Below are 72089 nucleotides of genomic sequence, written 5' to 3'. Positions count from 1 at the left end.
ACTAAAGGTAACTGTGTAATTATAGAAAGAACAGAAGAAAGGCATGTTTTCTTTCTTAACTGATTTAAAAAACAACTCTATACATATATAGTGTACTGTGGGCCTATAGCATATAGAAATGTAATATGCTTGCCCATAATATCACAAAGGATGTAGATAGCAACAAAGTTATATTTTTCTTAATAATTTATTATTGGGTCTGCAATATTAACTGATATAACATATACCATTACTAGATGTAACAATAATGCTCCAAAAAGGGGAGAAAGAGAATAGAGTTATATGTTTTTATATCTCATTATAATCAAGCGATTATAAAACTAAAGCTGACTGTATATGTTAAGATACATGGTTAGTTCTAAAGCAACCATTAGAATATATATATATATACACAATTTTTAACAAAATGTTTACTTAATACAAAATAAAACACTAAAGAAGAAGTAAAACAACAAAGACACATGAGACCCATAGACAACCAAAACTAAAATGGCAAATATAAATCCAACTACATCAGTAACATTAAATGTGAATGGGTTAAACAATCCAATCAAAATGCAGAGATTGTCAGACTGGATTTTCCAAAAAAGGACCAACTACACACTATCTATAAGAGACACACTTTTGACATGAACGTTTACAGCTGCATTATTCACAGCAGTCAAATGGTGGGAACAACCCACATATTTAACAACTAACAAATGAATAAATAATATGTGCTATGTGCATAGTATTGAGCATCAGAAAATGAAGTCCTCAATTGTTCTACAACATGGATGAAATTTAAAACTATTATGCGAAGTGAAAGAAACCAGTCACAAAAGACAACATGTTTTATAAGTGCATTTACATAAGATATCCAGAATAGGGGAATCCACAGAAATAGAAAGTAGATTAGCAGTTGTTCAGGAATTGAAGTCAGGTGGAGGGACAGGGTGTGGCATCTAAAGGAATGGGGCTTCGTTTTGATGAAAATGTTCTCAAGTCAACTGTGGTGATGTCACACATATCTGTGATTATATGGTATATAAAGTATTAATAAAACCATTTAAAATGATAGAGGGAGGTCCAGAAAAATGAATGAACTAAATTTAGACATTTAAGAAGAGGGCACCACAACTGAAAATACTACTTTGTTCAGAACTAAGAAATCTTTCATAGTCTGTTGTAAGAAAGAACATGAAATTAATGTTGGAATCCCATTGTGTAAAATACATAATCCATTATGTGCATTTCTATTTAGGCTATTAAAATTACAGAGTTTAAAAGTGCATGCATTTAAAAGCACATATTTTTTAGGCGTATTTGTGTAGGGAGTGAAAGTAGAAGAAAATTTGGAGGCCATGATTCATGTTGAGGAGGAATTTATTTTCCCAGACTTCATGGTGTCAAGTCTAGGGACTTCCAGGGTAAGCCTGCTCACTTTTCTCTACCTACTCACTCATTTTTCCCAAAGGGAACAGGATTTAATGAACTCTCTGGTGGTTTGAGCAGAAAGAGTTGTGCTCTCCGCTCAGCCTCTCTCTCCAGATCTGTCTCTCTCAGAAAGAACTATTGGTTTCTCTCCTTCACGTGGCAGGCTCGGTGGAGCAGGCTCTGTTTTTGTCAGAAGTTTCAGAGAAGAGAGAGCTAGAAAGCCATGTGACTAGACCTACAGATGGTGGCTTTTTCATCTCCTCTGACTTCTGTGTTTGTTTTTCACTCAGTGCTGAGGGTATAGCTTATTTAGTCCTTTCAAAATCCGACAGTTAAAAAAAGTTACCTGCTATTCAGTAACTAAGGCTGTCAGTTTAGTATTTTCAGAGGGTCAGAGTTTTTTCCACATTTTGGTCATTAACACCAGAAGGACATGAGACTTACCTTCCTGATTAAGACGAACAAAGAAACAATCAAACCATCATTTCCCTCCATGCAAAGGAAATGAGGAGAGATAACGTGATCAGGGAAAGGCGTGTGCCAGGGTCTGCAACTATGCTTGTGATGTTTAACTCCTTAAGCTCAGTATTCCATGCATTAGTGCTTAGGATATTATTCTTTTTTTTTAATTAAAAAAAATTTATATTTAACTCTTGTTCAAGTACAGTTTTCTTTCTTGTATTCCCATCCCTGGCCTCCCCCCTCCCCGCCCCCCGGTGCTCCCCACCTCCCTCCCATCTCTGCCCCCGACCCTNCTCTCCAGATCTGTCTCCCTCAGAAAGAACTATTGGTTTCTCTCCCTCACGTGGCAGGCTCGGTGGAGCAGGCTCTGTTTTTGTCGGAAGTTTCAGTGAAGAGAGAGCTAGAAAGCCATGTGACTAGACCTACAGCTGGTGGCTTTTTCACTCAGTGCTGAGGGTATAGCTTATTTAGTCCTTTCAAAATCCGACAGTTAAAAAAAGTTACCTGCTATTCAGTAACTAAGGCTGTCAGTTTAGTATTTTCAGAGGGTCAGAGTTTTTTCCACATTTTGGTCATTAACACCAGAAGGACATGAGACTTACCTTCCTGATTAAGACGAACAAAGAAACAATCAAACCATCATTTCCCTCCGTGCAAAGGAAATGAGGAGAGATAACGTGATCAGGGAAAGGCGTGTGCCAGGGTCTGCAACTATGCTTGTGATGCTTAACTCCTTAAGCTCAGTATTCCATATATTAGTGCTTAGGATATTATTCTTTTTTTTAAAGATTTTTTAAAATTTATATTTAACTCTTGTTCAAGTACAGTTTTCTTTCTTGTATTCCCAGCCCTGGCCTCCCCCTTCCCCGCCCCCCAGTGCTCCCCACCTCCCTCCCATCTCTGCCCGGACCCTAGTCACTGTCCATGTGTCCTTTACACTTACTTGTTCATGTGAGTCCCTTCCCCTGTAGTTCTCTCCCTTCTCCCCTCTGGACCCTGTCAGCACCTTTTGTATTACAGTGTCTTTGGTTACATTTTGCTTGCTTGTTTGTTTTGCTGTTTAGAATCCTGTTAAAGGTGATATCATATCGTATTTGTCTTTCACTGCCTGGCTTATTTCGCTCAGCATAATGCTTTCCAGTTCCATCCATGATGTTGCAAAGGGTAGGAACTCCTTCTTCCTTTCTGCAGCATAGAATTCCATTGTGTAAATGTACCATAGTTTTGTGATCCAGTCATTGACCAATGGGCATCTAGGTTGCTTCCAACTCTTGGCTATCGTGAATTGTGCTGCTATGAACATCAGGGTGCATAGGTTCTTTTGGATTGGTGTTTCAGGGTTCTTAGGATATACTCCTAATAGTGGAATTGATGCTTAGGATGTTATTCTTAATGTATTTTGCTTCAAAATATATTCCAATAATTTTTTAAAAGAGAAATGAAGGATGTGACTGTTCTTGAGATGTGTTATAGGAGGGGGAAATTGGAGGACTTTAAGGAGAGCTTTAAAGCTCAATATTTCTGCATGCAAGTTTTTTTCTGAGAGAAACATTTCATGAACCTATAATATAGCAAGTCACCATTTCCAAGGGCTTGAGAAGTGGTACAGCTCTGTGTGAACATTTATAGTAACAGTGGAGCAGAAAAGAGTGTCGAGTCCATGTGGTGCCAATGCCCTTACTCTGTGGATTAAAACCAAAAACCTCTGTATTTATTCTCCTTGGAACTACATGTATTGTCGCAAACAACAGATTAGAAAGCTCTTTAAAATAATTCACAATTAGTATGTTTAAGTTTATTTTTTATTGTGAGAAAGCTAAGACATTTGTGTACTTGCTTTAAGACAAGTCAAATTATTCAACCACAAAAGCAATGGAGAGAAGCAGTAAAAACCATGCCCTATTGCTAACATTTTGTCTAAGTCAATGTTGCAAAGGCTGCCTCTGGTGAAGACCAGTTGTTACATTTTAAAGGTTTCTAAAATTTCTATTTAAAAATTTTTTTGCACTTTTAACTCATTTCTTTTTAAAAATATTATTAAAAACTGGTTCCCCAAAATCAAATAGAAAATGTATAGGTACAAGCCCAAATCTGTCTTCAGTTGTTTCAGCAGGCACAAAATTATTTCATAGAATTGGATACACATTTCTAAATGCTTGCTTCCACATTCTGTGCTTATCTCGTGGACAGGTAAATCTGAATCAGCCCTGGTCTGTGGACCACCCCTTGAGTGCCTCTGATCTAAGCAACTCTTTAATTTACTTCTTTCCTATATTCATCCTCACCTTGATAGTAATACACAAATCTGCCTACTCTTGCATCTAATCTGCTTTGACCTTCATCTTTCTTCCTTTAAAGTATTTCAGCCTATTTTGTTTTCCATTTTTATATTAAGCTCTGAGTATTTTCTCCTCTCTTGTCTTAATGCCTTGCCTTTCATATCAGATTTTATGCAAAATGATACTCCTTCCCTTTCCTTCTCTTAACAGGTACCATTTATAGGGAGGTCTGTTTCTCTGGACTTCCACCTGCCCTTCCTTCTCTCCTTTCTTCAGCAAACAGTAGCTGAGTGTTTACTCTGTACCAGGAACTATGGTTCCATTGATATGACCGCCCAGGTCCCTGTCTTTGTGGTGCTTACCGTCTACTAGGAAAGCACTCATTGAACAAAAATTCATTACTACAAAGAGATGTGAATTCTAAAATGGAGAAATAAGGGCTAATTTGACAGGGTTAACATGCATGGTGAGAACTGCCGACCTATATAATTCTAGAGGACAAAGGTTGCAACATTTTTTTAAAGAAATGAATTGTTTTTTGTGTGTACCACCTTTAAAATGAAACTTTACCTTTTTGAAATGACACGTAATTTTTAAAGTTTGAAATAAATGGTCCTTAAAAGTAATTTCAATTGGTTTAATTGAAGTGAAGAACAATGATTTGATTATCAATGAAAAATCTCTCAACCCAAAGGAGTTTTTAAGTCAAATTATAAGGTAGATTTATGCTCATACATGTCATGAATTTTTTAGGGTTAAAGAAATATTTGTAACAGTTTTTCATTAAGTAATATGGCCTTCTCAACTCAATAAATCTACTCCTGTTAAATTAAAAATATCCTTGTAGTTAATTTCAATGATTAATATATGGTAACTCTTTACCTTTTTAAAAATGAATGCTTCAAGTTAGTTTTTTGATTTGAAATTTTTAATATTTCTGACCTTTTAGGAAAATCCTTCTCTATTGTGGCACTGGTGGAAAAGTAAACTAGTACAGCCACTACAGGAAACAGTATGGTAGGTCTATAAAAAATTAAGAATGGAGCTACCATATGACCCAGCAATAGCACTTCTGGGTATCTACCCAAGAAATTTGGAAACTTTTTTTGCAGAGATATATGTGCCCCTATGTTCATTGCAGCATTGTTCATGGTGGCCAAGACATGGAGACAGTCAAAGTATCCTTTGATAGGTTATTAGATAAAGAAAATGTGGTGCCTATTTACAGTGGACTACTACTCAGCCATAAGAAAAGATGAAATACTGGCATTTGTAACAACATGAATGGACCTGAGAGTATAATGTTAAGTGAAACAAGTTCATCAGAAAAAGCTAAGAACCTTATGATTTCACTCATATGTGAAGTATAAAATCGAAGCTCAAAGACACAGACAATAGCTAATGATGGCCAGATAATGGTGGCTAACAGAGGAGAGGGGAGTCAAGGGGCAGTAAAGGGTAATGGGGGCCAAATTCATGGTGATGGGAGATGATTTGACTTTGGGTGGTGGACATATAATACAATATACAGATCATGTACAATGGTAGTATACACTTGAAACCTATATAAACTCATTAACCAGTGTCACCCTAATAAATTTAATTAATAAAGATAAAAATAAATTTAAAAAAAATCATTTGCTGACAAAACTATCAACTCTAAATTTTCACTTATTTATGCTGATAAGGAAATAGGGATAATTTTATCTAGCTATATCTAGATAATTTTATCTAGATATAAAGCAACAATCTGGCATTATCACTTTATTCCAACAATGTTTCATCAGTGTAGCTTACCTTAAATTTTTATTAAATTATCCCCTTCCCTACTCTTTTTTAAGTAGTAAAATGTCAAAAAAGTTGGTAATTAATAGGATGATAGCAAGAACATTATCTTGTTACATAGCCACTATATAGCCACTAAAAATTTATCAATAAATTAGAGTACAAACGGGTGAAATAATTTCTCTAGTGCTATTAAAAATGACCATCTTGGAAGAACTGAATAGTTTCTCTTAGTTATATCAACAAGGTAGAAAAACATTGATAAGCAGCATAAAATGACGAAGGCAAGAATTCCAAGTGCTTTCCGACCTCCAGCAAGGTGCAGTGATGATGAATCTCTGCTTCATTTGCAGCTAGTTTGTCCAGTAAAATACAAATAAATATATTCCTCAAAAACTGATAACTGCGTTTCATGTAAAATTGCTGCCACCCAACGAAAAACAAAAGGTACATTTCTATGACCACATCTACATTTTATATAAATATATAGATACATTTATAAATTAGACTTCTGAAGTGTTTTATAACTCTAAGTTAAAATAGAGGTTACTCAAGTTTTTTTAATTACTCATTAAAAAGATCAAACTTTCTGTTAATTCTTCTAGATGCAATGTTGGGTTGCCAGAAAATGATTGTTTGATGCTAGATTAGCTCAGAAGAATAAAGCTTACTTTTGTTGCAGAAACAAGAAGGCAGACTACCCACACCAGCCAACAGAGACCGAGTTTACTTCCATGTGCACTGACAAAAGCCATTGAGGCCGTCTTCCTGGCAATGAATTTAACTTGTTCTATCTTAAGTGGTCTGAAATAAGAGTCTTGAGAGCACAACTGATTTTCTTATTGATATTTATGTCTATAATTTTAACCACTATATCTTCTTCAGTGTTACTAAATTTATAAGAATAATTTTTCTTTATGCACTGGTGGAGTTCAGAGTGATGTCAGGGAAACCTGAGCGTGGCGTGTTCCCACATGTGACAAAACGTGTCNTGGCAATGAATTTAACTTGTTCTATCTTAAGTGGTCTGAAATAAGAGTCTTGAGAGCACAACTGATTTTCTTATTGATATTTATGTCTATAATTTTAACCACTATATCTTCTTCAGTGTTACTAAATTTATAAGAATAATTTTTCTTTATGCACTGGTGGAGTTCAGAGTGATGTCAGGGAAACCTGAGCGTGGCGTGTTCCCACATGTAACAAAAGGTGTCCTTCCTCATGAATCTGCTGTAGTCGTGCTTATCACATAGGGAGGGTCCTCGTAGAAACTAGTGAAAAGCGCTTATTTGTCCTAGTTTATAATAACCTCATTGGCTTTTGTACAAATGAGATGTGTTAAAATGTGAAAACATTTAAAATCTCATATTGGCAGCATATCAGTTGTTTACATTAAAATTTTTAATAAGATATTTTACTATAGTACAAACCTGTCATGTTATTTAATATCTCTATTTTCACTGCATTCACTTTTTGTGCTCATGGGATTTTTGTCTTTAATCTGTTTCTCAGGTGGCTCATGTGCTTACCTCCTTCATTGCTTCCATCCATCTCACTGTTCTCTTTTCTCTCAACTATGTAACCCATAACAGATGCAGATTTTTTTCCCATTTTTTGAACTACCCCACTGTAAGCTTACTTACAGACCCGGTGAAATTGTTTCCTTCACAGCTTTTGTTGATGCAGTCAACTGGGTCTGGGAATACCGACAAGGCCGAGAACACTGCAGGCGGTGCTCTGTGTTGCTCTAGCAGAGCGCAAGGCGGCACAACTGGCTGGTCCACTGGTGAGCAGCATTGGCTCTTCTGGTAACCATAGAACAGAGTCTACACAAACTCATAGCTTAAAGGAGAAACAAACATGTGGAGGCTAGAAGAGTCTGGGACCAAAACCATCACAAGGCCATGGTTAGCCAACTTCATAGGCACATCTGGTAAGCAATTGTAGTCCGTGAACCCTGTAAAATTGTAAACGTGGCCTGTCGAGCATAAGGGCCCTTTATATCTGAAATTATCTTGACCAGGCTCTTGCTATCCCCTCTAGAGAGGCCCTTCACCCTGTTCTGTAAACAGAGAAGGAAGTCAGAGGCCCGCTCTCGCATGCAGGCGGTCGGCCGCTCACCCTGAACTTGCTTTAGCCGGAGCACACTCAGGCGTCATGGTCAGTGGATATCTTGGAGCTTCAAAGGTGAGTCCATTGCTCAAAGGAAGACATTTCGATGACCCAGGATTCCTGGCAGATTTTATTTCAGTTGCTGGAAGGTTCTCAAAAAAACTCCAAAGCCCTCCAGCTGCCTGGAGAGTCTGTGAAATGCATGCAGTGGGTCTCCCAGACAAAGCTGCTAGCACCACAGATCCAACACTGCCTCTGCATCTTGATTTCGCTAGAACAGATGTTATCTGCAAGCAATTAACATACTTGTCATCGCCAGTGAAATAGATACAGAATTCTTTAGGCTTTTTTAAAAAATGCACCCTAAAGAAAAGTGTTTGTGCATAAAACAAAATGTTCACATTACTATTACAATAATATTCAGTGAAGAAAATTTCATGTGTCAGTTTTGCTGCAATAATTTTTACAAAACTGTTAGCGAATAAGTGTCACAAGCAATATAAACATTTGTGATAACTCCCCATTCAATTAAAGCATTATCTGTGATTATTTTGTATCTTCATATCTTGACTGATAGAACTTGCCACTTGGCATATTTTTCTCTATTTTTAAATTTTAAAAATAGGTTGATTTTATAGATTTTATGGGAATAAGATATTTTTATATTATTATATTATATAATAATATAAATGTAAAATAGTAAAGTATTGACCCTTAAAAGTGGTACAAGTGAAAAGGTTGGTAAGATTAAATGTGAAAATACCCTAGGTAATAAAATCAAACCCAAAAGAAAACAGCAGAAATTTTAAGCTCTTGAGTTGTTCTAAAACAAAACAAAACAAAACACAAAACACAAAAACCCCTAAATAGCATAATACCTTTGTATTATGTAATTATACACTGACATCAAATTAATATCTTATAGGCTGACACTGTAACATGATGTCTTGAATTCTCTATCCTCATTACATTCACAGTTTTCATTCAGTATTTATGTCCTCACATTTTAAAAAATTAGCATAAACTGAAAGACCTGATTTCTTGCATATTAATCAAAGATCGGTTTCATATCTGCAGAAACTGAATATCTTTTTCCTTTCTGCTCCTTATTAAGAAGTTTGATAAAATTTGAAGACTTTTTTTTGTTATGATGACAGCTTAAGTGGTTTGAAAAATATGAATTTATATCACACAAGCAAATACTATGGTACATTTATTCTGAACAGAGGCAGCTGCTGTATTTGAAATGGAATAAATATTTGCTGCAATTAACTGGGAGACAGACATGGGGCAGTTAAAGAACACTGAAGTAGGTCTGACTTCTACAGCAGTGATTTTCGACCTTTTAAAACTCATGGCACACATACTAATTACTAACATTCTGTGGCACAGCAAAAATATATATTTTTGCCAATCTGACAAAAAATAATAGTAGGTATGATTTTGATTGATTTACCAAAAAATAATAGTAGTAATCGCCTACCCTTTTTGCTCCATAGTGGCTTTTTAAAATTTAAAATCTACTTAAAATCACCTGGTTGCAGATGTTAATTACATTAACCAATCAGACCCAGCCTAATTACACAATGTGACCAATAAGATGCAACTCTATTATATGACCTATATATTTATGGTTCAAGACACAGCATTCGTATTGGTTAGCTATTGTTGTGTTGGCTGTTGTCATTGTTTTATTTAACAAAAAGAGAAAAGAGGCCAGTGTCCTGACTGAATCCTCAGGTATTACATGTTTTAAAAATTCTTGCAGCACCCAGTTTGAAAATTGCTATTCTAAGCATATTGGATACAACAATGAACAAGTCAGGGCAAATGTTCCCTGCTCCTTGGAGCATAATTCTACTGGGCAAGATATGACATAAATCAGGTAGACTCTCAAATAAATGAATTAATTTCAGGTAATGAAGTGGCCAATGAAATAAAGCACTGTGCTGAGGATGAACAGTTGCAGAAGGGCACTTGAGTGGAGCCTGAAAGTAACCATATGAATTGAAAAGAAAAGATGAGCAGAAGCATAGCTTCCCACCAGACTTGCGAGCCAGACTGAGTATGGAAGGTTCAACGTCCATAGGCAGACAAGAACTGGACCTGTTCTAAAGTCTTTAGTAGCCAGTGAGGTTAAAGAACAGTGATAAGAAAGGAAAAGTCATGAGATGTTGGAAATGAGGTAAAATGATACCAGTACTATTGGCAGAACGTTTATTGTATGCTTTCCATTTCCAGATACAATGCACAGACTATTTTGCTTGATCCTTACAAAAAACTCTACCTGAGGTAAAGGTTATTACCAGCATTTTACAGACAAAGAAACTGATGCTTCGAGAGGTTAAAGTGGTAGGGACCCAGTCACCAAATAAATTACAGGACGTGGTAAATAATTAAATGTTTGACTTAATACAAGAAGCCATTAAAAGATTTTTGTTAGCAGAAGATGGATTAACTTCCCTCTCTCTTTTTAAAAAATATCCACTTTGTTTTGTGACCACTAGATTTTAAGTTTCTCTGGGAGAGCAGAGATTGTCAGCTTCATTTGTTACTTTGTATTTAATGCTTACCATAGTGTTCAGCATATTGTGGATGCTTCGTTAATATTAATTGAGTAAATGACTGTACTTGATGCTTGCTCATTTCTTTTTTTTTATATTCTGACTTGGGTTTTTGATATTAGAGTTACATTAGCTCTTATTTTGGGGACTCCAAGAATAGGAGCTAATTCCTATTCCAGGTTCCCTTCATCTTTCCTAAGATTTTGATGAGTGGGCAGTTGCCAAGTAACAGGTATACATTGCTCTTTTTTGGCTTCACTGCGATGACAATGACCAGGGGAGGGTGGACATGGGGCCTACAGCCAGAGAGGTCAGAGAGGATGCCATGGGGTGAAAGAAATCAGATCATGAGGGTAGAGCCTAGAGCAACACGGAAAAATTGTCTCTCAGTTTCCCTGAGCACCACCCACGACCATTCTTCCCAAGGACCTCACTCCATCGTGCTTTGCTCGTTTGGCTGTGTGTCTGTGTCCTTTGCTTCCCAATGAGTCAATAATTTTTTAATAACAATATTTGTTACACCTGTTTTACAGGATGCAATGGACTAAATGAGGCTCTGAGTGCTGGAGAAAGTAAAGTTCATAAGTTAGAATTCAATTCTCTATAAGTAGCATAGAATTACATCTACCTTGAAAAAAATAATGAAAGGCAAAAATTTGCCTTTTTCTCATAATGTGCCTCACCATGATTTTGAAAACTTTGATTATTTTTAATCTGTAAAATAATAACATTGGATTTGGCAGCTGCTCAACGTTAATTGAAATAGGCAAGATTTTGCTATTATAACAAATTAATCTCAAATCTCAATGCTTATTTTATAATTCCAGCAACAGGACAGACAGGCCTTTAGCCTGCATAGCTTCATTCATATCTCAGCTTTACAGAGGCTCCCCATTTTGTAGCAGTGCTCCCGGGAACATGTAGCATTCTTGATTGTTGGGCAAGGGGGAGAGGTATAAAAAATCTAAGCAAGCAGATGAAATCCAGTTGAGCATCAGGTATTTTTCAATGCTTCTCAAAAACACCACTTTCAGAAGGGTAGTGAGCCTGAGATGTTTAGTTGATAGTGCGGGGCTCATATTACTCTTTCAAGTCTGTACTTTCAGTTTCTCTTTCTGCTTTTCTTTAGAGTCAGGGCACACTGATTATTATACAGTCACTGGAAGCACCAGATGTATTTCCATAGTTCCCCTTCATGTAGAATATTAAATAAACAGATGCCATTTCTAATTAGGAACTTCCATTTCTTCCTAACTAATGTAAAATTTATCAAGTCACTTCCAAATTTGAGATTTTTTTCCTGTTTATATCTCTCACGGTCTTACAGTACAGTTGCCTAGGAGGGGTGGGCTTGGTTAGAGCTATGGCTTGTCCCAAATGTACTGTTCATATGCTGATTGATTTGAAACACAACTTTAAGAAATGGGAAAGCATCTTCCAGCTTTTAAATGAGATGCAGTTGTGCTCTGTTTCTTAAATGATGTACTGTGTTGGCACTGTGTGTATATGTGTCATCATGATTGTAATATCGAGAGTTCAGGCAAATGTTCAATTGTGTTTTCACTTATCTTGAAAAATTGGATTATATCAATACATTTACAAGAAAAGAAGTGTGGTTCAAATATTTTTAAGAATATCTTTTAAAGACGGTTGTAACAGTCAAATTGAACATCACTGTAAAATGTTTTTGGAGATGTTGCAAAGCCATCTGTAGTATACTTGAAGCAATTATTGTATCAATTTGGAGGTCAACCTGGAGGATTTCTGGATTTTTTTAAGAGAGTTCCATTTATTGCCCTATTCTTTTGCTTCAGGCCTTGACACATTTATTAGGGTTTTTTTCCTATCTTTAATTATTAGGTCCTTGGGCCAGGTATTAAACACATTTTTTCCTTTTTAAAAGAAATATTTGCAAACTGATGATCATTTTTTAAAATATTTTATTTATTTATCTTTAGAGGGGAAGGGAAGGAGAGAAGGAGAGAAATATCAATGTATGGTTGTCTCTCGTGAGTCCCCTGCTGGAAACTGGCCTACAACCCAGGCATGTGCCCTGACTGGGAATCGAACTGCGATCCTGTGATCCGCAGGCCCACGCTCAATCCACTGAGCTACACCAGCCAGGGCCTTTTTTTTTTTTTTTTTAGTAAATGTGAGAAATAAGAATTGTGCTTTTGATCCTAGCAACACAGTGGATACTCTGAATTTCTCCCAATTAATCTGTAACTAGAGACTACATTCATCATAACAATTTTTAATCATGTTTTTTTCATGAAAAATGGAAATTGGAAAGGACAGAGAGCAATCAGAAACAAGATGTTAAAGAAGACTTAAATCAGTGGCTAATTACACCATGTTCATATACAGGAAAACTCAGTACCTTAAGCAATATTAGTTCTCCCTAAATTGTACATGTGTTCAATGCAGTTATGACTAAAATCAGAGCTAGGTTTTTAAAAAGAATTTGATATACAGATTTTAAAGTTTATAAAGACATTCAAGGGCACAGACTTGTCAGGAAATATCAGAAAAATCAGTAATCACGTTGGGAGAACTGTCTAACTAGACATTAAGATTATCACGAGTTCAAATAGGGTTAAAATATGATCAACATAACAATATAAAGAGCTTAGAAATAGACCCATTAATATGTGGAAAAGACTATGTCAGTCAACATTGCAAATAACAGAGAAAAGGAGGGACTATGAAATACTTGTGCTGGACTAGCATCAATACCGAAAAATTTAAATTGGAACACTACCTCAGACCATACACAGACATCAATTTCTGATTGACTACAAAGATAATTTTTAAAAATTTTAAGTAAATGTAGGAAAGTATTCTTGTCACATCATGACAGGGTAGGATTTTTCTGGGTAAAGTGCAAAATGTGCTAACTACAAAAGAAAAAATGGATACATCAAACCATAGCACATTTATGACCTCTGGTTCATAAACCTTAACAAAGTAGAGAGGGTGAGTATGAAAGCAAATTTATGAGACACACAGGCACCAAAAGAGTGTTGTTTAAATGTATAACATCTCCTAAAATTTTTGAAAAACCATTTAATTGTTTAAATTGGCAAAAAAAAAAAACCATTCAATTGTTTACTCAAGAAAGAATTCCACAGAATAGGCAACATCAATGGCCAATAAACATAGGAAAATTTGTTGGACTTATTAGTAATTATGGGTAATCAGGGAAATAAAAATCAAACCAGAATAATGCTCTTTAGAGTGGCATAGGTAAGAATTTTTGTCAAAGTTTTGTCATGGATGAGGAGCACTGGAAACTAATATATGTCAAGAATGAAAATGGATACAACCACTGTGAAAAACAGTTGGTCATTATTAACAGGAATCTAAACAACAAAACAAACAAGCAAGGAAAATATGACCAAAGACATTGAAATACAGAACAGGCTGACAGGGTCCAGAGGGGAGAGGGGAGAGAATCACAGGGGAAAAGGGGGAGGACCCACATGAACAAGTATAAAGGACACATGGACAATAACTAAGGTGGGGGTGGAAATGGGAGAGAGGTGGGGAGCACTGGGTGGGGCAGGGCTGGGAATATAACACAGAAAACTGTACTTGAACAAGAATTAAATTTTAAAAAATTAAAAAAAATTTAATACTTCCATTAATTATAATGGGGTCACAATATGCATTTATATATTAATTCTATGTATTTCAACTATATTATGTTTTATAAACCTCCTTATTTAATATAGCATTTATCTCAAAAACATAAATGTTCTCACATAAAGATACTTTTTAAAACTTAAAAAAAACAGTTGGGCATTATTAAGGAAGCCATTCCACATATAAGTTTTGCATCAGTTGGGGTTCTACCGAAGAAACAGAACCTGTTGGGGAAAATGGCCACACCCATTCACTAACTTCCCCTCTTCATTTCTTTAATGCATATGTTTATGTGATTATGGGACTGACTAGTCAAAGCCGAAACCCGCGGGGCAGGACATCAGGCAAGGTAAGCTGGAAATTCTAGAGCAGGAATCGAAGCTGCAGTCCACAAGCACTTCTTCCTTGGGAAAACCTCAGTTCTACTTTTGATGCCTTCCAAATGATTGTGTCTGGCCCCCCTAGATTATTGAGCATCACCTTTTCTACTTAAAATCACCTGGTTGCAGATGTTAATTACATTTACAAAACACCTTCACAGTGACACCTACATTTGTGTCTGAATTACTAGGGACTTTAGCCAAATTGACACATAAAACTGACGATCATCACAAGTCTATAGACTAGGGAACTCTTCACGTGTACCCTAAGAGACTGTATAAGAATATTTATGGAAACATTATTATAATATCAAAAAGTTGAAATCAACCCAACTGCCCATCAAAAGAATAATGGAGCCCTGGCTGGTGTAACTCAATGGATTGAGTGCAGGCCTGCAAACCAAAGGGTCGGGGTTCGGTTCCTGGTCAGGGCACATGCCTGGGTTGCAGGCCAGTTCCCAGCAGGGATGCACGAGAGGCAACCATACATTGAGATTTCTCTCCTTCTCTCCTTCCCTTCCTCTCTAAAATATAAAAAATAAAATCTTTAAAAAAAGGAATAATGGAGAAATATCATGAACTATTCACACAACAGAATATTGTGCAATAGTAAAAATGGACTATAGATACACATAATAACATGAATGAAGCTGAAAACACAATGTAAATGCAAATCAACTTCTGTAAGATTACATTTACTGTATCATTTTTATAAAATCCAAAGCAAGAGCTTTATTAATTTACATGTAAGAAAACAACTAAATACAAGACTAGGGGAATAATAAATTTGGACTCCTGGTTAGTTACATTGGTTTGAGGGAAACAAGAAGCTTTTATAGTGGAGGCATATGTTGGTACATTTAATGGTACTGGAATTTTTTATGGTTTTTACAAGTGCTTGTTTTATAAAATGCTTCAAAACTTACATGTTACCTATATTCATCTGTATCAAATTTTACATAAGAAAAAGGAAAAATTAGGGAACCAAAAATTTATGCCAGTCATTTGCTGATTGGCATTATCATTTTTGGATATTGCAGTGCCAAACGCTGTGTCCAAGCCTACTAGCAGAATTTATTGAACCACGGGTCTTCCACCGGTATCCTGACATAAACAGTTGTGGTTCATGCAAATAACAAATATTTCCATAAGTCCTGCATGCTTTCTTTACTTTCCTTAGCTTTTCTCACCATCTGTTTCTGTTAGCTTTCATATCTAATCCACAAATAAGCTCTGATTCGTGATCTGGGCTTTATTTAGAATTAGTGTCAGAAACAGCCTAGTTCTAGTGCCCATCTGACTATACACAGTTATTGTGATATTATTGACTGTATTCCCTATGTTGTACTGGACTTACCGGAATGATCACTTCATAAGTTACATAAATGTCTAATCACTATGTTGTGCTACATATGGTAACTCTATCTAATTGCTATGGTTTGATCAGTTGTTAAACAAATTAACCCTGCTCTTACACCACTTCTCCCAGTATGTTTTAAAATGTATGTTAACAACCATTGTGTCAACAAAAATTAATGTCAAATGTCACTTTGTAGATTGTGAAAGTGAAGTAGCTGTTCCTATTCTTGCCCCGTTACTGCTTAGGTCTCAGGTTGTTGATGAATATGTGATTTGGGCGCATCTTTGACTCCATTCTTACCCTTGTGCTAGGTAGGCATTTAGACTGTCAGCATTCTCCTCAATCTGCTTCATTTCTGCTCGTTTTACTTCCATCTTTGTACTGAAAATACAAAGGGGAATAACTTGTGGTTCTCAAGACGAGGAAACAGTAAATACTCAGAAAGGATTAGAAGTTTGAAATTAAATGTCATTAGTTTTTTACTCCGTTAACTTTATTGTTTTCCTCATCTTTGTTACTTTCCTATTCAATATTGTCAGTGGCAAAAAAATACCCATTTTCTTCAATATACACTGTTCAACTGTTGTCTCAAATTCTCATTCCTATATGCTAAAAAATAAATACGGTATAAAACAATAGCAACAAAGACGCTTCTTCCACTGACTTTTTTTAATGGGTCTGTTGCTCTCAGGGCTCCTCAGTCTCTTCTATCTCCCCTTCTTCCCCCATGTCCTGGCCTCTTCTGGGTGTTGCACACTGGTGGTGACCCTGAGCAGCTAACGAAAGGAAGCATAACATTTACTTCCCACAGACTTCTCAGTGCTGGAGGGCCCAAGGCACTGAACATCCAGGCCACAAGACTGAGGATGTCTTAAATGGTCACACTGCAATTCAGGCTTTTGGTTGGATATATACACCATCTCCCAACTCTACAACTGTCCTTCGTGAGAAGAGGAATGCTTAGGTCAGGAAGAAAAGAGCATGAAAAGTTACATTTAACCTTCAGAATTGAGCCAAAATTCACCAGAGAAAGGACAGATAATAGGAATACAGAATTTCTAAATTTTGTCAAATGAACTTACCTTATATTTCTCTTTTCTAATTGCATTGGGTAGAACAATATATATACATACCTATAATATATAATAGATATATATAGGTAGAACAATATATATCTATATATTATATATGTATATATTTTATATAGGTATATATATGTATATATTATACACAGTACATATCGATGTATAATATATATAGATAGATAGATAGATGCACACATATACATTTAAAGTACTTTATTTATTTATTTTTAGAGAGAGGGGTAGCATGGGGAGGGAGAATCATTGATGTGCAGAAAAGCATTGATCACACACTCCCCAACTGGAGATCTGGCTGGAATCCCAGGCATGTGCCCTCACTGAGCATCGAACTGGTGACTTGTCAATTTTCAGACTGGTGCTCAATCCACTGAGCCCTACCAGCCAGGGCAGGTAGAACAATATTAACTGAAGTTTATAATAATAGATGATTTATATATGATGTGTTTCAACACTAAGCATGATGATAATAGTATTTAGATAAAGGACTGTGAAGGAGGGGGAGCAATCCCTAAAGAGCAGGGAAAAGGGAAGAGGAAAGCTGAGGCCAGATGCATGAAAAAATATTTGCACTTTGCCTTAATTACTAAAAAGACGGGTGCTGCTTCTTACTGTTGAAGAGGAAATAGAAACTACTAGTTCAAGATGGAAAACTGAACCCGTTCCTTCTCACAGTCTCAATAAAATTCTTCAACAAGAGGTTTGGGGAGAGCTGAACAGCTACATGCAAAAAAATGAAACTTGATCACCAACTTACACCATACACAGAAATAAACTGAAAATGGGTAAAAGACTTAAATATAAATTGTGACACCTTCAAAGTCCTTCAGAAGAACATAGGCAGGAAAACCTCAGATATTCCACACAGCACTATTTTCACTGATATGTCCCCTACAGCAAGGGACATAAAGGAAGGAATAAACAAATGAGATCTCATCAAAATAAAAAGCTTCTGCACAGATAAAAAAAACAGCATTAAAGTGAAAAGAGAACCAACCGTATGGGAAGACATATTTGCCAATGATACCTCAGACCCTTGAAGATCAAGAGTTTGGCCTCCAAAATACATAAAGAACTCACATGACTCCAATCTAAGAAGACAAACAATCCAATTAAAAAGTGGGCAAAGAATTTGAATAGACACTTCTCCAAGGAGGACATACAGAGACATATGAAAAGATGCTCAGCATCAGTAGCCATCAGAGAGATGCAAATTAAAACCATAATGAGATACCACTTCACACCAGTCAGAATGGCCACCATAAACAAACCAACAAACAACAAATGTTGGAGAGGTTGTGGGGAGAAGGGAACACTATTGGAGGGATTGCAGACTGGTGCAGCCACTATGAAAAACAGTATGGAATTTTCTCAAAAAACTAAAAATGGATCTGCCTTTTGACCCAGCAATTCCACTGCTAGGATTATATCCTAAGAACCCTGAAACACCAATCTGCAAGAACCTATGCACCCCAATGTTCACAGCAGCACAATTTACAATAGTCAAGTGCTGGAAGCAGCTTAAGTGCCCATCAGCAAGTGAATGGATCAAAAAACTATGGTACATTTACACAATGGACTACTACTCAGCAGAAGGAAAGAAGGAGCTCCTACACTTTGCAACAGCATAGATGGAACTAGAGAGCATTATGCTAGTGAAATAAACCAGGTGGTGAAAGACAGATACCATATGATCTCACCTTTAACTGAAACCTAATCAACAAAACAAACAAGCAAGCAAAATATAACCAAAGACATTGTAATTAAGAACAAACTGATAGTAACCACAGGGGAGAGGGGAGGGAATAATGGGGGGAAAGGATGAAGGGTTTACAGGAACAACTATAAAGGATTCATGGACAACAAGGTGGGAATAGAAATAGGGGAGGGAGGTGGGGATGGCCTGGGTGGTGGGGAGGAGGAGAGGGGAAAGGCAGAAAACTGTACTTGAACAACAGTAAAATTCAAAAGTATTTAATAAAAAAGAAAAAATATTTCAGGACAGAATATATTTATTTGATTTTGGCTAGGTAACATGTAAACTAAACTTTAAAAAATAAATAGCACAGAGGAGATTGTAGTGAATGGTCACTTTCCTTTGTACCCCATTTCCTCTGTTCTTGCTTTTTCCCCCAGAGTCAACCACTCTCGCCAGGTCTTGTGAGTATTTACAGAATATTCTCTCCATACAAACTTTTGTCACACAAGTGATAACTTCTTTATAGATGGCTCTGTACTTTGGAATTTTCTACTTAATAATTGATCTTAAAATTATTTTCTATCAATATAGTTATCTGCTGCATTTTTAAAATGACTACTCAAGTTTAAGGATGAGCCATAATTTTTCTAACTGATTCCTATTGTTGGGTATATAAGTTTTCCATTCTTTAGTTATCACAAACAGTGTTGTAAGGAATGTACAGGATCCTAGAAGTGGAATTGGTGGGTAGAAGGATATGTGCATTTTAATATTTTGACAGATACTATAAAATGCTTATCAAAGAGGTTGCTTATTTTACAGTAGTACTTGAAGTAGTCAAGGTGCTAGCTCTCTTACACCTAAGCTTATAGAGTTTATAATCAATCTGTGGACACTTTATTAATGCAATAGGTATGAAATGGTATATAATATGCATAATTTTTATTTCCTATTTTCAGAATGATTTTGAACAACTTTCATATATCTAAAGTTGCTGGCTGAATGTTATTTTACTTCTGTAAACTCATGTTTATGTCCTTTGCATAATTTTTCATTGGAATATTGCATCTTTCCTTATTGATGCTAGAATATATTTAAATGCTAAGTAAATTGCCCTCCATCTGCTATGTGTACTATATATATATTTCCCAGGTCATTATTTGTCTTTTACTTTTAAATATTTCATGCAATATTTAAAAATACTTTATGTAGACGCAATTTCAATATTTCTATCTATGGCCTCTGAACATTGCCTATCAGCTAGAAATATCTATCTCATATTGAGACTTAGTAGTTTCACAGTATCTAGTTTTATGTGTAATTCTTGGATTCATATAAAATGTATTTGGTCTAGGGTTTGAGATAGTGAATAATTATATTTTAAAATGGCTTCCATTTTCCCCAGCTAACTGACTCAGTGATCCATCTCTGATAACAGATTGTGAATTGAATACCATCTACGTCATCTTATAAATCCCAATACCAATTCAGATCTGTATCAAAACATTTTCTTCTATTGCATTGATGTTTGTGTATTGCTATTCCAGTATAATCCTACTTTAATTGATAAAGCTTTGTTGTAGTTTGCTATCTGATAAAGCTACTGTGTCTATTTTCTCTTCTCTTTTAGATGTTTTTTGCCCACTCATACACATTTACTTTGCCATAAAACAGCATGGAATCACCTAGTCTAATTTTTAAAAGTATATTCAAAATAGTATATCTGGTACTTTTGTTGTGAGATTTAAAATCTTCCTGTTAAAGAACAGAATGCCTATTTCTGCTTCTTTCTTTTTGCCTTTCTCACACATTTCTTGCTAAATTTATTGTTAGTTTATTACATCTTTTATGTTTTTTATTGAATTCTTTTTATTACCATTTGCAATTGAGAGTTGTTTCCATGTAATAAGACTATTAATTTTTGTGTATGGATGTACTCAGACAACTTTCTGAATTCTTTTACTAAATATAGTTTCCTGAATAAATGTGTTGGAGTTTTCAGTTATAACAATATACTATAACTTCACTTTTTCTTTAAAAATTGTACAGTCTTTATTTTTCTTTTCTAGTAGCCTCTAGTGAGAAGTGTTAGTTAACGCTCGCGCAGTGAGAGCTTTTACACTGCTTCTGATTTTAGAGTCACCGTCATAAAACATCTTGTGGTGATAGAAACGTTCCACATCTGTGCTGCAAGATGCGGTAGCTCCAGCAACACGTGGCTTGTGAGCACCTGAAATGTAGCTGTGAGACTGAGAAACTGAATATCGAATTTTATTCAATGTTAACTAATGTAAACACAAATTTAAATAATCATATGTTGCTAGTGTACTATATTGGACAGTGCTGTATGTACTACAGCTTCAACATTAGGCATAATGACATATTCTTCGTTCATCAATAAACATCATTTATTGATGTTTCAGCCTACTTTATGTTTTTCCTTCAAATCTTCTCGGTCAATGGTTTTATTGACTTTTCTATTTTATTTAACAAAGTTCTTTATTTATTTATTTTCATGCTTTTTCATTTATTATTGTTAAGAAATACTTAACTACCTTTTCTTCTATACCACATGTATTCTGAGATGTCATATTTCAGTAATTACAGATTTTTTTTTAAAGATTTTATTTATTTATTTATTTTTAGAGGGGAAGGAGAGAGGGAGAGAAACATCAATGTATGGTTGCCTTTTGTGCATCCCCTGCTGGTAGTTAGCCTGCAAGGAACCGGTTTGCAACCCAGGCATGTGCCCTGGCTGGGAATCGAACCGCAATCGTCTGGTTCGCAGGCCCGTGCTCAATCCACTGAGCTAAGACAGCCAGGGCCAGTAATTACAGATTTTATGTTACTTGGCTTTGATGTCATCTTTGACAAGTGGTAGGATATTTTTATTTTTCTAGTTGTTAATTCACTGAAATTTGCATTGTGGGCATACATGAGTTCTTCCTGTTTTCTCCTGAAAACTGACAGCCTGGAAGGTGTAAGTGCAATCCAATGCAAACCTAACTTGAGAGGATTTGTTAATTTTTAAGAATAGAAATGATCAATTACTGAGAGATGAGAAAAATATTTTAATATTGGAGAGGATCCGGTATTTCTAAAGTTTAGTCCAGTTAGGGCAAGAGATGAGAAATAAATGTAAATATGGGAAGAAGATGTTAAAAGATAAGAAGAAAGAAAAAATTTAGCAACTGGGTATCATAGTAGTTAAAATGTTCTCCTGGGTTATTTCTAGGAAACATGCCTGGGAGAATAATAAAGGCTAATTTTCTAATTGACTTAATTTACTGGCTCTGCAGCAGTGCAAAACAATACCCTACACACACACACACACGCACACACACACACACACACATGACAAGAATCAGAACAGTCCTGGTCCTGACTGTAATTTAAGCTGGAAGAAGTCGTATGCTCCTCATTTTTCAAATGAACCAACCAAGGCCTTTGAAGAGTGCCTGACACACAGTGATAGTTTCTGAATATTAGTTTGATGAATGGGCAAATGAATAAATGGTTCAGCTGAGTCAGAGGGCTGGTGATAGGTGGCAGATTAAAGGTAAATGATCTTGATTTTTTGCCTCTAATGCTGTAGTCTTTCTAACACATCATACTCACCTGCTTTTTTGGTTTTTACTATTTATGGAAACATGACAGACACTCTTTTACTTCATTGGATTGGTATTGTTTCAGTTTGTGCTTTTCATAATCTTAAAAATAAGAAGATACAGTGGCAACATCCAGATTACAAATAATTTCATATGGATTATCATTACCATACTCCACACAATGAAGAGTAGAAGATCACTTAGAGTGATTGCATATAGTCAGAGAATAAAACTGCCTGTAGTATGAGTTACACCAACTCCAGTTGGTTGGCGGTTGCTTTCTGAAACATTAGTGAGAAAAATTCAGAGGTGATGCCTGAGATCAGCAAGAAAGTATGCCTGATGGATTAACCATATTTATCATGGCTATGGAGGAAGATGCAGCATTATGAATACCACAAATTATCAACACTAGCTTATTATATTTTGCATAATTGCCTTTACATAATTTAGTAAATTATCTCGGATGGCAGGTGACTGAGCCATAATGGACAATTTGTGTGTATTTGTTGTATTGACTTTTGTTAAAAATAAACACTTTACTTATAAGAGGGGCTGTATAGATACTTGATGAGTAACATAAGTAGTGGTCATAGATTTTGTAGGTCTGGTAACAGGAAGATATATTAGAAAATAAAAGGGAATATAAAACTCCAGAATTAAAACTGTGTAGTCCAACTGCCTGGATGGGAGGAGGAAGAGGAAGATTTCACAGTACCAGGGGATGATGACTGACACTGCCTCCCATGCCAGTGGTCAGATGAAAAACGCCATTTAATTGCAATATTCGAGAGAAGTTCATTTAAGTCTACATTTTGAAAAGTTTGGGGCTGAAGGCAATTAAAAAGTACAAGAGAACTAGGTTAAACTTGTGGTTAATGTGGTTACACCATTCAATGACATGTGGGGCACATTCTTGGATGGAAGAAACCATCATCCAAGTTTAGAATTATTTGAAACCTGTGGCTTTTGAGAGCTGAACCTAATCTGAACTTTTGGGTGCTGTGTATTTTTTTTGTTTGTTTCCGGGCAAGAGAACACTTTGTGTGTGCATGTGTGTGTGTGTGTGTGTGTATTCATTCTAGGGTTTATAAAAACTCTTGTAAAGACTTGGAAAATATGTTTTAAAATACACTTTGATGAGTTAAATGTAAATAAATGAATATGAAGAAGATTAAATTTCCATTAAAATACATTAAGATTTAAAAGTTGAAGGAAAAATACTTAGAAAAATATAGCTTAGCTTTTACCCAAACCAGAACATTTGTAAAAAGAGCTAAAAAATATTAGATTATCTCAACTTGTGTTCCAGCTTAAAACCTTAAGGTACTCTGTTCCCCAATATCCAGACTCCCTGGGATCCCCAAGCAATAGAAAATAAAACCATTACTCCTTGGGAATGAGAATTTCAGATCTCCAAATTTGGTCGCCTGCTCATTCATCAAACCACACTGGAACCTGTCCTTGGTTGGATAATATATAGGGCCACCATGTAAGTTCTAAGAGCCACCTGGGAGAAATGATTAAAATCATGTGGCTAAGCTCTTCAAAATGTATAGAAAAATTGATATGCCTGTCCTTGTGGGAGGAAAAGAAATCCACAAGAATAATGACCTTAATGGAGCCTTGGGTGTTGCTCGCCTTCCAGTGTGTATTCTGTAGTGCAGCCAAATCTTCTAATCTGAAGGGCTGTGGTGTGGGCCAGCAGGAGAGTGAAATAAATGTATGGGATATGAGACATTGTTTGAGTGTGGTTTTATGAGAATATAATTCTTTTAAATAGTAAGTCTTTTACTATTTAACTCTGTCAATTGTATTGCTGTAGAGTTTTTTATTTTTTATTTATTTTTAAAATTACATTTTATTGACTATGCTTTTATAGTTGGCCCAATTTTTCTTCCTTTCCCCCCTACCCCCAGCACCCCTCACACCCTCAGGCAATCCCCACACCTTTGTTTATGTCCATGGGTCATGCATTTAAGTTCTGTGGCTACTCCACTTCTTATAGTATACTTTACATCTCCATGGCTAATCTGTAACTACCAATTAGTACTTCTTAGTCGCCCCACCTATTCATCCAGTCCCCTAAACACCTCTCCCATCTGGGAACCATCAAAATGTTCTTCATATCCATGATTCTGACTGTGTTCTTTTTGTTTACTTAGTTTGTTTTTTAGATTCAATTTTTGATAAATATGTATTTATTGCCACTTTATTGTTTATAGTTTTGATCTTCTTTTTCTTAAATAAGGCCCTTCAACATTTCATGATATTAATCGTGATAAAATGATATTAATCACTTGGTGATGATGAACTACCTTTGTGTTTACTTCTCTGGGAAGCAGTTTATCTGGCTTCCCATTCTAAATGATAGCTTTGCTGCATAGAGCGCTCATGGTGGTATGTCCCCCCTTTTCGTGGCTTTGAATATTTCTTGGCAATCTCTTCTAGCCTACAAAGTTTCTTTTGAAAAATCAGCTGACAGCCTTATGGAAACTCCTCTGTATATAACTAACAAGTTTTCTCTTTCTGATTTTAAAATGTTCTCTTTATCTTTTACCTTTGACATTTTAATTATGATATGTCTTGTTGTGGACTTCTTTGCATCCATCTCCTTTGGGAATCTCTGTGTTTTGTGGACTTGCATGTTTAGTTCCTTTGCCAAATTAGAGAAGTTTTCTTTCATTATTTTTTCAAATAGATTGACAATTTCTTGCTCTTTGTCTTCTTCTGGTACCTTCTGATGGGAAGGTTGACATACTTGAGGTTGTCCCAGATGCTCCTTACAATATCTTCACTGTTTTTTAAAAATTCTTTTTTCATTTTGTTCTTCCAATTGGTTATTTTTTGCTTTCTTATGTTCCAAATCATTGATTTGATTTTTGACTTCCTCTGTTCTACTGTTGATTCCCTGTAAATTGCTCTTTATTTCAATTAGTGTATCCTTCATTTCCACCTGCATCTTTTTTATGCTGTTGAGGTCCTCACTATGTTTCTTGAGCCTTTTTATAACCAGTGTTTTGAACTCTGTGTCTGATAGATTGTTTATCTCCATTTTGTTTAGCTCTTTTTATGGAGTTTTGATCTGTTCTTTCATTTGAGCCATGTTTCTTTGTCTGCTCATTTTGGTAGCCTCCCTGTGTTTGTTTCTATGTATTAGGTAGAGCTGCTATGATACTTTGTCTTGGAAGCATGACCTTATGTAGTAGGTGTCCTGTAAGGTCTAGTGGCCTAGCCTCCCTTATCACCCAAGCTGGGTACTTGAGGTGCACCCTCTGTGTGAGTTGAGTACACCCTCTTCTTATAGTTGAACCTTAGTTATTGTTGACAGGCCAATAGGGGCGATTTACCCAGACCATTCAGCTCCAAGGACTAGTTATGACCACTGATCAAAAACCTTTGCCCTCTGTGGAGGATCACCTGTGCAGGGGCAAAGTGGTGGTGCTCCAAATCGTCTACATCTGCCCACTGGATGCACAGGCTCTAGGGTTTCCAGGGTGGTGCAGGACAAGTCAGCTACCACCTGTGTTCTGCCCAGGGCCACCCTGCATGACCTATAAAGCAGTCTGCAGATGGCTGCTACTTGCACTGGACTTGGAGGTTCCCAAGTGAAGCCAAGCCATGAACCTTGACTGGCTGTTTTTAATACCAGGCCTGGGGCCACTTAGTAAGAAGTTTGGGGGCTTGGGTTTCCCAGAGGTTGGCTGTTGCTTGTTTGAGAGAATTTAGAAAGTTGTGAAGCTTGAGCCAAAATAACCACTCATGTGGAAAAGCCACTGTTAACAGCTTGGGTAGGCCTGTAACTTGGGTGAGGCAGAGTCTCCAGGAATCACCAGTGTGGAGAAAACAGTGCTAACCAGGTTGATGTAGTCTCAGACATGGTACCCGCGTGCCAGCTCTGTGGTATCGTGGGGGGAGGGTTCAGAAAAGGAACAATGGCCTCTGCACTCCATTCCGTCTTGAAGAAAGCTGTCCCCCAGCTCTTGCCTTGATGCCAGATACTTCAGTTCCTCCCTGTATGCCACTGATGCCTTTCAACTTGCTACCTTGGTGGTAGAGCTCAGAGGCAGTGTGTCTGAGTAAGTCTATTTGTGGGTTCTTTAAGAGGAACTACTTGAGAAAGCAGCAGTTTCTTCCATCAACTCAATCCCCACTTATTTTTTTTTTGCAGGCAGAAATTATGGGTACTTATCTTCCTGGCACTGGCACCCTGGGTTGGGGGCCCTGGTGTGGGGCGTGGCCTGCTCACTTCCAAGATATCCTTCCTAAATTTTTATCCACCACGCATGAGTGTGGGACCCGTCTGTTCCACTTCTCTGCGTCTCTGCCCCTCCTACCAGTCTGGATGGATGTGGTTTCTTTAATTCCACAGTTATTAGACTTCGATTCAACTCAATTTATGATGGTTCTGATTGAGGGTCATTCTATAGTTTAGTTGTAATTTTGCCCTTGTTATGTGAGGAGGCAAGCTCTGTTTCCCTATGCCTCCATTTTGACCAGAAGTCCCTTAGATTTTTTTTAAAGGTACCATTTTAATTGAATACTATAGTGTGGAAATAGCAAAGGTTTTGGAGTCAGGCTGATCTGAGTCAGTCATTCAGTAGCTAATTGTATTGAATAAGAGCTGTACCTGGCATTTGGTATAAACAAATACTTGTTAAGGAAGGAATGGGTGAATGAAAGCAACTAACTGGTCTTAGCCTCAAAAAAATTTACCCATGCCTATTAGTGTTGGTTTAATTTTCATGTAATGGGACTACATTACTAGGTATTTAGAACAAAACACATGAGAATAGAACCTCTTCACACTACCAAAAGATCTTGACAAAACTGTGGCAACTTAGAGAACAAATTTGGCTTTGTCATAAAAGAAAAAGAAATTAAGAGATCATATTTAGAATGGTTCCTTGCCAGTGTTTGGGTTGGGCAACCAATCAACATTGCTGTTGGAGCTGTTGTAGCAATAGGGTACTATGATCCTTTGAAATAAATAGTGAGTACTAGTTTTTGTAGTCTAACTTTTGGACAGCTATCACCTTCAGATGAGGAACAGTGTTCTGGAATTTATAGTTAAGCTTAGCAAAAAAAAATGTTTTCTGCTCTCTGCATGGCTCGCTTAGGCCAATATTAATTGCTATTTGTTCAGAAATATATATTCAGAGACCCATGGTAACGCACCTACTGGCTTATAGGATGTCTGATAGTATAGACCAGGAAGCCACTATATGCATGTAGGTTGTATTAATCAATTATATGTCAACTTCAATGTTCAAGGGTGTACATATCTGCCTGGTGTTTCCTCCATGCTGGGACCGCAGATCCTAACTAATGAATACCAGTGGCTCCTCACCTTTAATGTAAATCTATAAAAGAAATAACTCTGGCACATAATATCTTTCTGCCTTTATAGCTTCTATATGCCCTTGTGTTTCCTTTTTCTGTTTTTATTACTCTTTCTGCTTCCATATTCAAGACTCATCAGTTCACAGCTTGAATTACAAGAGCTTTCTACCTGATCTCCAGTCTCTTCCTGCTCATCTGATCAGTTCTGCCTACCACAGTAGTAATTATAATACTTTCTGTAGATACCGAGAATAGTTCTCTGTTGTCTACTACTGTAAAACTCTGGGACCTAGTTAAGTGATCTCCAAGAGCCCAGAATTGGATTTTTAAAGATCTGTTTAAATGGCCCCACAAAATTAACAGAGTATAGGGAAAGTGTGCCAGCTGAAGTAAAAATGTTTGATAACTTATTTGATATACTAATGTATCTAAGGAAAGANTCCAGTCTCTTCCTGCTCATCTGATCAGTTCTGCCTACCACAGTAGTAATTATAATACTTTCTGTAGATACCGAGAATAGTTCTCTGTTGTCTACTACTGTAAAACTCTGGGACCTAGTTAAGTGATCTCCAAGAGCCCGGAATTGGATTTTTAAAGATCTGTTTAAATGGCCCCACAAACTTAACAGAGTATAGGGAAGGTGTGCCAGCTGAAGTAAAAATGTTTGATAACTTATTTGATATACTAATGTATCTAAGGAAAGAGTGACCATTTCAGAAAGAAAAATTTATCCTTCCTAGACACATAGAAAAGGAGTGTCAGGTGTATATGTTGGCAACGTCTATCTTAATATAGTTCAGGGAAATGGAAACTGATCATTTCACCTGGGATAATTTCATTCCTTATGACAGAGATATTGCTAAGATACAGATGTATGTAGATAGTTGTAAGTAATAAATTTTAGATCCCTTGTTAATACCATCCTTATTGTGAGATGGACATATCTACCTGAAAGATTGAAGTTATTGAATGAATTTGTCAAATTCTGTTTGCTCATTCTATACCCACCAAGAGAGTGTCAGCTGAATGGAAATGTTCGAGGAGATCATATTGACATGAAATGTTTCTTGTCCCTGTAACAAAGTTAGCTTCTGAGAATTCAATAAAATGATATCTGGTTAGCTTTCTGTTTTAGCCACTTTTGCTTGACTGCCTTCCTAATAATCCCCCAAATTTATTTAGGCATTTGTCCTTTTGCTTGTGGTCACGGACTTTTTAGATGCTGAAAGCAGCCTTCGAGCAGGAGGTGAATCCTAATTTGTCTACATTAATTTCTGATTCCTATTCCCCTTCACAGTGACTTGCTTTGACCAGAAACAACCTTGGCCTGTGAGATATAAAGCAGTCTGCTGGTGGGTTTAGGGAAGGTTCCTCACCCCTACATGTGGTACAAAGGAAAGCAGCCTTCTGCCTCTAAAGGATTCTGCCTTCTGAATGATACCTGAACGTGCTGCACTGACCCCAAGAGGAGAGTTATTAGCTGAGGATAAGGCAGAGAGGCAGAGAGATAGATGTAGAGAGATGGGAGATATGAGAGACAGAGAGAGAGGGAAGAAAGAGGAAGCCTACCTCTTTGATGACACCCACTAGTGACCCCTGAATGAACTGGCACTGAGGCTGTTCTGACTCTTCACTAAAACACACCACAATTTAAGACTCAGGTTCTGTGTCTCACACTATCCCATAGGGCAAGGAAGGATAGTATTGAGGAAGCATGGGCTCTGGAGCCAACCATCTGACCATGGGTCCCAGCTTAGCTGATGCCTTTATGCATGAACATGGGGTATTTAAATGGTTGGGCCTTCATCTCGTCATTTGTTTTTAAAAGAGTTAATACAAAGTAAAGAACAAAGGATTTTGGCAAGTCATATATATTCAATAAACTTGACTTTGGCAAGTCAATATATTCAATTCAAAGATTTTTTTTTTGTAGAAAAAAAATCTTGCCGCAGAAAGCAATGTGATTGATATACTTCCAGGTAGTCGGGCCACAGAGAGAAAATACAACACTCATGCCAGCGTGCATATTCCAACTCTTGTAGGCATTTTTTATTTTAAAGGAATAAATTAACAATTTGAGATCTTTGCTAATCTTGCGTGTATTAAAGTTACCAGGATCCGTTCTCTCAGTCTGGCAACCCCTTGGCACTCGCAGTTGTGAGGTTTGGAACCTTCGCGGGGTAAGCCAGGTGAGCCAGCAACACTGCCTCGTGTTAGTGCTCCCCAGACACCTCTCTGGGGTCTGCATGCCAGTGATGAAAGGCTCACCGGTCGGCGGTAAAATGAGAACGGAATGAGTGTGTTTTCCACAAACCAGTTTTTTAACTTAAAAATGTTCTTTATTTTGAGGTTATATATATATAATTTTTATTTCAGTCTCATTTTATTAAGTTTATTTTATTTTTTCTAAATAAGAAATCCCAAATTCTCTGCTTGGCCCTTCCTAGCCAGTCACTCTTCAGTGTGTTTCCTGACTCCACTGAGACAGGATTTTTCACTTTCTACTGACCTGCCTGCACAGAACCTTCATCTCATATCAGCGTCTCACTTGTCAAGTATTTCTTGGCAGGTGGGGGGTCAGTGTTCATTAGTTATTTGGTGCTGCCAGACCAAACCTAAAATTAATACATAAGCTTCACCTCTCTGTGGGGTGGGCTGTTCCTATCTGCTCTTGAGGATGCCACAGTTTTCTGCCAGCCCCTCTTTGGACCCCACCTCACAGTGGGTACCAAATTGGGAAAACTGACCTTTCCCTTTGGTGTTTTCTCTGATGTGCCCCAAGGCCATATTATTTTGGGGCCTCCATGCCTTTTATTTGGATTCAAATACCAGACCCTATGGTAGATTCACATTTCTACTCTTCTGTGACTGAAATAAATCACTTGGTCAAGTTTATCATGCCTGCTTTCTTCTCTCTCAGGGGGAGTACTTTCCAAGGAACTTATTCAGGCCTTGTGTTAAAAAGCTTTGAAAAAGACACCTTACCAGTTCTCTCACCTGTTTGTTTGAATTACAGTGATAGATGGAGTACAGATTTTTTTCCAGCGGGTACTGATATATGTCCATCAGGCCTGTTTTCTCAGCTTGACAAATATATCTGAAGTCCAGCAGTTGGTAGTAGAAACCCATGTATAACTAACTAGCTGAAGCCGAATCATTACTGTCATCGTTTAGGAAGTTTTGAATATGAAAATAGTATCCAAACATCTAACCTCCAGTTTACTTCAATAATCCTTGTGCAAATTACTTAATCTCTCTAGACTTCAGGTTCTTTATAAAACGAGGCTAATAGTATTTACATCATATGTAAACTAAATGGGTTAGTATATTATAAGAACATATAATAGTGCTATATACAATAAATACTATATATGTCAGATGGTATAATTATTGATTCTGTCATTTCCTCCTAAGACAGAAGCATGTGGATATGTTTTAATATTGTTTTGAGCTAATACATTCTGAGACTTTCTTTTAAAGACATATAAAGCTTTAAAAATAAATAAATAAATAAATAATTGTGATTATTTAATTAATTATATTGTATTACTAATTTACTTTCAACTATACCCAGAAGTTTCTAGACTATAACAAACAGATGGCTATGAACTACAGTGCATATATAACTCAGATGATTAATTATACTAGTGTCCTGCCTTACCAAACTAATAAAAACGGTAACAGGATTTTACCAGATGTTGAGATATACAAGCTAACAGAATGGAACATTTTTTTCATCTACAGATTATCCTTCTCCTCGTCTTCTCACCCAGCAAGTGGCAGGGAAGTTGAAGTGACTGCTCACGTTGCAGCTTTAGTTCAAGTCACGGCTCAGACTTACAAAGGCACAATTGACAATTCCAGATGTTCATTAGTCACGGCACCATGGATACAGTCCCCACTGATCAGTTGGTCACTTTTGGGCAGATCATGAAATTGTCTTGCCACTGTACAGATAAGCAAAGCATATGTGATATTAGTTCAGAGCAGAATATTGAATAAGAATGTTAATTTCAAGATCAAACAAGACTCAGTCAAGAAACAGTAAAAGTGTTTTTTTCAGCTTTTTAAAAATACAAATTCTGAGGACAGAAACAAAGGTAGGTGGTCACGCAGAAGAGAGCCTGATTTTTGTGGTAGTCTTGCCGCCTTTGTTTATTGCATGGGGCAGACCCATGCTGGCTGAAATCCTGTCTAGCGTTTTATAGCAGCGTATTGGACTAGCCAGAGGCTTGGAACCTTGTGGATTTGTGGCTCTTCAGAAGTGCTTCTGTATTGGAATGTATTTGTGTTTGCCTTTATTTGTTTTTAATAAAAAAACTTGAAGAAAAAGTTTCTGCCTTGGTAGATTTTGTTTGGAATCCCAGAAAGGGCTCTTGAGGGTTCTGTGGCTCTTTTGTGATGATAAACCAAAGCTTTGAGCTTGTCCCAGATGGAATTCCGGCTGCTAAAGAAGCCAACTTTAATTATTATTATTGTTGTCTACAGAACTGAGCCCCTTTCAGATTATTTAGGTTTATACTAATAGTCTTCTAAACATATTAGGTTTTTTTTTTTCAGCTGAGCTAGGACTGCAGAACACAGCAGAGGAAACTTCACAGACGGTTTCAGAGGTGCCAAGTTTCTGAGTCTCCATGGCCAGTACCTGTGGTGTGATGAGTGTTATTGGGTAGCAAACAATAAAAATGGAGCCTGAAATGAAGAACAGGTTTCACAACCTTGTAAGGGAAATTATTACCTGGGAGAAGGTGGCAGCTGAAATAAACATAGTCTCATAGATAAGTGTAGAAATTTATTACAACACCTGACTCTGCAGACTGAGACATTAATAGATTTAACGCTAATCATAGAATTTTGGAGTTATATAAGGAAACTTAAAGATTTTTCAAATCCAGTCCTAGTCTTCTGCAAGAACTGGCTGTGCAATGTCCCAGATAGATGACTCGGTTTCTACTTAAGTATCTTAGCAGAGAATTCAGTACAAGATAACCTTTCCTAATTGAGAAAAACTTGCAAAGTTGAGCCTCATATTGGGCCAAAAGTTACTGCATTTTCATTTTAACCCATTAATCTGGTTCCGTTCTTTACAGTTTCTCTTTCTTTCATGTAATATCTGTCATTTAATGAAGACAGTTATTATCAATCCTAGTCCCTAGACTCTTTTCTTGTCCAGAGTCCTCACCTCCCGCCACCATGAGTTAAGTCAAATTAACATTTACTGGATACCGACCAGGAGTCATACTCTGTGGTAAGATTTTACAATGCAAAGGGCAATGGTCTGTAGTCTTAAGAAGATCACAATGGGGATAGGAGGACATGAATGGCTTATAAACTTACCATGCAATAAGTTCTCACAGTATGTTAGAGAGACATGTACCGACTAGATCATGGCCAGGGAGTGATTAGATCTGATGAGGGAAGCTAGGAAATTCTTGTCTCAGTAATAGCATTTTCCAAAAATTAAGGAAAGGCATTCCAGGTGAATTAAAATACTGTGTAAGGCACAGCTATATAAAAAAGCAAATTGTGTTAACAGAAAATGTCACACAAATTATAAAATGTCTCATATATATAAATAAAACTTGAATGAACCGGTAGATTTTCATAACAGAAAATCAGCTAAGAGTTCTTTTCCAATCATTTAACCTGTCTTGAGTTTCCATCTCCTCTTAAAAATGTTTATTCTGCTTTTTCTAGTTTAAGAATAGTTCTCCTGCATAGGTGCGGCAGAGTGACATAAAAATTGAGAATTGTAGTTTTCTCACAATTTTCTTAAACACCGCACTCCTTATTCCAGTCCATAGATCTGTTCTTCTCTTTTCCTAATTCCCACACTCCAATCGCTTTTCAATGCCTCATTTTTTTGACTCTTAGCTCACTACAGGTTTTATCTTTATAAACGCTACTCTCCTCTTACTTTTACACTTTTCTGTGATTTTTTTTGCCTGCCTGTGTTTCTTATGTTTAGCCAAATAAAAAATTCCTTCAGAGATTAATCAGTGTCTTTTAAGTTAATTATAATAATTTGACTACTATTGATCACTGTTTCAAGAGCTTTAGATACATTATTTTATTCAATCTTTGCCATAGCCCAGTACAATTATCATTACTGTAATTCACAAGTTACAGATGAAGAGATCCAAGAAGATTGACAACATAGCCACAAAATTTGATTTTGGTTCTGGCTTTCTTATTCAATATATTATTGTCTTAATAATACTATAACTTTTAGATTTTTTCTCCATTTTTACAAGTATGGTCCCATGGGTAGTTGTAAGTGAGAAAACTCTACTTTTATTTCACTTTGTCTTTTTATTTCTACTCTGGGCTCTGCAGCCACGTAAACAAACCCCAGTTGTGGCTTTGGCCAAGTACTCGTCAGATGCCCCCTGAATGACCCCGTCTGCAGACGCTCGAATGGGGTTCACAGACGTGCTCAATAAATAATACGTGTTCTTAGAAACTGAAACTTGTTTTGCATGATTCTTACAACTAAATAACTTCTTGGAATTTGTGGTTCTTTTTTTACAAACAGTTGCTTATATAAAAAAGTTTTATAGTCCAATCAAGAATGATAAAGTCAGTAGCAAAATTTAAACTCAAAATTATACAATTGTATTATAACTATAACATATGAAGCATTCTTGGTAACTGTGGAAATCCAGTATTTTGTGTGTCCTCTGCTGATATCCTGACTTTGCAGACCCCCAGGCCTCCATCCAAGCTAGGAATGCCCGTTGGATAACCACAGATATTACCGTCTCTTTAGCCTTTAATATCATGGCCATTACTTTAGACCTAAAAATAACTAGTGCTTGGGATCATTGTAAAAACTTGTTGGCAGATACTAAAAACACAAATGGGAAATTCTGTTACATTAACTTTTATAAGATGTGAGACATGTGTTTTATCAAAGTAAGGGATACACTTAGGAGACTTGTGTGGATTACCAGGATGGTAACTTATTGGAAGGCACCAGGGGAAATTGAGCTGGAAGAAGAACAAACAGAAGCAGAGTTGGAGGCTTAGTTAAAGGAAAGTACACTTGTTATTAGCCCGCATGATATAAATCTTTTTGAAGAGAAGTAAGCCTGCAAAAACAGGAGAGTGTCTGTCTCTTGTGCCTGAGAACATGAGAAAGAAAACTGGAACATAAGCATTCTGTCGAATGACCAGTACACGAAGCAAGTCCTATCCTTCTAAAAGACAATAAACACCAGAAAGGTGGTAATAATTCTGAAGGAAAATGCAGGATGCATTAAAACGGATACAGAGTGTTAAAATGACCTCCTATACAACTGTTTTTCTTATGTGAAAGACACCATTGAGAAAGGTTTCTCACCTCGTTCATAATTCTACCATTTTGTTCAACGTGAAAATGCCTGAGAGGCATTTCTTGTAGAAACTGAACTAATGTCCTTGCCGATCTCAGAAAAGGAGAAAAGAATGGCTCCCATGGCGAAAGAGTGAGGGAGAAGAAGGTGTGAAGAGTGTTGAAGTGAAGGAATGCTGTTTTGGCATCTCAACCATGTCAGTGACAGCAGGTGCCTCAGAGGAAAGGACGCCCCAACAAAGCCCAAGGAAACCAGGAGAGCAGACACAAAGAAGGGAACAAATCCATCTGCCCCATGCCTCATTAATCTTGTCACGAATACTTGCTGCTGAGAAATGCTAATCTTCTCACTACCCAAAGTAGCCTCCCTAGCAAGAATGTTTTCAAAGTCTGGTGTATCTAATGACTGAACCATTTAATAAATTACATACTTACATTACTATAAAAGCCATCCCAGCAGCTGTAACCTATATGTAAAGCACTAAATCCGTATACCTGACTTTCCAAAGGTTTCTCTAAATCATATTTAGTGACAGGGTGAGGTACACGGGAATCAGGATTTAGTGGCGGGGCATACTTCATGCTGTTTCGGGTAGGTCAGGAGGTCTGACTTGGATTTCTTCCCAGTAATCTGATCTAGGTGAATCAGCAGGTTATAAATGAAAGTCAGTTTCTAAGATCTCCTGATTTTTCTTTAACTATCAGAAACTTTGTAGGAACATGGTGAGAAGCAGAAAAAGACCAATAGATAATAAATAGCATTGACCAATATTATATTGCAATTTCTCCTTCCTAAAGCAATATGAAATGTGGTGCCATTTTGCTTAAGCTAAACATTTGAGTCGTTTCCTGAGTTTTTACTTCTATTTTTAGGCAGAAAATATATCCAAGTGACTGAAAATTGTTTAAGCACTCACATTGCCTTTTTGAGGTCACAAAATATAACATTAGATTGTGAGTTCCTCAAAGGCAGATCCTAAGACTTTTATATATTTTTATTACTTATAGTATGAAAATCTCTCCCTAACATATGAAATAATAGGAAAGAGAAAGAATAAAGAGAGAGACAATGGGAGCAAAATGTATTAAATTTGTCACATTTAAAGCACTGACATTCATTGCCTCTTTTCATCCTCACAACAACTTCAACTCAAAGTCATAATCACTAGAATTAAATTAGTGTTCGGTTCTAGCTTTGTCTGGTTTGAAAAGTCAAGTTGTTTGCTTTGGAATGTAAGTGAACCTTCCGGCGCCCCTGAAATCATGCCTCACCTGTTATTGTCTCTTTCTCCTGTGCCCAGCATGGCTTTACACCGATTTATGAAGTAGTTCTGAAGGATATTTGGTCCTTCTCTATTATTCCCAATTAAAAGATTTCTAAATGAGTATAGCATAGTAAACCTAAAAACTTAACATTTGCAAAATTTCAGAGAATCCCAAGCATTACTAGTAACATGTCTCCTTTATTATAAAAGGGACAATAGTTCTCACTGTTATTGAATCTCATGGACACGTTGGGAATATTCAGCCACATTGTGAGCAAGTGTGGGAAAATCGTATGAAATATAAAGAAACTGTCTCAATTGTCTCATCATATAAAAATGACAATAATAATAATGATTCATAGGTATTCAATAAAATTAATAAGATACTGTAAGTTAAGCATGTAAAGCAGCTTATAGCACAGAATGTGTTAAATCAATGTTAGCTTTTATTAATGCTGCTTTTAGACTTATAATTTAGGTTATTAACTTTCTGTTCTCTGAGATAATTCTTTAGGTCCAGAACCCTGAAGCAAAATGTTTGGTCTACTTAGTTCCCTCCCAATGGCATTTTCATCACTTCTACCTTATATTCTAGGAAAGTGACTGGGTCAGTATTAAAGGAAATATAAGCATAAACTATAGATTTTAAGAAATTACTTGCATAGGCATATTTAGTCCTCAGTAACATATATTTACAAATAGCTCATGATTTTTGTCCCATATATATTAAACAATAATTGGAATTCAGTTTCTACACACTTATTTCCCAATCTCTCTCCACTCCCCAAAATAAATAAACATAGGAGACTGTGACTATAGCTAAATATTAAACCTATGCCTTTATTGTTAATATTTTTCTGAGGGTCTCAATGTATTCTAGGAAGGTACGTCCTTGATCTTGCTTAGTCCATTGATTTGAAATGTCTGATTTTACTTTTATAATCATTGCGTGCTGCTATGCAGGCAGGCAGGTAAAAATTAAGCTGTGTGATATCCAGTGGCTGGAAACTGAAACCCACTGTCTCTCAGAGCCCAGGTGTGGTGTAGACAGCCCTGGCCTCCACATTTCCTCACTGTGCCCTAGAAATGACCTTAACCCTGACTTAGAAAGAGAAGTAATGTAACTGCAAGGCTCTGTTGGCTGGCTATGTGAGACCGAACAGTTTTCTGAACACTGGGTCTGTATCACATTGCTCTCCCCTGTGTAGTAACACTTCCGGTCTCTCCAGGTTGACCTGGACTCTCTGAAGCCATAGAGGGGGTCAAAGTTAATTCTCAGCGCCCACCAAATTCATTTTATGAGTTTGCTCCATAAAGTGGTGGGAAAATGACTCAAATCGATTCCCTCTCTTCTTTTCAATCTTAAAATATATTGGAAGAAATTGTTTTTTTAAAGATATTTTACCCAAATATACTCTGCTTTTCTATTTTTTGTTCTGTTCTCATAAATAAATAATTAAATACATATGTACATATATATAATTATAAATACATATAAAGCAATATTCTTTACCTCAACAAACTACATTTTCTTTGCATTGTTTAATCATTTTTATATACTCCATAACTTTACCAATTATAAATCTGATAATAATAACAAAAGTATTTTTGACTTCTTTCAAGAGTATGTGTTCTTATTTTTTTTCCTTTAAGACAGATGTTCATGCTAATATAATATTTAGGATTTATAAAGTCCAGGTACAAGAATGCTTTTTTTTTCCTTCTGTTATTTCTCAGGATAGAATGATAGAAAGTGATCAAACCAGGGAATGGAAGAGTTTAAGCAAATGGAATTTTCTTTGCCAAAATTGATTGAAACAACATGGACAGGTTTTATTCTTTTAAAAAATGACTGGTAAAGTTAGCTTTATAAAGTATTTTTTGCAACCATTTAATTAAATTCAAGTTTTATGCAGTATAATTCAAGTCTTATGTAGAGTAGCCTCTTCTCTTGCAAGAAAGAACAGTGACCGGGAAAGACTCGTTTCTCAGATGTTTGCTGTAGTACGGCTCCAATGAGCCTGGGACTCCCTGCCACGCTCTCTTCATCTTCGAAGGTCTCCAAATACTGAAAACAGGAAACAAAAAACAAGACCTCTGATAGATTTTAAGAGCTTGGTATAGGCTCAATATCAGCTTATACAAATGCAATATCTAGCAAAGGTAAAATGGTCTCACATTGTCCTTTGCATAGGGTAGGCACTTCCTCAGAAAGATGGCCAAGAAGAGAACCAGTTTCTATTGCAGATCTGTTACATAGGTTATTGCTCAGCTGGGCATTCATATACTGAAGGGGAATATTCAAGATATGGTTCTTGAATGTTCCAAATTATGAGAACTCATTAAACTGATGAATAGTGACAGGCTTCAAGGAGGTACAAGTTAATTCAAGTTTTACTCAGAAGGTGACATTTTAGCTCATTCTCAAAATCTGGGCCTAGGTTCAATAAATTGCAGACTATTGACCTTAGACGTGCTTGTGTGTCTTATTGGTCACTTTGGTCTTATTGGCGCGACAGAGAAGGCCCAGCACTAGCCATGCAATTTTAGGGGTTGACCCTGAGGGAGACCGTGGCTGAATTACCATGGGCACTGAGAGAACATAAAGTTTATTTTTTACTTCCTTCATTATATGCCTTTCCTGGAAATATATTTTTATTAGTAACTAGGTTTTGAAAATTTTACCAAGATGCTAGCATAAACTATTTCTCTCTAAATAAATGTCTCCAATACCTGATATGTAGGTATAGACCAGTGTGAGCCAGCCATGCTACTCGGAAACTAATAAATATGTCTCTTTTTTTCCTCTTAAATAAGAAAAAGCAAGACTATATTGCTTGTGCCAGATCAAGTTTTGACTGGTATGTGCTTATCCTTTATATAACAAGTGTATTTTATAAGAAAAAAAACACAAGGGAAATATTTTTATTTATTTTATTAGTTGTACAAAAGCCATATTGGCAACTGAAGACCTAATAAACTAAAATTGTTTCATGTGTTTCTTATTATGGAATCATAGAAATGTAAAAGGCAAGCACACACCAATCATAGCCCCATCTGGCTGAAAGAACAGGAAAACATGGCTCCATTTTCATTAGTAAAGAGAGGCATATATTTCACAATGTGTTCAAACCTGGCTCTGTAGGCACTCCCAGGGCACTAAGGCTTTTTTACCATTCAAGAGGTGTCATATCTACTGATACGAGTTAATGTAATCGACATCGCTTGGAGGGGGAGAGCTGCTTTCAGTCCTGCAATGACATTAACAGAAAACCTGTGGAGACCAGAGCAATGTTTCTTATATTTCTGGGAATGAAAGCATACCGAACCAGTATGTGAGATATACAGTCCTTGCAATGTACACTTGGCTTATTTGCAGCAAGGAAACTGACATGCATGTAACCACCAAAATTTCATTCCAGAATGTTTAGTCTTTTCAGGAACCAGACAAAACCATTCCAGCTCTGGAACTGAAAGACTGCATGCATAAATATTTTCTAAGTTTCTTCAGTGCTGCTTTCAGTTTATCTTCAAGGAAATAGAGGATAGCTATGATCAGTGGAAGGTAGGTATTCCTTTGCAGGGGTTAGGTCAGCAACACACAGCACTAATAAATCATCTTTGGGACGCTGAGTGGCCATTTGGGCCTCTAGGGAGTGTTGACTATAAAAGCACAAGTTTTTTATTAGGAACAGAAAATAGAATCAAAGTTGGGACCTTCTGGCTTCTCTTGGTGAGTTGCTTTTAGGAGTGTGTATTTTTTTTCTTTTTTTACCTATTTATGAATAGGTAGTTAAGTAATCATGTCACCCAGAAATGAATCTCCTGATTTTTGACTGGTGTGTGACCCAACTGGGATAGAATTATTTCCCTATCTTGAGCTTGTTCTGGAGTGCAGAAGAGATGATAAATTAGTTCTTGACGTATTTTGTTAAATTAGACACAGATTTATATATGACATTGATTTATTTGGGAGGAAAATAAATGGTGCAGGCGAGGACTCAAGTCACACAAACGTTCTAGATTTATAATCCTATTTAAAAATCTATACTGTTTGTAAACCATCTTTTAAAATATAGAGTCAACAGACAAATGAAACTATGACTAAAAGAATTGTTTATAAAACATTAACACTAACAAGTGTTTTCATCAGCAGCACCCATAGTTACCTAAGTGTATTGATAGTGTATATACTCCTGGACCTATTTACCTGGTAATTAAATATTTGACTAAACACATTGGGACTGTAACTGCCACTCTATTGGATAATGAACAACTATGGGAGATGATATTTAACTAGTGTTCCTAAGGTTAGACTAGATTTTAAGTGAGGAAAGCACATATTGTTTTCCCTCATAAGTTCTACTATACCAGAAACAATGGGGCATCGTAGGTAAAGGACTTACTGGCTTCCTGATACCATTTGTATTCTTCATTAGTGAGAAAGGCTGATAGGAAAAGCTAGTGAATTTCTGGCTTTGGAATCAGGAGGAACTAGACTTGAATATTAGATATGCCACCTAATCACTGCAACATTGTTATTACCTTCTTTTGTAAATCCAGGTAGAGAACAGACCATGAAGATTTTTGCTTATTTTGTCCCCGAAAGCCTTGCCAGTGTGTGACATAGAGTATTCAAGACATGTTTTTAAGTAAGTGGATGAACTAATATTTCTAAATTTAATTTTTATTTATAGAAGAGAATACTAACATTTACCTTCAAGTGTTATTTTAAGGACCAAATGTAATATTATATGTATAACCTGGAGTAATTATAGACATACCTACCATAGGTGGATATTTTAAATGTTTGATGGTATTTATTTAGTAATTATGTACTTACTTATGAAATACTTTACTTTTTTTTCCATCTGGTGCTTTCCTTGACTATACTTAACAATTAACTTTCCTCTTGAAGATGAAGAAAAGGTAAGTTTAAAGTAAGAAAAGAAAAGATTGTGAATACAAAATTATTATCATATAAATTTATAAGGCACATGTAAACTTATATGTGTTTGTTTCTTAAAATCCCAAATCCTGACCAATGTTAATAATAGAATCATTGAATCCTGGAATGTTCTTATACCCCAGTCAAAAATTAGTAGATTATTTTGTAAAAGGCATTTCAATTCAATTGAAATGAACTGAGCAGAACTGGAGAGAGCGATCCACAACAGAATGCTTGCTTTCCTGAAGATGGCAGTTTTTCTTGAGCCTTGAGAGTCGTGTACTAAAGATCAACATGAATACAAAGGCCCAGCCTGGAAGGAAAAGTGGTGGTCATCTTACTGCTGTATTGCATCAGCTGTGCCTGGGCAACGGAGCAGAGAGAGGAACAGAGGGGCTGCCGTAGTCAACAGTACTGGAGACATGGGAGAAGAAACGAACCAACCCTGACCCTACAGAGTATGTCTTCCAGGAACCGCTCTTTATAAAAATGGGGCACAGCACGGAGAAGGAGCACAAGTGTTCCGTCCTGGCCTTTGAGACTCTGGATACGCATTTCTCCAGGCCTCGTTGGGCCACTGATTAATCCTTTGAACAGCGTTGCTTCTGTTTCTGAAGGCAAGGCTGGAGCTCGGCACAGCCACTGTGCCAAGCCACTAGAAAGGAAAACCAGAGCCAGCCCTGATCTTTCAGCACTGTGTTCCCATCTATAGTGTTTATTCCTTTAAATCTTTTAACAATTAAAACACCCTCAGTTAAGTATACAAGCAGCTTTATGATTTGCTATATTCTTTAAACTTTCAGTGTAATGTTATTTATTTTAACTTCAACTTACTTTTGATGTGGTGCATGTATATAATTTACCACAAAACCTGTTGTAACATTTAACAGTGTGCTTCCTTTTTCCTTTCTCAAACTTTTTAAAATCACATGTTTTACATTTTCATTGGATTCAGATATATTTTCAGCAGATAGGCGGTGAAACAAACAAATAAATTGATTTTAGTCAACATCAGAGATGTAACACAAGGCAAAAGTTCAATTTATGCTTTTCATGTTTCTCTCATTGTTTTTTATTTTATGCCAAAGGATACAAGTTTCATCTTCACAGATAAGATAATCTAAGATAATATAAACTAGAGGAGATAATCAGACTATTTAAAGTCTAGCATTTTCTTTAGATAGTCTCTTCTTTATCTGAATTATTACACTGTGCCAGAACTTCCCTCACAGAACATGGGAGGGAGGGTTGTAATGTAGAATGTCATGCTTCTTTAAGATCCAAAGAGTGACTACCATGACCACCATCGACAGCAAAGTTTCCATGTTAAAAACAAGAGAACTAAAAAGCTTCTGAAGTTGTGTTTGATTCTTAAAAATTTTGTGTTAGTCAATACCATCATTGTGCTTCATCCAGGTCCCATAAAAGCCAGATAACATCTTCTCTGCCCACCAAACATGACCCTCTATTCCTGGGAACTCAAGCTTATCACTACATGTTTCAAGGGCTCGTTGGGAAGACTTCCTCCCCGTCATTCCACAGTGGGTTAAGCAAGGGGAATCCTGGGAAATAAAAATGGAGAAATGGAGCGATGATGCTCCACACATGGCTCGGGAATTCTGGTCTCACTGAGAATCCGTGTTGTGTTAAATGATGTATGGTTAAAACATCTACGGAATGCTCTAAGTAAAATAATATTTGAATGTTTATCATATGTTATCTCATTTATTCTAGGCAAGTACACATTGTAGCAGATGTTGTTTCTATTTACACTTGGAGAAATGGAGACCCAGAGAAGCCAAGTGACTGGCTTGCAGTCACATGGAAGAGCCACTCTTTGATCTGGGACCTGACCTACCAAACCTGTGGATACCCTGCTCCCTTCAGCCCACTGTCCCCTAGAGACATATTCTGCAGGAATTTACCTGTATGTAGAACAAAGGAGGATCCAGGGACAGGGAAGGAGAGGCAGTTCAGGGTGAGTTCAGCTTTATCTCATGTAACATCCTTCTCTTATGTCAAACTCCTTCTCAACTCTTTAAAACTCTCAGTTAAAACTCCCATTTCCTGGGTGACTGTGTTAGTTTCTATTGTTTTGTTAAGATATTACCACACACTTAGCATGAAACATAACTCATTTGTTCACTCAGGGACCTGCAGGTCAGAAGTCTGCAGGGCACGGCTGGGTTCTCTACTCAGATGCCAACTGAAAACCTAGGTCAGCAGTCAAGGTGTTGGCCAGGCTGAGCCTTGTCTGGAGGCTCAGGGGAGAATATGCTCTTCTAAGTTCTTGTTGTTGACAGAACTCAGTCCCTTGCCATTTTAGTTGATGTCCCCATTTCTTTGCTGGCCGCTCTCAGCTCCTAAAGGTCACTCTCGGGCCCTTCCCAGGCTGCCTCCCCAGACAGGTCGCAGTGTGATGTTTGCTTTCTTGCCAGCCAACTGGACTTTGTCTATTCCTCTTTTCCGCCAGCCACAGAACAATCTCTGTTTTGAAAAAGCTCATGTGATTTGGTAAGGCTCACTTAAATAATCTCCATTTTTTTTATAATTCATCTGAACCAGTGACATAACCTAATCAGCCGAGTAAAATTGATTTTCTTTGCTATCCTAGGAAGTAGAGCAAGAATCTCGGGAACCATTACAGGCCCAAGTGTACCATAGTAAGATATCATCTAATGTTATTTCCACATTTTAAATGATCTTAGATTGGGAAAGAAAGTATCCAGAAGGTATATATTCAATTATTTAAGTATATTATTAAGTCACATGATTATACAATTGATAGAATCTATGAGAAAGGCCTTTTAAGAGATAGCACACTGAGGTATTTTGGGCTTACAGAGTGAATATGTGAAACTTTAATGGAAGAATATAGAAACTGTTTACTGTATTTACTTTCTGACTTACCTAATCAAAATGCTAGTATTCCAGTTAAAAGTGTTCATATAATATCGGTATTTTATCCAAATTAGTACTGTTAGGTATTTATACCAGGTTAAACTACTTAAATGAGGTGAATAGTTTCCATGGGTCTATAACTGCTATTTGTCTCTTGCTTTCCCCCATTTGAATGGGAGTATATAAAAAGACCATCTTATGCTTGTCCTATTATTAAGAATTGGGTATTTGAGGAGCAGACATCTTGACTCTTTAGCTTTCATGTCTTGAGGTTAAGGTTAGTGTCACTGAAGAAACTGTACTTAAAGAACTAAGTAGCCCACCCAAGGAGCCTCGTTTGTACCTGGACCTGATTTAGATGAAGAATTATTAGACCTGAAGCAGATGCCAAAATAGAATGAGACTTGGAGTTCTCGGGGAAGAGAATGAGTGCATCTTGCGCGTGGGAGCATGGGAGGAATGTGAATTTTTATAGCCGGAGTTTAGACTGTGATACATTGTATTTCCAAAGATGGCTGGCATGCTCTCCTAACAATGGCAGTCGAAGAAAAGTCACATTTCTAACTGGTCTCAAAACCTTGATACACCACCCATTAAGTGGTAAAGTCCATGTTTCTTCCACTCTACCTGCCATACTGTCTGAGCCAACTGTCACTGAGACTAAGTTGTAAAAAAGCTGTATATCTCACCTTACTGTCTTAGGACCTGTGCTTGGGACATAGACACAATTCTTTGAGAAACCCACTCTAGCCCACAGAGAGAAATTATATGAAGAGATCATATGCAGGTATTGTGGTTTGATACCAAACTGAAATTCCAACCAACAACCAGGCATGAGTGAAGATGACTTGGCAATGACGATGCCTACAGATGAGTTCAGTCCTGGCTGTTGAATCACCGTCAGCCTTAAAGTCTTCCCAGCTGAGACCTCAGACACTGTGGGTGGAACAAACACCAGCCATTTTTTTCAATTCCCAGGCTGAATTTTTAACACACAGAATTTGTGAACATTATATAATGGTTGTATTTTTAAACAAGTTTTGGTTGATTTGTTATACAGCAGCAGTAACTGGAACACTGGAAAATGAAAATAAATTGTATAGTCAAGCAACCATGTTTTAACACTTCACTTTATTCAGATAATTCTTTGGTAAAGCTCTGTCAGTGTAAGTATTATATGCATTGTGGATTTGATTGCTGAAACCAATGAAACTTATTATAAAGTCACACTGATGCACAACAACAATAAAGGACACATGGACAAAACCAAGGTGTGAGGGGAAGCAAGGGAGGGATGTGGGTTTGGCTGGGGTGGGTGGAAAGTGGTAGGGGATAAATGCAGACGTCTGTAACTGAATAACAATAAAATAATTTTTTAAAAGTTACACTGATGTATATTTGATGATACACACTGTCCTTATTATTGCTGAGTAAAGAGGCATAAAGAGAAAATAATTTATGTAAGTAATTGTAATGTTTGCAACATATTCAAGTTTTAATCTTATCAGTTCTCCATATTTTTAGTTGTACTGTAGATTTCTATGATATACTATTATAACACCAATCTGGATACTACTAACAAGATTAAATTCCACTCAACTAAAGAGTCAGGCTAAGTAGCCCATCCCATTAGGAAAGAGAATATGTGTCTCTAGAACTACTTCAAGTCTTGTTACAAGCCAAGTGTGGAAAACAAGAAGCTACCAGGTTGGTTTGAGGCAAGTGGATGAAGGCACTGCTGGGAAGCTGATAAAAAGTCTATGCTGGAATGGTGAACTGGGGTTGCTGGTAAGACGTGAGGCTGAAGGGATCTGAAGTGGACGCAAGAGGCATCTGAAACTATCTAATTGGAATGATAGGAAGCTTATTTGGACAGAAATAATCAATGGAACAGAGTTCTTTTGGGGGTAGTCCATCAAACAATCGGTGAAAAGTTTGTTCAGTAAAAGTGGGTAAATAAACATAAGAACTTCAAATTGATTATTTCCAGCTTGCCTCAATCCTACTTTGTTCTTAAAGCAGTGATTTGAAGGGATTTACAAAACCCTCTTCCACCAGCACCATTAGCATGATAGAAAGAACTTTGGTTTAGAATCACACAGACCAAGTTTTTACACTTGACTCAGTTACGTATTTATTAGTTATCAGGAATCGAGCAATTTATTTGACTTCTTTGAATCCCTTCAGGGTGGATAATGAATGAAAAATCTAGGTTAGTATGTATTTCCTAACTAATCTTCACCTTTTCAAGCTAATCTGATTTTTCTTGAACATTAAACTTTTAATATTGTAGTAAAGCACCATGGTTAAATTATTATGTCATCTCTTAGGAAGATTGTTAGAAAATTTGTGTTTATTGGAGACTATATAGTTTTAATATCACATTGTGTCATCGAAGCCTTAATTATTTTAGAAGAATAGTTGATTTTCTTAAATTTACTTTTGGGGATAATTATACTGCTTTTCTCCACTAGTAATTTGACATTGATTTGTTCTGACTTATAAAATGGGTGATCTTTAGAAAGCACTTTTCATTTTTTCTCATTTACTAATTTTAAAGGCCTTTTTTAAGCTCATCACTTAGTATCTGCAACATGGCTCAGTAAGGCCCTAAGGCGGTTTCCTCCTGACTACTACCTTCTCCTTTAAATTTAAGATAGAAGATAAATGTAAGATGCAATCATATAAACATGCAGAGACTCAGAACAAAGTAAACAACTAAACTCTCAATGTGCCAATAGTGCGAATACTTAAGAAAAATAAAGAGGAAAAAGTTTACCCAAAGCAACCAACCAACCACAAACAAACAAGAATTTTTGTCTGCAATAAATGGCATTCTGAGTGAGGATCAGGGCTACCAGGAAGGTCCAGATAACTTTACAGATGTTTAGAAATCACGCCCCTCAGACAAGTCACATGAAATCTTTGTTACTCGAGGGACAGAACTGAGTGTTCAATTTCTTGTGCTGTAGAAAGCTTATTTTCACTGTAGTTTATAACGAATGCATTTCCCTCACCCAGCCAGCACACTGTAAGCAAGCCCGTACAACAGCACTCCCCACGTCTTGGTGTTTACTCTTCAGACACAACGAGAGATTCAAAGTAGTTGTTTCCCTTATGATTATGTACACTGGCTGGTGAGAAGAAGCCCTAACATACAGAACACCCCTCCTCAACACCCAGTGCTTCTTTGGTGCTGAATATTAGAGACAATTTTAAGATATTTGGTGCTTTCTGTTATCACAGTTTTAGATAGTCTTAAAGTAAACTTAGGCCATCACATTTCTACAGTTTCACTGCCTGCTGTCTGCTCCAAGTACGAAACCCCCATTCATTCTAATCTTGCTAATAAATTCCTCTTTTGTCTGCTATTTCCTATACAATTTTGTTTCAGGTTCTCATGCTCCAAAATAAAAGAGTTTGTTGCCACCTCAGGTTCATTCTGGGCTTGGTGCCTTAAATTCTGGAGATTTTCAGCAGCAGGAACTTTGGGTAAGAGGTGGAAGCCTTGCATTCTGTAGGGAGGAGTACCTGCAGCAGAAAGCTTTGAACAGGGGAGGGAAGAGGGCATCATAAGAAAGGAGCTGACTGTGAGCACAGAGAAAGGGTTTGGCCTGAATATTCAGAGACGTTAAGGCCAAAGGGTAGAAATGTGAAGAGGAGAGGGAAGGAACTGACACCTTCCCGACTTCTGAATCAAGTCTCTTCTGTATTAGCCTCCACACCACACCTTGCTGAAGCAGGTCCCACTGTGGCTTCTCTTTGAAGTAACTAATGCTTTTGAATGGAGATTAAATGCCAAATACCTAAAGAGGCTGACACAATAGTGTTGTAATGCAAACTCCTAAGAGAGAGAACACAGCAGCATGAATCAAGTTCAGTCAAATGTAAATATCTGATCATTTCCTGCTGTGTTTGTTTGTTTGTTTGTTTGTTTAGAGAGAAGAGGTGGGAAGTAACTGAGAAGCAATAGAGATGGAAAGGCAAAGACTAATGGCCTCTCACTTCTCTCTCTATCCCTCTCTTCTTTATTAACCTAAAATGTTTGCCCTAGTCCAAAACCTAGAAAATAAGTACTCAGAAATTAAATTGAATCTACTAAGTTATTACACTGCTTTATATTTTTGTCACAAATGAATGACTTCACATACCTTCCCTCATTTTGCCTCCACAATAAACGCATGCTCCCAATTATCATCTCCAATTTCAGGATAATAAAACTAAAGCCCAGACAGTTTAAGTAACTTTCTTACGATTGTGCAAGCAAAGAACTGGCAGAGCCAGTATTGAGTGAGACACAAGAAATTTGACTTTATTTCCCGCATTGCTTTCATTCGACCAGAAGGCTTCTTATTTATCTAATGTGGACCTGAGTACAGACACAGAGGGAACACAGTAGCTTTCGATTAACTTTACTCTTTGAATGCTGTACCATTGAATAAACCCTATGCAGCGTCTTTCATAATGTAAACGTAGTTGCTGGGACAGCTGATGACACTTTCGTCTGTTGTATGTTGCCTTTTCATTTTGAGGAAATAATACCATACAGAGTACTAATGATCTAGGGCCGATAAATATATATATTACAGGGAATCATAAAGAAAAAACAGGATTTCTGTATTTCTCACAATTTTGCTATTCATCCTTTAGTTTAGGATAATATAGTTCAGAAGCTATTGTTTATATATGTTTGAAGCCAGCTAAAATATGATGCAATCAAGTATAGAGCAAGTACAGATCACACAGTGGGTTTCAGCTGCAGTTCTAAGTCCATTAAAGGGATCAATTCTTTTCATTCTTTTAACAGCTACCATATGAGCTAGGTACTACCATTCATCTGCATTTTACCAAGAAGGAATCTGGGACCTCAGAATGTTGAGTGACTTCTAAGAGTTCAGATTTAGCAGGCTGGGGAGCCGGGATTTGAAATCAGGCAATTCTTAGGGCTTTGAAAAGTGAGATCCTTCTAAACGTGCCTTAATTTTAGGATAACTTCTCTCTGTCATTAACTGTGTGGTTACTGTGCATTGACCGTATGCACTGCATTTCTTCCAAACTCATGGGCTTCTCTAGTTACTAATTGTTGTATTTTGTTTTTATCTCTCTATTTTTCCCATTGTTTTTCATCTCATGTAATCATGAACATGGTCTCTGTGTTTCAGTCCCAAATGTAACACGAGCTTGGGATTCAGTTTTTGCAAGACTTATCTAATTTATTTAAAGCATAAATGAATGAGTTATCATGTGAGATAGCAAATGTTTATAAACCTGGTTGGACATAATTTTCTGGGAGATGAGGTTCTGTTTAAAGCTTTTCCTGAAATGAACTCTATGGGGAGTTCATGAAGGAAAAGTACAAGAATGTAGCTAGAAAGCTGGAATGCGTGTGTAAACTATCAGTATTCAGTAAGTAAATTAACTTCCCTGGGTCTATTTCCTTACCTATGAAATAAAGCTTTGGCCTATAATTTCTTTGATCCTTCTCAGTTAAAACTGCATGCTATTATGATTCCATGAATTATGACAGAATTTCAATGATCATTTTTAAAAGCCTTAACTGAGAATTTCTATCAGTTGACTTTTGCTGCATTTGGGAGTACCTGGTCATTCTTCTTCCTTTCTGTCTCTCTTTGTCTCTTTCTCTGTCTTAAAAATGATTCCCCAAGTGGTACAGTTATTTCCCAGGCTCTCTCACAGATGAAATTATTTATCACACAATAACACCAAACCAAAGCAGTCACATATCTCTTGTAAAGTATTCACAAGCTATTCAACCAACATTAAAAGTAGAAATGTCTTTGCTCGTAAGAGGATATTGGCAAAGAATAAATAGACTTCTCTGAAGTTCAGGGTTAAAAGCCATATTACATCATTATCAAAGCTAGACATTTCCTTCAAATAATGGGTAACAAGAGAGCCATCTTCTGTCCTTGTGGTGCGTGTGGAAGTCACTTGGACTATAGTGGAAACTTAGCATGAAGAACTGACCACAGCCTGCTTCTTTTGCTTATTTACTTATTGGATTTATTAAATCTGCCTGAGCCTCTAGAGTCATGAACGTAACTGTGAAAAATACTCATGTGCATAAATTTGAGTCTCTTTCCCAACTTCACAGTTGGGATTCTCCATTATCAATCAGACAAAAGCCTGGATTCAGCCCAGAGCATTAATGAAAGCTGTATTCTAATTTTGCAGACCTAAACAGAATTACATTTGTTAACACATTTTCCTCTCTGATCATTGTCCAGAATGCCTCAGGTTTTCTAGTGTTTATTATGTATTTTTTCTCATTTGTTTTCTACTTCCAAGGGTCAATTGTACTATAAAATGAAGAAAGATTGGTGGAAGCTATTGCTTTTTTCATTAGAACTTAAGTATTAGATGCATATTTTTATTGTTTGTGCTGTTACTGTTGTCCCAATTTTCCCCTTTTGCCCCTCTCCCACAAACCTAGCTCCCCATTCCCACAGTCAGTCTGCACACTGTTGTTCATATCCCTGGTTGATGCATATATGTTCTTTGTTTAATCCCTTCACCTTTTTTCAACCACTCCTCTCACCTCCATTCTTTCTTCTTATAACTGTTAGCCTGGTTCATGTTTTGGTGCCTCTGATTTTATTTTGCACATCCATTTATTTTGTTCACTAGATTCCTGTTATAAGTAAGATCATATGGTATTTGTCTTTTATTGAGTGGTTTATTTCACTTAACCTAATAGTCTCCAGTTCCATCCATACTACCACAAAAGGTAGGAATTCTTTCTTTTTCATTGTATAAATGTGCCACAGTTTTTTATCCACTCATCTACTGATAGACACTTAGGCTGTTTACAAATCTTGGCTATTGTAGATAACACTGCTATGAACATAGGGCTGCATATATTTTTTGAATTAGTGTTTCAAGATTTTTGTTGAATTTTTTGGAATAATTTGAGAAGGATAAGAGTTAGTTCTTCTTTGAATGATTGGTAAAATTCACCTGTGGAACTATCTGGTCCAGGAATTTTGTTTCCTGGGAGTTTTCTATTGTAACTGATTGAATTTCATCAGGGTTATCAGTCTATTCAGGTGTTCTGCTTCTTCCTGATTCAGTTTTGGGACATTGTATGATACTAGAAATTTATCCATTTTGCTCAGGTTGTCTAATTCCTTAGCATATACTTGTTCATAGTACTTTACTACAATCTTTTGTATTTCTGTGGTATACATTGTTATTTCCCCTCTTTCATTTCTGATTTTATTAATTAGGGTCTCTCTTTTTTGTTGATGAATCTTATTAAAGGTTCATGAATTTTGTTTATCTTTTCCAAAAATCAGTTTCCAGATTTATTGATCTTTTGGATTGTTTTTTAGTCTCTATATCATTTATTTCCACTCTCATCTTGATTATTTCCTTACTTCTACTCCCCTTGGGCTTTGTTTGTTGGTATTTTTCTAGTTCTTTTAGGTGTAGGGTTAGATTGTTTATTTGAGAGTTTTTCCATCTTCTTGAGGTAGGCCTATAATGCTATGAACTTCCTCAAGACTGCTCTTACTGTGTCCCATAAATTCTGAATTGTTTTGTGTTCATCTTCACTTGTTTCCAGATGCTTTTTGATTTCTTCCTTGTCTAGTTGATGACTCATTCATTCTTTAATAGCATGCTATTTAGCTTCCATGTATTTGAGTGATTTAACTTTTTTTTACTGAGGTTGATTTCTAGTTTCATGCCTTTGATATTTGAGGAAATACTGATTATGATTTCAAATTTTTTGAATTTGTTAAGATTTAGAGTCTTATTTTGTGTCCTACCATGTGGTATATCTTTGAGAATGATCCATGTGTATTTGAAAAAATGTGTATTCTGATGCTTTGGATTAAAATGTTCTCTAAATATCCATTAAATCCATTTAATCTAGTGTGTCATTAAAGGTAGCTATTTTTTGTTGATTTTTTGTCTGGAAGGTCTATCCAGAGGTGACAGTGAGGTATGAAATCCACTACAATGGTCTTATTACTGACAATCTCTTCCTTAAAGCTCACCAAGATTTTCTCTATATATTTAGGTGCTCCTATATTAGGTCCATATATGTTCATAAGGGTTATAGGTCTTTAGTGTATAGTGAACTCCTTTGTCCTTTTTATAGCCTTTGTTTCGAAGTCAATTTATCATATATAAATATTGCTACCCCAGCTTTTTTCATTTCCATTTGCATGGAATATTTTTTCTATTCCTTTATTTTCAATCTGTGTAAATCTTTTGTTCTGTGGTAGGTCTCTCTCTAGTAGACAGCATATGTGGGTCATGTTTTCTTATCCATCCAACTACCCTATATCTTTTGATTGGCATATTTATTCCATTTATATTTAAGGTTGTTATTGATAAGTACTTGTTCATTGCCATTTTGTTCCTTTATATACTTATATACATATATGTATTCCCCTCTCTCTCTATCGCTTCTTCTTAAAGCTGTCCTTTTAACATCACTTGCAATGCTGGTTTGGTGTTAATGAACTCCTTAGCCTTTATTTTTATTTTTTTTTGGTCTGGGAAGCTCTTTATTTCAATTTTAAAAGATAGCCTTGCTGGATAGATTAATCTTGGTGGCAGATCCTCTCTTTTCATTACTTTGAATACATCATGGCAATCCTTTCTGGCCTGAAGTGTTCCTGTTGAGAAATCAATTGACAGTCAAATTGGAGCTCCATTGTAGGTAACTGACTGTTTCTCTTTTGCTGCCTTTAAGATTCTCTTTGTCATTAAACTTTGCCATTTTAATTATAATGTGTCTTGGTATGGGTCTCTTTGGGTTCATATTGATTAGGACTTTCTGTGCTTTCTGAACCTGTGTGACTTTTCCCTTCACCAGGTTAGGGAAGTTTTCTGTCATTTTTTTCTTCAAACAGGTTTTCTATCCATTGTTTACTTTCTACTCCTGGTATCCCTATGATACAGATATCACTATGTTACACGCTGATCCAAAGTTTTGTGAAATCATTCTCATTCTTCTTAAATATCTTTCTTTTTGTTGTTCTGATTGGGTGTTTTCTTCTACCCTGTCTTCCGAATTGCTAACTTGATCCTCTGCCTCATCTAATCTGATTTTAAATCCTTCTAATCTATTCTTCATTTTAGATATTGCATTCTCCACTTCCAACTGATTTTTATTCATGGTTTCTAGTCTTTTTTCATTTTGATGTAGTTCCTACTTTTTCTTTGTAGTTTTCACTAAGTTCCTTGAGCATCCTTATAATCATTACTTTGACCTCTATGTCTGATAAATTAGTTGCTTCAATTTCATTTAGCTGTCTTTCTGGGATTTCCTTCTTTTCTTTCATTTGTGGGCTCTTTGTCTCCCCATTTTAGCTGACACCTTTCAATTGTTCCTACATACTAGATGGATCTGCTTTGACTTTCTGTATTTGTGGGATGGCCCTATGTGGTAGGAGTCCTTTTGGAGCCAGTGATGCAGACCCCTTGATATCCTGAGGTGGATGCTCTAGGAACATTCCTTGTGTGGTTTATGTGGGCTTTCCTGTTGTATTTGGGTCTTGACTGTCATTGGTGCAGTCATTGGTGGGTTCTCCTCTCTGACTGGCTGACTGAGAGGCTCAGCCCCACCATATCTTGTATGCTGTTGTACAGGTGCTGACAGAACAAAACTAAACAACACATAAAAAACCCCACAAGCAAAATATCCTCCCAACAGCAACAGCAAAATCAATGTCAAAAGAGCAAAGAATAATTAAAGTGGCAAAAGAAATAGAATATTATAAGGAGAAAACCAAAGAAAAGAAAAAAATAACTATGAGTGTATAGAGGTAATAAAAAAATAAGAATAAAGAATAGAAACAAGGAATTACCACAAAAAAACAATGAAAGGGAAAAATAAAATTAATAAAATAAGAAAAGGAAAGAAGAAGGCAAAATTGAATAAGAAAGGGGAAGAGTAAAATATAAGACTTGAGAAAAGGGAAAAATAAGAAAAAAATAAAGATAAGGAAAAAAATGACAGAAATCTATGCCAAAGGAAAAATAATGAAAAAGAACCAAGTGTAATTTATCTCAGCAGAGTTTAGTGCTTGCCTGCTGGTTTCTCCCTCTGGATACATATTGATGTTTTCTGAAGCTGGTGTAAGCCAGTTTCAGGTACTGTCCACACTTAGCTCTAGGCAGCCTGTTTGAAGCTACAAGCAACCCACAGTTTGGGGCTATCTCCTTCTGGCTTGGCTGCATCTGGGATGGGCCTTGCTCCTCTGCAAGGCTGACTTTTTATCAGCACAGGGGCCAGGGATGCGTCAACTAATGACTGAAGGAATTGAGGTACCCACTCCCACCTGCATCTGCCTGTGGTTGTAACCTTAGTCTTAGTCTAGGTGTTGACCCATCTGTTTCTGAGGGTTTCTGGTGGAATTCAGAGGACCCCTGGATTTCCTGAGGGAGGCTCCTTCAGACTTCAGGAAGATGGTAGGTGTGTTCTCCCCATCTCTGTGCCATACCTCTGAGTCTGTCCTGGATGATTTACCTCAATTTAGCAGCACAAAGCATCTAGTAAGAAAGTGGGTGGGGCCTCCAGAGCCTAGAGCTTGAGTCTTTCAGAAACTGGGCGGGGCGGGGGGAGTATGTTCTTCGGCTTTCCTATGAGTGGAAAATGCCAGCCTGGCTCCCAGGATAGTGTTTGGAATGGCCATGCATTAAAATTAGTCTCTAACACTACTGAGTCTGCCTATGTTGCTGTCTCCTCAGGAGGTGGTAAGATGCAGGTTTAGGGGAAAGTAAGAAAGAAAAAATTAAAAAGTAAAAATAAAAAAAAAAAGGATGCAGGGAGAGGTGTGCAAGATTCCAGAGGCTAGTAGGATTTCAGAGGGTGGGCTGAGTGGTTTCCCACGGGTGAGGTAACTGTTTTTCTCCTGGGAGCGGCTTTCTTTTCTCGAGAAAAATGGTTACTGCAGTATGGAGGTATGTCAAGCACTGGGAACCTAGCAACCATTCTCCCACCCCTCTCCCCCAAGCCTCTCACTCCAGACTCTTTTTGAGTGGCTTCAGACCACGCTGCCCTTCCCTTGCCTGAACCCAAGGTGAGTGGTTATGCACATGAATCCTGTATATTGACCCTTTAGGGGGAAAAAAAGGAAAAATTGAAAAAACTGGCTATATCTCCAGCAAGCTCCATCCTTCTCCAGCTGGCAAAAATTCTGAGAATTTTCACTGCTGAATGCTGCATGGATGAGTGAGACTGGCACTGGCACCCCGTGCCTTGGAGCCCTGTTGGGGTTCAGGATTCAGTCCTCTCAGGAGGAAGCTCCCACAGCCCTGCCACAAACTCAGCCAGATGCCAGTGAAAGTGGTCCCTTTTATGTCTCTGTTCTTTCTCCCAGTCTCGAGGTGGTTTTTTTCCCATCCTTGGTCAAATGTCTTTACATAGTCTTCAGTTGCTTATTTTGGATGTATGTTTCTCTCTATTTTTTATTTTAAGTTTGCTTCTGGGACGTGGTACAAGACAAATCCTCCAACTTTGTCACCCTCTTGCCCCCTTCCTAAATATATTTATTTGGGAAGTATGACCCAAAGCACTAAATAGAAATAGGAGAGAAAATCTCACTGACAATTTCATTTGTAATATATATGCTTTTTAGTATTGATCGTGATGTCTTATTAGATCTACTAAAGGCAGAAATATTGGTTACCAACAGGTGTTGATTACCCGTCTATTTCTGTTCTTGAAGCAAAGTTTGAAATTAAAAAATGTTTATATCCTCACCTGAGGATATATTTTTTCATTGCTCTTAGAGAAAGAGGAAGGGGTAAAAGAGAAACATCATCATGGGAGAGAAACATCAAATGGTTGACTTCTTGTACCCACCCTGACCAGGGATTGAATCCACCCTGGGTATGTGCCCTGACTGGGAATCAAACTCATGACCTTTTGTTCTATCAGATGACACTCCAACCAACAAAGCCAAACCATCCAGAGCAAAGTTTGAAGTTTTCAAAGATCATTTAACAGAAAGCTCAGCTTCAAGGGAACATGACCTGTGTGGTCATATATATGACCCCATGCTTAGAAGGACTCCATGCTTGACTTAATATTCTGTTGCTGTAGTGTTGAGTCTTAACAGTTTTTGAACAGGAGGCCCCCCATTTATATTTTGCACTGGGCCCTGTAAATTATAGCCATCACACTGCTTACGAGCTAATTAGGTAATTTTGGTGATCTAATAGATGCCAGTTTTATTTCTGTGCCGGGGTTCATGAAACTAGAAGAGCAGAAGCAGCTGCCTTCCACTGATCCTTGTGTACCTGAGGCTGGACAGTGAAACATATGCTTGACATACAGTATTAATTTGAGACTTGAAGACATCATTTTTCTCATTTTTAAGGATAAGAAATCTCATCTGTAAAGATTTTTAAACGTCTTGCCCCAAGTTACCCAAGCAGTGAATTTTAGCGACAGAACTTACCCTCATGCCTTCAGCTTCTAAGGTTGATACTCTGTTCTGCACGGCATACTCCACTTTGTGGGTGTTTGCTTTAAGCTCACATGGGAGCGTGGGTTCCTGGAGGACACTCTGGTGCAGGAAGAGTCTGCACCGGAACTCACAACCTCACCGGAACTCACAACCCAGCAACTGGGTCCCCCACCCTGGAGAACACCTAAAGCTCCCACCCTCAGACTAACAGGCATGACAAGACAAAAAAGTGGCCCAAATGAAAGAACAGATGAAAGCTCCATATAAATACAACTAAGTGAAGAACAGACAGCCAAACCTATCAGATGCACAGTTCAAAATACTGGTGATCAGGATGCTCACAGAATTGGTTAAATTTGGTTGCAAATTAGATTTAAAAAATGAAGGCTATGCTAAGTGAAATGAAGGAAAATGCACAGGGAACCAATAGTGATGGGAAGAAAGCTGGGACTCAAATCAATGAAGTGGACCAGAAGGATGAAAGAAACAACCAATCAGAAAAGAATGAAAAAACAGAAATTCAAAAAAATGAGGAGAAGTTTAGGAACCTCCAAGACATCTTTAAACGTTCCAACATCAGAATTATAGGGGTACCAGAAGGGGAAGAGGAAGAGCAACGAGTAGAAAACTTATTTGAACAAATAATAAAGGAGAACTTCCCAAATCTGGCAAAGGAAAGAGACTTCCAGGAAGTCCAGAAAGTGCAAAGAGTCCCAAAGAAGTTGGACCAAGAAGGAACACACCAAGGCACATCATAATTACATTACCCAGGATTAAAATGAAGGAGAGAATCCTAGAAGCAGCAAGAGATAGACAGTCACCTACGAAGAAGTTCCCATCAGACTGTCAGCTGATTTCTCAAAAGAGACCTTGCAGGCAAGAAGGGGCTGGAAAGAAGTATTCCAAGTCATGAAAGGCAAGACAGGATTGCTCTATCCAGCAAAGCTTTCATTTAGAATGGAAGGGCAGACAAAGTGCTTCTCCGATAAGGTCAAGTTCAAGGAGTTCATCATCACCAAGCCTTTATTATATGAAATGTTAAAGGGACTTATCTAAGAAAAAGAAGATAATATGAACAGTGAGAGGACAGAAAACTCAGAGTTATTAACAACCACCTGTAAAACAAAAACAGAAACAAACTAAGCAAACAACTAGAACAGGAACAGAATCACAGAAATGGAGATCTCATAGAGGGTTAGCAACAGGGCAGTGGGAGGAGGAGAGAGGCAGAAAAGGTACAGAGAATAAGTAGCATAGATGGTAGGTAGAAAATAGACAGGGGGAGGGCAAGAATAGTATGGGAAATGTGGAAGCTAAAGAACTTAAGACACATGTACGTGAACTAAAGGGGGGATGTGGGTGTGAGAGGGAGTGCAGGATGAAGAATGAAGAGGAGGAAATGGGACAACTGTAATAGCATAATCAATAAAATATATTTTAAAAAGAAGTAAAAATAATGAATTCTTTTTAAGCAATAGGATATGAGGCAGGTGTCATGGAGGTGATGATTAAGTATTTTGGAACTGGTGTCAGTTTGCCTGGAAATGAATTTTAGATTCATAAAAAAATTACTTACCTTTCTTGCTTCCATTTTGCTTCTGTTGAATGAGTATAGTGCATCTACTTTATTGTGAGGATAATATGAGGATGATATGAGTAATTATAACTTAGATATTTAGGTGAGTTTCTGGCACAAAAAATGATGCAAACGTAATTAAGTGTTAGTACAAGCTTATTTCTATGACCTTAAGTAGTTCTGTGACACCTGTTATTTGAATGAGTTTGAAACACTGGCACTTTCTGTAGGACACTCAATGTAAAGAGGAAGCCCTCCTCCCACTACCATCATTACCAGCACACTCGGCGCATTTCAGTCAAGTGTGAATGTATGCTAATGTCATGACTACTGCATTGGGGGATTTGAGTGGCAATTTCATCAGAAGAATTGTCAGCAGCCACTTCTTTGCTTGTAACTGTCACTTGATTCTGTCCTGGACTCTTCCCTTCCTCAACCTCACAGCCACAATTCCAGCCAGGCCTTTCTTCTTTCCCTCAAATCCCCAAACACACATTGTTTGAGTGCACTTCATGACAAGTTTGGAACTGTGCCCTCTCAGAGCCAGAAAAATGGGCACACACAATCCAAGGGTCACAGTAATAAAGGGAATGCTGATTTGCTCATGGAAGCCATTCAAAGGGTTCCAGAGCCTATCCACAAAGGCTGTCAACTTGTTAGACCACATTAAACACAGGCCTGTGCAATATTGATGTGTTTCGTAACTTCAGAAATAACAAAAACCTCAACTGCTTCCAGACTTTTAATTTCCCTTTGTAACCATTGTTAACTGACTCTTCAATGCAAAATTAAAAGCTAAGCTTCAATCTGCTAACCCCTCCCTCTAATTTCTCCTCCAACACCCACTTAAAAAACAGCCCAGGCTCCTCTTAGCCTCATTTCTGAGTGAATTTATTCTTCTCCTGGGCAGATTCTCCCAGTGTGGTACAGTCTGCTGCTGTGGTCAGCCTGCACACCAGGGCTGCCCGGAGGATTGACTGTGTCTGGAGCTCTTAGGGATCCTCACGCAGGAGAAGACTTTGAATTTCCTGAGTCATTTGATGTATCACTGTTTTTAGACGCACCTTGGGAAGTCATGGGTCTCCCTGAAACAGTCTTTTATCCTTATCTCAGGAAAAAAATAAAATAAAAATGTATATCATGTTTTAAAAAGTGCTAAAGTCATGTTTATAAGAACTAACTGTATTATAAATGCAATATAAATATTGTAAATCAAAGATAAGAGGGTAGAAATCATCTGCAAGCCAAAATGCAAACTTCTTAAAATTTGCTTTGATTTTCTCTTCCTTCTGCACTCTTTTACCTTGGTAGCCAGTGTCTTCCCATTTCTCTGACAGTGTCCTCACACTGTCCCCTGTGTTTCTAGGATGTTGAATAGAGTTTCCAAACTTCATGGGCCTTTCAAGGTGATCTCCATTCTGCTGACACAGAGCTTTCTGGACCTACTGCCAATTAAAGTTCATTTGGCCCAGTTGTCTTGGGTCCTTGCATTCAGGTAGTTATTCAAAACATCAAACAGCAGCATGTTAAGAACTATCAATTTAATAATCTAACTTTCTGTGGAGTATTCACATTTTTTTCAGGAATCATGGAGGTAAAAGTTATATTCTAAATTACAGAAGAATTCAAGGAAACTAAATGAAAGACTTTTGGGTAAAGGGCTAAATAAATGACCAAAAACAAACAAATAAACACAAGGGGCTCACGTGAGGCAATGTGGAAGGTACAGTGACTCCATACAGAAAATAGATGCTGGGCATTTGGAAAAGGTAGGGGTGAAGAAAGGGAAGACTATGGACATTAGTTGAAATTTAAAGTGGAATTTTACATTTGGAAAGTGAATGCAAATTATTACTTTTTGTAGTGTCACAGAAAATACAGTTCTAAAAATTTGGGGATTCCTACATTTCCATCTAGGTTAGGGGGTGTTTTGGAGTCTTGGAAGATTAATTACTGTGTTTCTACACTGAAGACTATGATGAAACAAAAAATAGAGAAAAATGCATGAGCTTTGAAGCCAGATGGAGTCAAAATAAAATTCTTGCTCAGTTGTTCCTAAGCCGAATGATTTTTAAGGAGCTAATTAATTTCTTAGAATCTGTCTTCTTATAAAATGTATGAAACACGTTGACTTTCATACCTGTCCTGTAAGACTGTTGAGAACTGTATATGAAGGGCCTGGTGCAATGTTTTACCTACAGCAAAGAGCCAAGAAACAGTGACTGTTTTCATCACTGTTATAGCATCAGTGTCTACTGGCAGTTGGAGTTTGCCAGGAAATCCCAGATCTATTCAAAAGTCCTGAATTGTCTCTTGAATTATGAAAGCATGATTAATGACAATTTATACAGTTGTTTTATGCCATTTTAAAATATATCTTTGTAGCTGCCACTGACACTAGCAAAATACTTGATGCTTAAGTAGGTATTCAATTAAGTGCTATTTGCCAAGCTGATAAAATTGACAATTGGAAATAGCCACACAGGGTAGAGGGGAATTCTGTTGGTTTGGTCAGAATATGCCCCAGCCTCAAGCCAACGTGGTATTCTTGAATGTGAACAGTAAAAATTGTGGGGGGGGACAGCAGGTTTTTATTTTCAGCAAAGAAATACATTTGCATGCGTGTGTCTGGGTAAAACTAAAATGTTCTGGCATAAAGCAAATATCCAAGGGGCAAAACTATGAGGAGGTTATTTATTTATTACTAGTTATGGATGAGTTCTCAGGGTTCCCTCATAGCTCAACCATGTGTGAGAGCCACGAAACAAAAGGATCCTAACACACATGTGGAAATAACAGAGCTTGTCCTGGTTGGTCTGCAAGATAGATATCCAGCCTCCTTAAATAGCCCTGTTGGGGGTAAGAGGGTGATTTCTGAGAATTCTATGTGTTCTGTTATTGCAGTGCACTGTGGGGCTGACCCTCATATTTGAATATTAAATTAGTGAAGGCAGAATCTACACAATACCAATGGTATTAGTCATGTCTGCTGGGGCATCCAATACCAGATGTCACTTTTCTGATCTTTCAGGCTGGGCCTTCACTGTTTTTGGCACGTCAGAGTTCGCATCTGAGTACAATTTAAGTTGTAGCAGTGCAATCAACATGACTTTTTTTTTCCTTTCTCTCCCGCTATTTTGGGAGCTGAAGCTAGGAAGTCCCTCTGCCTATTAATCTAGGAGGTTAGATACAATTTTCCTAGGCTCCCTTCCCCCATCCCTTTAGAGGGAATAAGTGAACCTGCTCTCTGCTGCCTTAAAAACATTCATTTGTAAGATTTACGGCAACCTAGCAAATAACCATTCTCCAATGGAAAACAATAATTTATGCTGGGTGAGTAGAAAAGAGTTCTGATCCCACTCCTTTTCCCACCTGTGTTCCTCCTGGGAGGGAGGCACCAGTCAGAAAAAATGAATGTGTGCTGGTGAACTGTTTGTACTTATTTTCAAGGTTGACTTAAAAGTATGATAGTTGGGAATTCACCCATCTGCTATCCCTCTTAGAGTAAGTCTAATTTGCAGGTAGAAAAGGGTATAAATCAGGTCTACCTCACTGTTTCTAATCATTAAACAATAGACAAAAGAATGTTATCAGTCCCAAGAGTGTTCAAAGTTTGGTCTGTGGATACACTCCAAAAGATCCTTCGGACAGTTCTCATGTGCAATCAGTTCTAATGCAAGGGTCCCTTTTTGTGTGTGTAGTACTTTGTGTCTGACACTTGCTGAATGGCATGTGTTCTTTTAGATTTTGAATTTCCTGAGAGCAGGCATCACAGGTTTGTGTCATCGTTTTGTACTGTGCAGGGCACAAGTTAGGAGCAACCTCAGTTGAACTGTGCTAACATTACCTATATGTGCTTTTGTTATTTCTACAGCCCTGGTTTTCAACAGTCACATCTATAGTCAGGTTCCAGGTTCCCCTTTTGAAGAGTCTGATTTCCACTCACCATGAATCTTAGCAGTTTCAGCTCTAAGATACTATTTGAAAACTCCCTGTGTGAGGATCTCAGCAAGACACAAGGGCACTTTCAAGTTGGGTGATGTGAGTGCTGCTTACAAAGGTGTGGGCGGGGATAGGAAACCACAAAAGAGAGTGTAGTACCTTGGGTTTAGTAAGAGCAGAATGCTGCTGTCCTTTGGGGTGAAGAAGGAAGCTGCTCTCTAAATACAGGGGCAGAGAGGGCAGTGTTGAAATGCTTGCGGGCCAAGAACTCTGACAATTGATAAAATTATCTAGCTTTTGGCAGTTCAGCAGGGAAGCAGCCAGGGGATTAAATACCCTGACTTCTCTTTACAGGCTGGAACTTGATAGGCTAGGAGAGGCCAAAGGACATGGGCATACAGCAGGGTGGGAAGAGTAGAGAATGGTACCAACTGGAGTTGTCAACACGTGTCCTCAATATCTCCCACTGCCTCTAATAGCTTCAGTGGAGTTCTGCTTCCAGTTAAATGTACAAGGATGTGGAAGATCTTCATTGCCAGCGAAACAACAAGAAATCCATGGATCAGCCAGAAATTCTTACTAATGAGGTACCCTTGACATAAAAAAAAATCTAAAGCTATGAAAGTTCACTCAGAATTTCAGAGAGATAGGTCAACAAAGAACAGAAGATAGCTGAGGGTGGAAGCAGAGAAGCAAACTTGCCAGAGAATGATAATCTTTCTTCAAATGAGAAATCTGACAAACTTTTTCTAATCCCAAGGTCCGGCCTATTAGATTTCAATCTGGAGAAGCTCCATGTCTAGAGATGCTCCTGCCAAGTAACCATTTCTCAGACTTGCAGTCTTGGTGGCGTTGCAGTCTTGTAGCCCTATAGTTTTGAAGTCTTGTGGTCTAGAAAGCCTGTGGTTTTACAAGCCCAACAGTTACATACTCGGCACTCTCACTTTCTCAAGGTCTCACAGTCTCATAGTGGGTCGTATTTGGCATCGAATAACCTTCAAATCTCTATCTCCAAGTCTAATGGTCTACCCCTTTGCAGGTCAAGCTGACTCAGGATCTCACAAATTTGAGATCTGACAGTTTGGTACCAGTGTACAGTCCTGGAAAGAGAAAGCAGGAACTCACTTTCAAGGCACCTGATTCTAGGGAGAAATGGAGTTTAACCAAATTTTCAACCAAAACCTCATCTCATTCATTGTTTAATAAGATCAAGAACAATCATCCCAGCCCTGGCTGGTGTAGCTCAGTGGATTGAGCGCAGACCTGCGAACCACACGATCACGGTTCGATTCCCAGCCAGGGAACATGCCTGGGTTGCAGGCCAGTTCCCAGCAGGGGACTCACGAGAGGCAACCATATATTGATATTTCTCTCCTTTCCTTCCCCTCTAAAGATAAACAAATAAAATCTTGTAAAAAAAAGAGCAATCATCCCAGTATCTGTCCAGGAAGCTGGAGTTGCAATGAAAAGCAAAGAGACAGCATGTTGCACTTGTGCTTGATTTTTGAGGTCTTATTGGAGGGACTAAAGCCACAACCCTGCCCCAAAGTAGCTCACTCCATGATTAAATTAGATGGATCAGCCTTTCCACTCATCTGTCTAACATAGGAAATAGTGTTCCTTATTGAGAAAATATGCATAATATATAATGTAATGTAATGTAATATATTATAAAATAATGGTGGATAATATGTGTGTATAGGTGAATAATGTCTAAAACATTTACCACAGTACCTATTGTTAATTAGGTTACATACCAACATACAAATTATAAGACAAGCAAAGAAGTTTGAAAAATATAACTTGTGGTCAAGAAAAAAATAATTCAAGTGAAAAATAACTCTGGACTAAATGTTAAAATATTAGAAAAGAATTTAAAATAATTATGAGAAATGTATTAGAGAACCTCTAGGAAAAATGCATAAAATGGTAAAAAGAGGTAATTGGGGATGTCTGAGAGTTTTTGAAGAAACAAATAATCAAATAAAATTGCTAGAATAAGAAATATATTAGAAACATAAAAAATTATAGATGCATTTAACAAAGAATTGAACAAAACAAAAGAAAGAATGATTGAATTGAAGCAGGTCAATAGAAATAATCCAAGCTGAAGCCAAAGAAAAGATTTTTTAAAAAGCTTTCAATGACATATGTAACAGTATTAAGGAGAATTCTCAGGAGAAGAAGAAAAAGTGTGTTCCAGGAAAACTACAGAATTATTGGCTGCAAATCTTCTAATTTGATAAAACATACAACCCACAGACCCAAGATGCTCAGTGAACCGCAAGCAGAGTAATGACCAAGGAAGCCACTTCTAAGCACAGAATTGTCAAACTGCTGCATTTTAGACACAAAATCTCAGAAGCAGCCAGAAAAGAAGTAATATTACACAAAAGAAAACAATGATAAGAATAATGTCAGTCCTTTCAGCAGAAACAATAGAAGCTAGACAAAAATGGCATGGTGTATTTACAGAGACAAAGAAAGAGAGCTGTCCATTATATTTAGGGAAAACATTTTTCAAAATGAAAGTAAGTTAAAGACATTTTCATATGAACAAAAATCTGAGAGACTTTGTTGCCAGTAGGCACACAATGTAAGACATGCTGGGGGAACTCTTCGGAAATAATACCAGCAGGAAGTTAGGATCCTTGGGAAAGCAATAAGATCACTGGACATAGTAATATGAGTAAATACAATTTTTTCCTTTCTTAATTTTTAAAAGGTCAACTGACTATTAAAGTAAAACAATAAAAGTACATTGTAGAGTTTACAACAAGTGTAGAGGTAAGCATATGATAAATAGAACAAAAAACAAGAAAGCATATAAACAGAATAACAAGGTTCTTACCTTCATAAAAGTAGTGTAAGTTTAACCTGAGGCAAACTATAATAATGTAAAAATGCATATTGTAATTCCTAGAGCAATCACTGAAAGAAGCTAATGAAGTATAGTTTAAAAGACAATAGAAGAGATGGAATATAATAATACTAGAAAATAATAGATGCAAAATAATACAGAAATGGGAAAAAAGGACAAATAACAGAGGGCACTTGGATAGGAGACAAATGGCAATGTAGTAGACTGCTACACCTTAAATGGAAATGACTAAATACTCTAATTAAAAGACAGAAGCTGTTGAACTGCTCACAGAAGGAAAACCAAAACAAACAGTGATTGTAAATAAAAGGTTCGAAAATGGTACACCTTAAAATGCTAAGAATAGGCAAGCTACTGACAATATTAAAATCAAGCAAAGTCATCTAAAAAAGTGTATAACATAGAAGGTCATGTTCAAGGACAAAAGAAAATTACAAAGGTAATATTCTTGTAGATGGCAGATGAATGATATCACAAAAATTTTACAATCTTAAAATACAGCTTGATGAAACACGAGGCCAAAAATAAACAGAACTAAAAGTAAAAATAGAGATTTCAGCATAGCCTTTCAATTATTAGTTCATATCAACAAACACAAAATCAATATGGGTGTAGATCTGAACAGCACTGTCAAACGAGTCAATCTAATTGAAATTTACAGAATACTATATTTAACAAATGGAGAAAGCTCTTTGTAAACAAAGAACAAATTTGGAGAATTTATTCCATCTAATTTCAAGACTTAGTATACTTAATGAAGATAGTGTGGTATTGGCAAAGGAATAGATAAATACATTAATAAAGAAAGATTTTAAAAGTCTAAGTACAAAGTTATACATATAGTTAATTGATTTTTAAATAAATCACCAAGATTGTTTGATGTTGAAATAATAATCTTTTCACCAAATGGTGCTAGAATAACTAAATATTCATTTAAATAAAGGACATTAGCCCTGGCTGGTATAGCTCAGTGGATTGAGCACGGGCCTGTGAACCACACAATTGCGGTTCAATTCCCAGTCTGGGCACATGCCTGGGTTGCAGGCCAGGTGCCAGCAGGGGAATCACAAGAGGCAACCATACATTGATACTTCTCTCCTTCCCTTCTCCTCTAAAGATAAATAAATAAAATCTTTAAAATAAATAAATAAATAAATAAAAGACATTGACCTCTATCTTTCATTTTCCTCAAATGCTAACTAGAAACATATTACAGACCTAAAAAAAGAAAATAAAACACTTCCGGAAGAAAACATAGAACAGTATTCTTCATGATGATCATCTTCTTATAACCTTGGAGCAGGCAAAGTTTTCTTACATTGGATACAAAAAAAAAGAACTATAAATTGGATTTTATATAAATTAAAAATTATTATTCTCCAAAAGAAATCATTAAAGAAATGAAAGGTGAGCCACAGACTAGGGGAAAATACAATGTATATAACTGAAAAAGAACTTGTATGTAGAACATAATAAAAATATTAACCACTCATTAATAGAAAGATAAACAATCAGATTTTTTAAGACTTTATTTATCTTTAGAGGGTAAGGGAAGGAGAGAGGGAGAGAAATATCAATGTACGGTTGCCTCTCCTGCGTTTCCTGCTGGGAACTGGCCTGCAGCCCAGGCATGTGCCCTGACTGGGAATCGAACCGCTATCCTCTGGTTCATAGACCTGCACTCAATCCACTGAGCTACACCAGCCAGGGCAACAATCAGATTTTTTAAGTGAGCAAAAGACTCTAAAGACATGCCTATAGACACACACACATACACATATTGATACAAAAAAAAGTTGCTCAACAGCATTAGTCATCAGGGAAATACAAATTAAAACAAACATGAACTGAAACTCTCATATATTGCCCATTGGAGCCTACAGTTTTGCAGTCACTCTAGAAAATGGTATAGAAGTTTCTTATAAAGTTAAATAAAAACTCATCCTATGGTTAATCATGGATATACATATATATCCATAAGTACATTAATGTATATATATATATGTGATATATATATGATATATATATATCACATATATATGTGTGATAAAAATACATATTTTTCTCTTCACCCAAGGACATTTTTTCATGGCTTTTAGAGAAAGGAAGGGAGAGAGAGACACACACTGATGCAAGAGAGAAGTCTAGACCAGGGATCATATGTACCGGGTGTATGATCAAATATGTAACCTAAGTATGTGCCCTGACTGATTGCTTACTGGATGATGCTCCAACCAACTGAGCCACACTGGGCTAGATATTTTTTTGAATAATCAAATTCAGAATCATCCCAAGTGTCATTAGCAAGTGAATAATAACCGAATTGTGGTCTATTTAAATGAGGACTACTCAGCAATACAAATCAATGCATTACTATATATTCAACAACATGGATGAATCTCAGAAACCACATGTTGAAAGAAACCACATGCAGTCTTGCATACCATCTGATTAAGTATGAAGTTCTAGAACAGAGAAGACTTCACTATGGCGGTAGAGATCAAAATAACGGATGGAGGGTTATTGACTGCTAAGGGATGTAAAAGAACTTTCTGGGATGGTAGGACTGTTCCATTTACTTAAGGGGGTTGTGGCCACAGAAGCATATACTTTGAACTGTACCATTAAGTCTGCATATTTTAAAATGTAATTTATAATTCAATAAAGTTGATTTTAAAAGTGTTCTTCTATCTCCTTTCACCGAAGAAAACTGGTCCATCACGTGACTGGGCCAAGATTAGGACTGATAGTTTCCACCATTGTCATCACAGAAAATGGCATCAGCAGACATATCAGTCCATCTTTTGTTTTCTGTGAATTTAGATGTGCAAATGTCCTTGGCAAGAGTCCTGAAGCCTTCTTGACATAGAGGACATTGTGACTCCAGTGCAAAATGGACTCTCTGGAGCACATTTCCCATGATTCTCTGAGATATGCATGAAAATATATTTTTCTAGTCTTTGTTAACATGTTTTTTTTTAGAGATTGTATTTATTTTTAGAGAAAGATGGGAAGAGAGGAAGAGAGGGAGAGAAACATCAATGTGTGGTTGCCTCCCGAGCATCCACTACTGAGGATGAGGCCCACTAATGGGGACCTGGCCCACAAATCAGGCATGTACCCTGACTGGGAATCAAAATTGCAACTCTTTGGTTCACAGGCCATCACTCAATCCACTGAGCCACACCAACCAGGGCTGCTACATCAGTTTTAACTGGTTGTATCGACTTAATATTCATCTTATTAAAGGGGACATCAACACACTAGTTGTTATCTCACTGAAAATAAAACAATTCTTTCTCTAGTGTTTAGCAAACTTTTTTGTTTACTGTTTTTACAATGACAGGTCATTGTAGTAGAGATTCAGCATTCCACACAGCAAAATTTTGGTTTGTAGTCAACTGCAGTGCACCCCTTTCAGGCAGAACCTCTTTAAGTCATTCCAAATTGATTCAACCTATCTCCTACCTTTAAACATTCACTAGGAATGAAAGTTGCATGTCCTATTTTCTAATACTTAGAATTATAGTCTTTGCAGTTTTTATTTTAAGAATTTTTTTTCTCTAAGTCCTCTGTTCTAAGATTTACTATAGTTCTAAGATTTTCTATAGTCAAAGATTTAAGGCAAGGTAATGTATTCACTGTGCACAGCAACTCTCAGCCTAGCCCTGGTAACCAGCAGCCCCCAGAAGTGATAAGTCGCCAATTAACACCTGGGAGTCGGGGACAAGGACAGCAAAGAAGAACCTGATTTTGTTTATCAGGATAGGCTAGTGACACTGTGGTAACTCCCAATCCAACAAGGTCTCAGGGAATTAAAACAATAAAGTTTGGTTTGTCACTCACGCTGCATATCTTTTGAAGATTGGTGGGGGAATAGAATGTGTTGACTCTACTTCAAATTATCCTCACTAAGGAATACAGTTAAATGGAGTTTCCAAAATCTGGGCCATAACTGACACTTCCTATCACAATTTGCTAGAGAAGTTACAAGTGCTGGGAGGAAGCAGTAAATTCCAAACTTCCCAGGGCAGAAGCAAAATGGATATTGGTGATAGTAAGATTGTAGACCATATTGTCAACTACATCAATTCCTAAAAATAGAGGAAGTTCTAAAGGTCCTCAAAGATTAAAGACTGCATGAAGCAACTGGGGTGGAAGACAGATTCTAAGACTGGTTAAAACAAGAGGAACTAAAGGACTAAACAGGAGCTTAGAAATAAATAAAATTACATCTCTAGCCTTGAAAACTGTAGCAACAAAACAAGTGTCACTTGGGCTCTTGCCAGTAAGAGTTAGATCTTTGAGAAGAACATCAGAGCATCAATGAGAAGAACCTGTATCTAAGCATAGTTGGAAAGCCCAATAAACAGTCCCGAGGGGCTGTGTCTTAAAGCAATGAATCAACATGGAGAACACACACGTTGTATCTGATGGGTTCCTCCAGATGGAGATTTAAGCCTCCCACATTCTTTGTGCTTCAATGGGTGCAAACATGGAAACAAGGATAGTAAACCATTAAATGTAAAGAGTCTAAATGTGAGGAACCTGTAGAATGAAGGGGCAGAGACGGTGAACTGGATATGGAAGTCCCTGATATCTAGTGTCTTGCAATTTATACTTGTCTGAGGAAGAAAAGAGAGGAAGTGCCTACATGAAAATTTGGCTGCTACAGTCTTTATAAATGTTCTAGCATGTGGATAGAGGGTAGCTTCCAAATAAATCTTCATGGATAAGCTTGGCTTGATACAAGTTTCTTGGCTAGGAAAACTTCCCATGGATAATATGTTTTACTTAGTCTACCACAAAGACATTTTCTAGATGCTCAACAACTTGAGCAAGTTTATAGGATTGCAGCTCCAGAAATGACAGGCACCCTACATGGTGCCTTTTATGTCATGCTAAGGCAATGACCTTTAGGACGTTTGCTTCAGTTCAACCTCAAACCTGAAAATCCTGTTTTCAGGTAGATCAGCATTGATATCTGAGATATCAGTAGAAGAAAGGGCTTCTGACATTTTCAGGGAAGTGTGTTTTGAGACCTGTTTTAACTTACAGGAGGTAGAAAAGAAAGTCTGACAATGTAATGTATTTCTAGGGCTTCAAATGTGATTTCTCCCTAAACTTTGGAAATTCAAATCTCCTAGACTTCTTTTTCAGAACTTCAACTGCATCTCCACATCTGTGCTCTCTAGACACTCCATGTCAATACATCCTAAAATTTTAGCATATTCCTCCAAACGTTTTCCTCCCCTGTTTCCCGGAGGAGAGTAACCTGTTTACCCAAGTGAGAAACTCCGATTCTTCTTTGCCTCCTGATTCCTCTAAACACCCAATCTAGTCAGTCATCACATTCTAATAATTCTGACTAAATAATAGTTTTAAATGGGTCCCATTTCTCCATTCCCACTGGTTCAGGCCCTCAGTACTTCTTGCCAAGTCTGTTTCTTTACACCTGTTCTCCCACCTCCATACTGCCCAGCCCCTCTACCTTTCACACTGCAAATAAAGGCTTCTACTTAGTCTATAACTCCATCACATTAACCCTCTATTAAAAACCTGTTACCCTTAGGATAAACTCCATACAGCTTAGCTGGACCTTCCGGATCTCGGATCTCGTCTCTACTAATCTCCCTCACCCCACTTGCCTATTTGGAGTCCCTGCCCTCTGCTTTCCGGGGGCACTGAACACTTTCACTCTCACAAATGACTGTGCCTTTTTCTTTCTTTCTTTCTTTTTTGGCTCTCATACACCTTTTCTGGACCCTGCCTTCTTTTTCCAGCAAAGTGCCTGACTAGTGCTATGGTTCAGAAAGGTAGGTTGATGTTATGGTGAAACCAATCAATCGCTTTTATGTTTATGGAATACCATTTTTGTCTACAGTTTTGGCCTACATATATCTGAATACTTTGGTTATTCAGCAACCGATCTCAAGGCTATAGGTCAATTTTTGACAAACCTGTTGATTAACTCTAACCTCTAAATTGGAGGCAAAAGTATAGATTCAAAGCAATTTTTAAATATCTATTATCAGGTAGAGAATTTACCCCTAAAAATCTAATTATCATTGAGAATCTTTATGCCACAGTGATGAAAAATTTTAAAATATAAATTAAGAAAGTCCCATTTTTATTAAATATGGTATGATTTAGATATACCCAAACTAGAATCTGCTCATTTTTTAAATATTTAAGGCTGATCAGTTTTGCTTTTTAGCTATAGTCTAAAAAACAAACTCAGCCAGCTGTTCTATAAATGCCAATCAAAAGAGAAATTAGGTGAAACAATGTAGAGAGATCTGTATAGGTCCATAAGTCTGTCACCATTACTGAAAATTCAAGTCAAGCCTCTTTTGTAATTGTAGGCCAGTAAAATAACATATATAAAGAATAGGCTATTTTATTAAATTAGAACAAAATCTCGAAGCATAGAAAACAAAATATTTAGCTTGAGGAAAAGTACACAATTATTATTAAATATATTAGTTACTGAAAACAGCCCAGACTTTGAAGATACCAGTTTAGGTGTCTTAATATTGTATACAAATTAATAAATGTCCATAATTGCAAAAGGAAGTCCTGAGAGAGACATCACTAGCCCATTAAGATAACGTAATTTCTTTAACCTCATCTGCTGCACAACTGTATGTAAGACTGAACATTTTATTTGTTCCTATAGAGCAGTTATTTGCAACCATTTCGTGGCCCACACAACCCAATCACTAAAATTCTGCAACACACTAAAAATTATGTATTATTTGTTGATCTGACAAAAATAGGTATAATTTTGATTCATTCACACCAAATGGCTATTGTTGCTTTGACTGTTGTCATTTTTTAATTTGACGGTCTAAGGGAAAGGACCCCTGATTAAATAGTCAAGTACTGCACGTCTTGAAATTTCTTGCAGCTCACCAGTGTGCCTCCGCACACTGGTAGAAAATCGCTGCTGTAGAGGATTATGACCAGCCACATGAACAACATTTAATACCAGAATCGGGCTTAATTACTGAAGAGGTAACTGAGATTTTTACCAGTACA

This window comes from Sturnira hondurensis, unplaced genomic scaffold (genome assembly GCF_014824575.4).
Source record: "Sturnira hondurensis isolate 20B ecotype Veracruz unplaced genomic scaffold, ASM1482457v3 Scaffold0004474, whole genome shotgun sequence".
NCBI classification, from domain to species: Eukaryota; Metazoa; Chordata; class Mammalia; order Chiroptera; family Phyllostomidae; genus Sturnira; species Sturnira hondurensis.
The sequence above is the reverse complement of the archived record's forward strand: the minus strand, read 5'-3'. Positions refer to the sequence as shown.